The 71398-nt window shown below is 43.4% G+C and overlaps 3 protein-coding genes across 3 annotated transcripts in view; 1 reads left to right on the top strand and 2 right to left on the bottom strand.

Moving 5' to 3' along the window:
- LOC131194546 (lymphocyte antigen 6E-like) overlaps window positions 1-12993 on the bottom strand; it is a 19780-nt gene extending 6787 nt beyond the window's left edge. The window contains exon 1 of the mRNA XM_058175653.1: window positions 12907-12993. Within this exon, the coding sequence (XP_058031636.1) occupies window positions 12907-12958 (52 nt within the window). The 5' untranslated portion in view covers window positions 12959-12993. The remainder of the gene's footprint in view (window positions 1-12906) is intronic.
- A 36484-nt stretch (window positions 12994-49477) lies between these two features.
- On the top strand, window positions 49478-61585 carry LOC131195127 (lymphocyte antigen 6E-like). The gene is made up of 3 exons (XM_058176769.1): window positions 49478-49601; window positions 54775-54894; window positions 61177-61585. The coding sequence occupies exons 1-3, from the start codon at window positions 49514-49516 to the stop codon at window positions 61308-61310; spliced, it is 342 nt and encodes a 113-aa protein (XP_058032752.1). The 5' UTR covers window positions 49478-49513; the 3' UTR covers window positions 61311-61585.
- A 2467-nt stretch (window positions 61586-64052) lies between these two features.
- Window positions 64053-66607, bottom strand: LOC131193938 (toxin 3FTx-Lei1-like). Its single transcript, XM_058174399.1, has 3 exons — window positions 66475-66607; window positions 65478-65597; window positions 64053-64379 (listed from the first exon to the last, which is right to left on the bottom strand). Exons 1-3 carry the CDS (start codon window positions 66527-66529, stop codon window positions 64267-64269), a joined length of 288 nt encoding a protein of 95 aa, XP_058030382.1. The 5' UTR covers window positions 66530-66607; the 3' UTR covers window positions 64053-64266.
- Window positions 66608-71398: the final 4791 nt, after the last annotated feature.

Genomic DNA, 71398 nt, shown 5'->3' with positions numbered 1-71398 from the left:
AACTGAACCCAGATGGATATTTCTTCCAACAAGGGGTTTTCAATTCAATTGTATCGAATGAGAATGATGTGTGTTTGTGCTTTATTTTTATAGTTATAATGTTCACTGAAAATGGCATTTAATTGCGTTGTACGAGGTGCAATGACAATAAAGTAAAGTAAGCTAAACTCAACTAATGGTGGGTTGGAAGGAATCAAATACCTTGATACCTTATTTCCAGGTTGAATCTCTCCTTGATCAGTTTCCATCCATTATTCCTTGTCTGGCCCTAAGACAATTAATCAGTGGAACCGCCTGCCTCCAGAAATCGTGGGTGCTCCATCAGTTGGTATTTTTAAGAAGTGTCTCTAGACAGTCACTTCTCTAAAATGGTATAGGTTCTCCTGCTTGAGTGGGGCTGGACTAGATGACCTCCAAGGTCCCTTCCAGTTCATTCTATTCTGTTGTAGTCCTTCTTTTTTCTAGACTACCCCATTTCAGACAAATGATTGTCCAATCATGCAATGTTAGAGCACCTACAAGCTCTAAAGGCAAGTCACTCCACTGGTTAATTGTTCTCACTGTCAGAAAATTCCCAGGTTGAATCTCTCCTTGATCAGTTTCCATCCATTATTCCTTGTCTGGCTTTCAGGTGCTTTGGAAAATAGCTTGACCCCCTCCTCTCTGTGGCAGCCCCTCAGATACTGGAAGACGGCTATCCTGTCTCCCCTGGTCCTTCTCTTCACTAGACTAGCCGAGCCCAGTTCCTGCAACCGTTCTTCATTATGTTTTAGCCTCCAGTCCCCTCATCATCCTGGTTGCTCTTCTCTGCACTTTTTCTAGAGTCTCAACATCTTTTTTTATAGTGTGGTGACCAAAACTGGATGCAGTACTCTAGGTGTGGTCTTACTAAGGCTTTATAGAGTGGTATTAGTACCTCACTTGATCTTGATTGTATCCCTCTGTTAATGCAATTTAGGATTGTGTTGGTCTTTTTGGCTGCCGCCACACACCGCTGCCTCCTATTTTAATTGGTTGTCCACTAAGACTCCAAGATCCCTCTCACAGTTCCTGCTATTAAGGTTTCCCCCAGTCTATATGTGTGCTTTTGGTTTTTCCTGCCTAAGTGTAAGACTTGACTTTTCTCTACACTGAATTGCATTTTGTTAGTTAGGGCCCGGGGTTCAAGTCTGTCAAGATCCATCTGGATCTTGAGCCTGTCATGTAGGGTGAATCTATCGATTTGGATCTATGAGAACGCTGGCTTTCTACAGATTCCTTAGCATTGTCGGAGGTGGCTTGTGGTTTGAACGCAAACAGTAAGAGCTTATTTATTTATTTATTTATTTATTTATTTATTTATTATTCGAATTTATATACCGCCCTATCTCCCAAAGGACTCAGGGCGGTTCACAGGCATATAAAACATCAATATACAAATTAAAATAATCCTTAAAAAACTTATTCTAACGCCCGAATTTTTTAAAAAATATAAATATAAATATAAAATATACATATTAAAATCAATTTAAAACCCCTCTAAATTTAAAATCTAAGCCAGTCCTGCACAGATGAATAAATGTGTCTTGAGCTCGCGACGGAAGGTTCGAAGGTCAGGAAGTTGACGGAGTCCTGGGGGGAGTTCGTTCCAGAGGGTGGGAGCCCCCACAGAGAAGGCCCTTCCCCTGGGCGTCGCCAGACGGCACTGCCTAGCTGACGGCACCCTGAGGAGTCCCTCTCTGTGAGAGCGCACGGGTCGGTGAGAGGTATTTGGTAGCAGTAGGCGGTCCCGTAAATAACCCGGCCCAATGCCATGGAGCGCTTTAAAGGTGGTCACCAAAACCTTGAAGCGCACCCGGAAGGCCACAGGTAGCCAGTGCAGTCTGCGCAGGATGGGTGTTATGCGGGAGCCACGAGGGGCTCCCTCTATCACCCGCGCAGCCACATTCTGGACTAACTGCAGCCTCCGGATGCCCTTCAAGGGAAGCCCCATGTAGAGAGCGTTGCAGTAATCCAGGCGAGACGTCACAAGAGCGTGAGTGACCGTGCATAGGGCCTCCCGGTCCTCCCCATGGGGTTTGTGGTTGAATCCTCTGGTGGCTCAGGCTGCTAAGACAGTCTGTTATTAACAGCAGCTGCTTGCAATTACTGCAGGTTCAAGTCCCACCAGGCCCAAGGTTGACTCAGCCTTCCATCCTTTATAAGGTAGGTAAAATGAGGACCCAGATTGTTGGGGGCAATAAAAGTTGACTTTGTATATAATATACAAATGGATGAAGACCATTGCTTGACATAGTGTAAGCCGCCCTGAGTCTTCGGAGAAGGGCGGGGTATAAATGCAAATAAATAAATAAATAAATAAATGTCTTACGAAACCAAAAAACTTTCATCTTTCATCTTGCCCGCTGGTATTCGTGGGCGTGTTCGGCTAGAGGCAACCTGCTGACCTCTTTTTAGAATGACCTCTTAGCAAAGATGGAGGGCAAGATAGTTTTCCAAAGGGTGTGCTCTGCTCAGCGCTGGGGATGCCATAATCCCAACCGTTTCAATTTTGTGCCTTTCATGTTGAAGCCCCCTGGGCTAGTTTAGAAGAGGGGCCCTCCCTGGATTTGAGACACTGGGGAGTTTTATCTGCAGAAGAACGCCTTGGTTGGAACTCCAAGGGAGTGGAGAAGGCCTGGGTGGAAAGGTAACTGAGCAAATGGTGGGAAAGGAGGAGGAGGAGGAGGAGAGGAGAAGAGGAAGAGGAAGAGGAAGAGGAAGAGGAGGAGGAGGAGGAAGAAGAAGAAGAAGAAGAAGAAGAAGAAGAAGAAGAAGAAGAAGAAGAAGAAGAAGAAGAAGAAGAAGAAATCCTGCCTTCACGTGCTTTGAAAATAGGTTGAAGGGGGAGAGGAGGAGGAGGACGAGGACGAGGAGGAGGACGAGGACGAGGAGGAGAGGAGGAAGAGGAGGAAGAGGAAGAAGAAGGAGAAGGAGAAGGAGAAGAAGAAGTCCTGCCTTCAGGTGCTTTGAAAATAGGTTGAAGGGGGAGAGGAGGAGGAGGACGAGGAGGAGGACGAGGAGGACGAGGAGGAGGACGAGGAGGAAGAAGAGGAGGAGGAAGAGGAAGAGGAGGAGGAAGAGGAAGGAGAAGGAGAAGGAGAAGGAGAAGAAGAAGGAGAAGGAGAAGAAGTCCTGCCTTCAGGTGCTTTGAAAATAGGTTGAAGGGGAGGAGGAGGAAGTGCTTGGTCTTTTTCTTGCAGATGTTTCATGTCCCAATGGGGGAACATCAGTGCTAGAAGGGAGTGGGGTTTGTGGAGGGGGAAGGGGAAGAAGAGGAAGAAAAAGAAAAAGGAGGAGGAGCAGAAGGAGAAAACTTTGACTTAGACTTAGAATAACTTTATTGTCACTTTAAATGTACACTAATCAGCATACATTAAAATGAAATTTCCTTGCATACAGTTCTCAAAAGGTCACCACTTCCAAGATATATTACGTAAACATGACTAAGTAAATAAATACAAAATTATATATTTACCCACACCCACATATATTATATGACACAGAGAAACAACATAGTCTAGTCAGGATGTATACATGAAAAACAAATATTGTGAGTTTACCAGATGGATGGCCTAAGGGAAGAAAGCTGATACAGAATCTGGTAGTAAGAAGGGAGGAGGAGAAGGAGGAGCTGGATCTGCAGAAGAATGCCTTGGTTAGAAATCCAAGGGAGTAGAGAAGGTCTGGGTGGAAATGTAACTGGGCAAATGGTGGAAAAGGAGGAGGAGGAGGAGGAGGAGGAGGAGGAGGAGGAGGAGGAGGAGGAGGAGAAGAAGAAGAAGAAGAAGAAGAAGAAGAAGAAGAAGAAGAAGAAGAAGAAGAAGAAGAAGAGGAGGAGGAGGAGGAGGAGGAGGAGGAGGAGGAGGAGGAGGAGGAGGAGGAGGAGGAGGAGGAGGAGGAGGAGGCGGAGGAGGAGGAGGAAGAAGAAGAAGAGGAGGAGGAGGAGGAGGAGGAGGAGGTGGAGGAGGAGGAAGAAGAAGAAGAAGAAGAAGAAGAAGAAGAAGAAGAAGAAGAAGAAGAGGAGGAGGAGGAGGAGGAGGAGGAGGAGGAGGAGGAGGAGGAGGAGGAGGAGGAGGAGGAGGAGGAGGAGGAGGAGGAGGAGGAGGAGGAGGAGGAGGAGAACAACAACAACAACCAGGAGAGTGGAGGAAGAGAAGGAAACCTAACCCTCTCTCATTCTGCAATTCAAACTCCCAGAAACTTCTCCCAAGCAGCTGCTGCTATTTGCTCTGTTCCTTCAGGAAGAAAGGCATTCTGGGTGGAAGGGACTTACACGGGACAACCTGTGCATTTGTGGTTTTGTGTGTGTGTGTTTGCTTGTAAGTGTGGCGGGGATAACAATGACTTCACCCTGTTGCTGTTTGCTCCGTTCCAAAATCCCTACTTAAGTCCCATCCGATCTGTAGTGGGGATGTAGTTAAAAGTTTACACATTGTTTGAAACTCCAGGCAGGCCCCAAAGGTGAGGGTTTTGCTTCTCATTTACAACACACACACACACATCCTCCCCGACCAGACCTAAGAGTGGAGAAAGATACTTAGTCACAGTCTGGGGGAAAAAACCCTAAATTTCCCTATCTTTAAAATCAGTGGTGGGATTCAAATAATTTAACAACCGGTTCTCTGCTCTAATGACCAGCTAGGTGGGCGTGGCTAGGTGGTCATGTGACCGTGTGGGCGTGGCCAACTCAACGTCACTCACATTGATGGGCGCTTTGTTTTAACTGTTACAATGTAATAAGGGTTAACCAGAGAGGCAGTTTCTGTAAACAGGGCAATAAAGATGAGGCTAGAAACACCACCAGAATGTTTCCTTCCTGCCTTCCGTACAGGATTAGCCCTGTAAAGTGGGGGGGGGAGATTTCTTCCAACAACCGGTTCTCCGAACTGCTTAGAAAGTTAACAACCGGTTCTCCCGAATAGGTGCGAACCAGCTGAATTTCACCACTGTTTAAAATGGATTTATTGTTTTATACTTGGGAGTGTATTTTCATTCCATTTTTTAAATGCTGGCTGGTTGCCAAACACCTGAAGTGTTAATGCCACTTTAAAATGCCTTGGTAAGGCCACACTTCGAATATTGCATCCAGTTTTGGTCGCCACGATGTAAAAAAGATGCTGAGACTCTAGAAAGAGTGCAGAGAAGAGCAACAAAGATGATGAGGGGACTGGAGGCTAAAACATATGAAGAACGGTTGCAGGAACTGGGTATGTCTAGTTTAATAAAAAGAAGGACTAGGGGAGACATGATAGCAGTGTTCCAATATCTCAGGGGTTGCCACAAAGAAGAGGGAGTCGGGCTGTTCTCCAAAGCACCTGAGAGTAGAACAAGAAGCAATGGGTGGAAACTATTCAAGGAGAGAAGCAACTTAGAACTAAGGAGAAATTTCCTGACAGTTAGAACAATTAATAAGTGGAACGACTTGCCTGCAGAAGTTGTGAATGCTCCAACACTGGAAATTTTTAAGAAAATGTTGGATAACCATCTGACTGAGATGGTGTAGGGTTTCCTGCCTGGGCAGGGGGTTGCACTAGAAGGCCTCCAAGGTCCCTTCCAACTCTGTTGTTATATATATATATATATATATATATATATATAGTTTACATTTATATCCCGCCCTTCTCCGAAGACTCAGGGCGGCTTACAGTGTATAAGGCAATAGTCTCATTCTATTTGTATATTTTACAAAGTCAACTTATTGCCCCCCCAACAATCTGGGTCCTCATTTTACCTACCTTATAAAGGATGGAAGGCTGAGTCAACCTCGGGCCGGGCTTGAACCTGCAGTAATTGCAGGCTGCTGTGTTCTAATAACAGGCTTCTTAACAGCCAGAGCTATCCCGGCCCCTAATATATACCCTATTACACACCCAAAATGATCATGGGTGGGTGGGGGAAAGCTATCCATCAGAACTTCAGAAATGAGTGACTTTGGGGAGGGTCTTTCGGAACCACGTGCTGGCAAGTCCTTGACTTACGACCACAACCGAGGCCAAAAATTTCCGTTGCTAAGCGAGACAGTTGTTCAATGAATTTTGCTCCATTTACGACCTGTCTTCCCATAGTTGCTAAGTGAATCACTGCAGTGGTTAAGTTAATCCCCCGGTCATTAAGTGAATCTGGCTTCCCCATTGATGCCGCTTGTCAAAAGGTCGCAAAAGGGGATCCCGGGACCCTGGAACCGTCATAAATACGAGTCAGTTGCCAAGCCTCTGAATTTTGACTACCGGGAATGCTGCAACGGTCATAAGTGTGAAAAACGATCCTAGCTCACTTTTTTTTCCCAGCGTCGTCGTAAACTTTGAAGGGCCACTCAATGAATGGTTTTTAATCCACCTGTCGTAGAATAAGACAGGGATTTCATTTTTGTAGCGGAAACGCAGTTTAATCGGGGGAGGAATGCAAATTTTGCAGCTGCGTTTTGTGCCCTTAAAATAAAACTTTCGCACTTCTCAAAGTTGTGATGATTATTATTTTTTAATCCCTGTTAAGAGTCTGGAAGCAGCTGCCAGGTATCTCACTTCTGACGCTCAGGGGTGAGTGGGAGGACCTATCCCACTTCCTGGTGACATCATTCTGTCCCCCTGGGTGCATTTCTCTGAGTTTTTATTGCTATTTAATTCGGGAGGTGGGTATACTCCCCCCCACCCAACACCACCTAGGTGTATTGTCAGCCACACCTGTAACACCTTCGTGCACTCTCTCTTCTAAGAAAGGAAGGAGGTATGACTTTTATCTTTAAAAAAAAAAAGATAGAACAGAACAGAATAATTGGAAGGGACCTTGGGGGTCTTCTAGTTCTGGGGTCTCCAACCTTGGCAACTTTAAGACTTGTGGACTTCAACTCCCAGAGTTCCTCAGCTAGCTTTGCTTTGTTGAAGTCCACAAGTCTTAAAGGGACCAAGGTTGGAGACCCCTGTTCTAAAGCTTTGCTGGCTGAGGAATTCTGGGAGTTGAAGTCCACAAGTCTTAAAGGGACCAAGGTTGGAGACCCCTGTTCTAAAGCTTTGCTGGCTGAGGAACTCTGGGAGTTGAAGTCCACAAGTCTTAAAGGGACCAAGGTTGGAGACCCCTGTTCTAAAGCTTTGCTGGCTGAGGAATTCTGGGAGTTGAAGTCCACAAGTCTTAAAGGGACCAAGGTTGGAGACCCCTGTTCTAAAGCTTTGCTGGCTGAGGAACTCTGGGAGCTGAAGTCCACAAGTCTTAAAGGGACCAAGGTTGGAGACCCCTGTTCTAAAGCTTTGCTCGAGGGAGACAACAGAGACACTTGGCAGACGCTCGCTATTTTGCTGCTAGAGCTGATGGTGCCGGTTAATTAAGCCATCGCTTGGACGGAGGCAAAGGGGGACAGAACAGGTACCTTCCCCAGCCAGGGTGCCATCATTCAGATGTGAAGATGGCAATTCCCAGCTTTTTTATTTTATTTTTTTTTTAGCTATGAGCTAAAATTTCTCCTGCATGAAGAGAAACTTCCGGTTTGGTCTAGTGGTGAAAGCACCAGGCTAGAAAGCAGGAGACTGTGAGTTCTAGTCCCACCTTAGGCATGAAAACCAGCTGGGTGAGTTGAGCCCAATCACCAGGAGATGGTGAGTTCTAGTCCCATTTTAAGCATAAAAGCTGGCTGGGTGACTTTCAGCCAATTACCAGGAGACAGGGAGTTCTAGTCCCGTTTTAGGCTGGAAAGCCAGTTGGGTGATTTTGGCCCAATTACCAGGAGACTGCGAGTTCTAGCCCCACCTTAAGCATGAAAGCCAGGTCTTGGGCCCAATACCAGGAGACAGTGAGTTCTAGTCCCAACTTAGACATGAAAGCTGACTGGGTGACTTTGGGCCAATTACCAGGAGACAGGGAATTCTAGTCCAGTCTTAGGCACAAAAGACAGCTGGTTGATTTGGACCCAATCACCAGGAGACGGTGAGTTCTAGTCCTGTCTTAAGCATGAAAGCTGGCCGGGTGACTTTGGGCCAATTACCAGGAGACAAGGAGTTCTAGTCCCATTTTAGGCTGGAAAGCCAGCTGGGCGATTTTGGCCCAATCACCAGGAGACTAAGAGTTCTAGTCCTACCTTAGTTACGAAAGCTGTATGGGTGACTTTGGACTAATCACCAGGGGATGGCGAGTTCTAGTCCTGTCTTAAATTACAAAAGCTGACTGGGTGATTTTGGGCCAATCACCAGCAGATGGTGAGTTCTAGTCCTGCCTTAGTTATGAAAGCCGACTGGGTGACTTTGGGCCAGTCTCTCTCTGTCAGCCCAACCCACCTCACAGGGTTGTCATGTGGGGGGGAGGAAGGAGAAGGAAGGTGTGTTGGATAGGTTCACCTCTTTGCGTTATCGGTGATACAAATAATAAACTGTCTGTGCTGCAAAAGAAAAACAACAACAGCAACTCCTCAGTTGTCACCTGGACAAGTGAAAAAGAAAAAAAGAATGACCACGGTTTGCTTCCCTTGGCACATCTATCCAGATTGAAGGGCACAGCTGGCAGAGTTTTGCTAGACATGATTGAGGATGCTTGACCTGTGTCAGGGCAGCAGGTCGGTCAAGTATTGGTGGGGAGAGATCAGGGGTGAAATGCTCCTGGTTCAGACCGGATCGCCCGATCCGGTAGCAATAGCAGGTGGTGGTTCGGAGAACCAGTAGCAAAAATCCCTGCCCCCACCTTCCGCCCAAGCTGAGCCGCGTGATCATCAGAGGTGTTTTTTTTTTAACTTTTAAAAACATTTTTTCTTCGGCCGAAAAAATGGTTTTAAAAGTAAAAAAAAAAAAAAAGCCTCTGATGATTGTGCGGCTCAGCTGGGAATCGTCAGAATCCTTTAAAAGCATTTTTTCTACAACCTTTTCCACTGAAGAGGCTGTAAAACGGCCCTTCCCACCTCCACTTTCTGGCAGGAGACCCGGCTCAGGGGGCGCAGACACAACAGTACCTGGCAGCATTGAGAAATTGGCAAAAAAATTGAGGTAGGTCAGCAGAGAGATGTTTTCCCTGAATGGAGGTTGATGAAGCATGTTGTGACTTACGAAAGCTGACTCACGCATCATGCAGGCTTCAGGGCGACACAGGATGCTGGGCTGCCCTGCTTTTCTCTATTCCTCCAACCCACCCCTTGAGCTGTTTTTACAGGGAGGGGCGGAAAACAAGGCAGGTGTCTCGTGCCCCACCCTGGCTGGGATGCTCTTTATTGCCAGCCTATTTGAAAGCCTGCTACAATTAAGACAAAATGATAGAGAGTCTCAAAGGAGGGCAGCTCCGAGGCCCGGAATGCCAGCTGCCGACCCGCTAGGCCATGTCGCACCCATCCATCTCGCCCTGACACGCAAACACCTGCACGTAAATAGCTACAGGAATATTCGGAAGTAAAGACAGGTGGAATTAGCAGAGATGGCTAAATTGATGGTTTTATTCAAGGAAAAGAAATACAAATATTTAATTTAAGGGGGGTGCATAAGCACACAAATGTGCCTACCGTTCCTGTCCTATTGTTTTTCTTTTCTTCTTCCTATATATATATATAGATGCTTATACCTCCCAATATTTACTCATATATATGTTTATATACTATATAATCTTTTTATATGATGTTGTGACAAATAGATAAATAAAATAAATAAAATACTTTTGTTTCTGCTTGGAAACCACTTCTGGACTTTGTGTTTGGGGTGGGGGGGGGAATGAAACTTTGATTTTGGGTTTTACAGATTTGATAGGTTTGTTGTTATAGAAATGGCTAGTTGATACGATTATGCAAAAAGTAAAAAGTTGAAATTTGATGTTAAGGCCTCTGCACCGAAGGGAGTCAGAAATCAATGCCTTGTTTTTCCTTTTCCCTTTTTCTTTCTCTCATTTTTCTTTCCCCTTTTTCCTGCCTTATTTTACTTTTATATTTTCTTTGAATGCTGCATTATAAACTAATTAAAAAACTACTTTAAAAAAAGAAGCATCTGGAACTAAAAGAGGAATAGGAGTGGAAAAGCCAAGATAATTCTTCTGTCTTCAACTCAATAATAATTATAATAATTATGCTTCATTCATAACATCAAGTCACACGTAAAACCAGCATTTCTGTTTGTCCGTCCAAAGATAAGAGGTACCAGCTACATTCAGAAAACTTAATTAATGGGTGTTTCCATCCTTTCCAAGTTTCTCCTATGGGGGCTTAATTCCTGGATTTTATCTATAGACAGTCCTCGACTTATGACCGCAACTGACCTCCAAATTTTTGTTGCTAAGTGAAACAGTTGGTAAGTCAATTTTGCCCCATTTTATGACGTTTTCTTGCCACTGTTGCTGTTGTTAAATTAGTAACACAGTCGTTAAGTGAATCTGGTTTTCCCATTGACTTGGCTTCTCAGAGGGACACCCGTGACCCTGGGATACGGCAACCGACATAAGTACAAGCCAGTTGCCAGGCGGCAGACTTTTGATCACGTGACCTTGGGGATTGTTTTGTGAAAAGTGGTCAGAAGTCACTTTTTTCAGTGCCTTTGCACCTTCAAACAGTCATTAAGTGATCCATTGTAAGTCAAGGACTACCTGTATTTGTCTGTCCGTCCATCTGTCCATCCCTCAATTTATCCGCCACCCATTTTACTGCAGGGTAACTCTGGGCAGGTCAAAATATTTAAAAAAATAAAGCTATACAAATAGAATACTACAAAACTATAAAAATACAAAATACAAAAGTTGGACGTTCTTCCCCTTCTCAGCACTACTGAGCGGCCACAAAAAACATCTTCTCAAAGGGGCAGCTTGCAAACTCTTTTGTCTGCAAAGCGTGGAGAGGGTTGGGCTAGATGACCGCCCGGTATCCCCATCCATTCTACAAATCTGCGTCTACAAAGACCGGTTTTTCCTTCCTTCCTGAAACCAAAGCAAATTCGCACGACACACTCCTGTCCGGTGACCCCACTGTAGTTTCCCTAACTGATCCAAGCCTGTGTAACGCACCAACCTGCTAACTAACCCCAATGGTTTAACTCAGGGGTCTGCAACCTTAAACACTCAAAGAGCCATTTGAACCCGTTTCCCAAAGAAAAGAAAACACCGGGAGCCACAAAACCCTTCCTGTGCTGACTATTTTTTGAGCGGCCACACAACTAGCATATGTAGTTGAATTAAACGATCTGTTTTCTTCTGAAACTTTTCTTGGATTTATCCATGGTTGGCCTACCGGGGGTTGAAAAACTCAATAAATCGCGTGCTGGCTTGTGTCGCACATTGCCAGTTGTGAAGCATATTTTGAGTGACAGGGAGCCGCAGAAGAGAGGTCAAAGAGCCACATGTGGCTCCAGAGCCGCAGGTTGCAGACCCCTGGTTTAGGTTTATGTGTCGGGTAAAACGATGATGGCTTGCTTTTAAACCACGGACCTCAACAGCCCAAGCACATTTGAACTTTTCCAACCCGGTAGGTCGATTTAGTTTCGAGGTCTGGCTGTCCTTGGCACCAGGACAATGGGGGTTATTGAAGAAACTATAGTTGGCTTAAACCAGGCTAAATCAGGATGCTAAAGAGTCATTTGTAAAGAGGTCTTTTAAAAAAAAAAAAAAGATGCTGAGACTTTAGAAAGAGTGCAGAGAAGAGCAACCAGGATGATTAGGGGACTGGAGGCTAAAAAATGCGATGAACGGTTACAGGAACTGGGCATGGCTAGTCTAGTGAAGAGAAGGACCAGGGGAGACAGGATAGCATCTTCCAATATTTGAGGGGCTGCCACAGAGAGGAAGGGGTCAAGCTATTTTCCAAAGCACCTGAATGCCAGACAAGGAATAATGGATGGAAACTGAACAAGGAGAGATTCAATCTGGAAATAAGGAGGAATTTTCTGACAGTGAGAACAAGTAACCAGTGGAGCGACTTGCCTTTAGAGCTTGTAGGTGCTCTAACATTGCATGATTAGACAATCATTTGTCTGAAATGGGGTAGTCTAGAAAAAAGAAGGACTACAACAGAATAGAATGAACTGGAAGATACTTTGGAGGTCATTTAGTCCAGCCCCACTCAAGAGGAGAACCTATACCGTTTTAGAGAAGTGACTGTCTCTAGGCACTTCTTAAAAACACCCACTGATGTTCCACTGGTTAATTGTCCTAGGGGTGACTAGGTCTTCTAAAAGTTGAGGGTCTGCCATAAAGAAGGGGGGGGTGTCAACCTCTTCTTCAAAGCACCAGAGGGCAGGACAAGAAACAACGGATGAAAACTAACCCAGGAGAGAAGCAACCTGGAATTAAGGAGAAACTTCCTAACAGTGAAACCAATTAAGCAGTGGAACAGCTTGCCACCAGAAGTTGTGAATGCTCCTTCCCTGGAGGTTTTTTAAGAAGAGACCGGAGGACCATTTGTCTGAAATGGTTTAAGGTCTCCTGTTTGAGCAGGAGGCTGGAGTAGAAGACCTCCAAGGTCCCTTCCCACTCTTGTTATTTTGCTAATTAATCAGTGGAACGGCTTGACTGCTGAAGTTGCGGGTGGCTCCATCACGGGAGGCTTTTTAAGAAGAGCCCAGACGACTAAGGCTCTTTCCTGCTTGAGCAGGGGGCTGGACTAGAAGACCTCCAAGGTCCCTTCCCATTCTGTTAATCTATTCTTTCCATATTCCACCACCACCACCCATCCAAAATAACAAACTGAGGATGGAGATCCCGGACAACCACGATAAATAAACGGATCGCTTTTTGGCAAGCCAAGACTTAATCGAACTTGGCGCTGCAGTTTTCGCGCAGATCTTGAATGCCCACCTTAATCGGGGCGGCTTCAGCTCCGCGGGCACCTTAAGACCCCCGCCCGGCTGAGATCGCCTCCGGCCCCACCGAGACACGAATTGTAGCATCACGATGGGAGGCAGCCAAAAACCAGGTTGGCTTCCACCTTCCCACCTGGGCGAGCCTTACCTGTCTGCATGCACAGGAGGCCGGCTAGAAGCGCGGCGAAGAGCGGCTTCATATCGAGCGGCCGGTGGCGGCTGAACAGACCGGAGAAGGGAGAAAAAAGGCGGCGGCGACGCCTGCATCCTTCGGCATTTAAGGACCGCGCGGCGAGGGCGGGGATGAGCAGCCGCGGATACGTCGCCCTGCCCTGCGGAACGGCCGGAGACCAGCCTCGGCGGCGTCTCGCTTGATCCCTGCGTCGGAGAGCCAGCGGCGGGGAGACCCTCGGTGGGGGTGAAGGGGTGGGCAGAAGGGCTGAGCCGGAGGTCGCGCCTCCTAATCTCAGCCTTCCCACCCCAGTTTTTTTTTATTTCTTTTTGTCACAACAGTATACACAAACAATTGTCATAGATAAAACAACATACCTTGAAGAAAATATATATGTGTGTGTGTGTGTGTGTGTGTGTGTGTGTGTGTGTGTGTAAAATTGGAAGTGTCTTGGCGACGTTTCGACGAAGTCTCATTCCTCATCTTCTGGCTTCAGCTTCATGCTTCTGGAAGCAAGCACGAAGCTGAAGCCTGAAGATGACGAATGAGACTTCGTCGAAACGTCGCCAAGACACTTCCCATTTTACGCGGGAGAAAACCCGAATAACCAAAGACCTACATACAAACACCCGCGAAAACCTCAGAAAATATATATATATAATTTTTACTACCGGTTCTCCGAACTATATGTAAAAAAATATGCATCAACTATATTAATTTGATATAATGAAAGGAACAATAGGACAGGAACGGTAGGCACTATTGTGCTCTTATGCACCCCCCTTATAGTCCTCTTAGGAATGGGGTGAGGTCAATAGTAGACAGTTTTTGGTTGAAGATTTTGGGATTTTGAGTAGAGACTATGGAGTCACGTAGTGAGTTCCAAGCATTAACAACTCTGTTACAGAAGTCATATTTTCTGCAATCAAGTTTCTTCCACTCTCCAATCGGAGTACCTTATCCGCCCCACGGGTTTTGCCTCTGTGACCAAAATTGGGGCACACAGATCACCCCCTCTTGGCTAGTGGGAGGCAGGGGGCTGGGCTGACCCTCTGGCGGACATTATCTTACAGATGACCCCCACCCTGTCAAAGACCTTGGAGTCTTCATATCCAATGACCTAAGTGCCAAAGCCCACTGCAACTACATCGCAAAAAAGGCATTAAGAGTTGTAAACCTAATCTTACCTAGCTTCTTCTCCAGAAATACTATACTACTAACCAGAGCTTACAAAACATTTGCTAGACCAATTCTTGAATACAGCTCACCTGTCTGGAATCCATACCACATTTCGGACATTAATACAATTGAGCGTGTCCAGAAATATTTTACAAGAAGAGTTCTCTACGCCTCTGAATACAACAAAATACCTTATGCCACCAGACTTGAAATCCTGGGTTTAGACAGGAGCTGAGTTTAACTCTATTGCAATGTCCTTCCTGTTGAAGACTACTTCAGCTTCAATCACAACAATACAAGAGCAAACAATAGATTTAAGCTTAATGTGAACCGCTCCAATCTTGATTGCAGAAAATATGACTTCAGTAACAGAATTGTTAATGCTTGGAACACACTACCTGACTCTGTGGTCTCTTCTCAAAGTCCCCAAAGCTTCAACCAAAAACCATCTACTATTGATCTCACTCCATTCCTAAGAGGTCAATTTTATTTTATTGAAGTTACAGAGTCCCAGGATCATACATTCCACTGATCAATTGTTCTAACTGTCAGGAAATTTCTCCTTGGTTCTAGGTTGACTCTCTCTTTAATGATCACCCATCTGTTAGTTTTTGTGTTGCCCTCAGGTGCTTTGAAGCAGGGCTCTCCAACCTTGGTCCCTTTAAGACTTGTGGACTTCAACTCCCAGAGTTTTTATTGGCCATTTAATGCACGAGAAGAGAAGAGAAGAGAAGAGAAGAGAAGAGAAGAGAAGAGAAGAGAAGAGAAGAGAAGAGAAGAGAAGAGAATTCTTTATTGGCCAAGTATGATTGGACACACAAGGAATTTGTCTTGGTGCATAAGCTCTCAGTGTGCATAAAAGAAAAGATACCTTCATCAAGAATCATAAGGTACAACACTTAATGATAGTCATAGGGTACAAATAATCAATCAATCAATCAATCAATCAATCAATCAATATCAATATAAATCATAAGGATTACCAGCAACAAAGTTACAGTCATACAGTCATAAGTGGAAGGAGATGGGTGATGGGAATGATGAGAAGATTAATAGTAGTGCAGATTTAGTAAATAGTTTGACAGTGTTGAGGGAATTATTTGTTTAGCAGAGTGATGGCGTTTGGAAAGAAACTGTTCTTGTGTCTAATTGTTCTGGTGTACAGTGCTCTGTAGTGTTATACATGTAGCATGATAAAACATATCCCATGTTGAAAAATATTCTGTTTCTTCCTTTTATTTTTAATGTCAATCTTTCCATCTCTGTACAGTCTAATATTTTTTTAAAAAAATATATTTGCATCTGTAGGGGTATTCTCATTTTTCCAATATTGTGCAAATACAATTCTTGAAGCTGTCAATAATACGTGACGTATTAAATATGCATTCCCTTTATTATAGCTTTCTGGAATTACGCCTAATAAGAATATTTCTGGCTTCAAATCTATACGTTGCTTTATCATTTTTTCTAATCCTGTTTGTATTTTTGTCTGTCTGTCTGTCTATTTCACAACTGTTGTGTTTTGGATTTTTATCATTCCAAGCTACCAGAAATCCCTTGGGAGTTGGGCAGTCGCCTAAAGCTGCTTGAATAAATAAAAACAGAATAATGAAATTGAGATCCATGAACGACGAGCTCTCCAGCTTAGCATAGTCTACCAGGAGAACGACGAGCTCTCCAGCTTAGCATAGTCTACCAGGAGAACGACGAGCTCTCCAGCTTAGCATAGTCTACCAGGACTGATAGCAAGATCTGCAGCCTTCAAGGATTCTACAAATCTTTAAGGGCCTTTTTCCATTTGGTATACAGGTAATTCTCAACCATTGAATCCAAATTTTCTGTTACTAAGCGAGACAGTTGTCAGGTGGGTTTTGCCTTGTTTTATGACCTTTCTTGCCCCGGTTGTTAAGTGAGTTGCTGCACTTGTTAAATTAGTAACACGGTTATTAAGCGAATCTGGCTTCCCCGTTGAGTTTATTGGTCAGAAGGTCGCAAAAGGAATTAAAAAAAATGATTCAGTGGTACATGACAAATTACTTCTAAAACTAAAATCCTGTGGCATTTCTGGACTCCTACATAAATGGATATCTACCTTCTTATCAAACAGGCAACAATAGAATAGAATTTATTTATTTATAGAATTTTATTGGCCAAGTGTGACTGGACACACAAGGAATTTGTCTTGGTGCATCTGCTCTCAGTGTACATAAAAGAAAAGATACGTTCATCAAGTACGATATTTACAACACAATTGATGGTCAATATATCAATATAAATCATAAGGATTGCCAGCAACAAGTTATAGTCATACAGTCATAAGTGGAAAGAGATTGGTGGTGGGAACTATGAGAAGATTAATAGTAGTGCAGATTCAGTAAATAGTCTGACAGTGTTGAGGGAATTATTTGTTTAGCAGAGTGATGGCCTTCGGGGAAAAACTGTTCTTGTGTCTAGTTGTTCTGGTGTGCAGTGCTCTATAGCGTCGTTTTGAGGGTAGGAGTTGAAACAGTTTATGTCCAGGATGCGAGGGATCTGTAAATATTTTCACGGCCCTCTTCTTGATTCGTGCAGTATACAGGTCCTCAATGGAAGGCAGGTTGGTAGCAATTATTTTTTCTGCAGTTCTAATTATCCTCTGAAGTCTGTGTTTTTCTTGTTGGGCACTCTATCAGATCCTATACCTGTTAATAGTGGTGTTCCCCAAGGCAGTGTTTTAGGTCCAAGACTCTTCATACTTTACATAAATGACCTTTGTGATCATATTAAAAGCAATTGTGTTCTCTTTGCTGACGATGTTAAACTATTGGATGGACATGACCTTATAGATGATCCTCACTCTGTCAAGGACCTTGGAATACTCGTGTCTAAAGATCTAAGTGCCAGAGCCCACTGTAACAACATTGCCAAAAAGGCACTAAGAGTTGTTAACCTAATCTTGCACAGCTTCTTCTCTGGTAATATTGTACTACTAACTATAGCATACAAAACATTTGCTAGACCAATTCTTGAATACAGCTCATCTGTCTGGAACCCGCACTGCATATCGGACATAAATACAATCGAGAGAGTCCAGAGATATTTCACAAGAAGAGTCCTCCACTCCTCTACCCGCAATAAAATACCTTATGCCACCAGGCTCCAAATTTTGGGCTTAGACAATTTAGAACTACGCAGACTTCAATCTGACCTAACCATAATGCATAAAATTATCTACCACAATGTCCTACCTGTCAATGACTACTTCAGCTTCAACCACAACAATACACGAGCAAATAATAGATACAAACTCAAGGTAAACCGCTTCAATCTTGATTGCAGAAAATATGACTTCAGCAACAGAGTGGTCAATGCCTGGAATGCACTACCTGACTCTGTGGTTTCTTCCCCAAAGCCCTAAAACTTTAAGCTTAAACTGTCTACTGTTGGCCTTACCCCATTCCTAAGAGGTCTGTAAGGGGCGTGCATAAGCGCACCCGCGTGCCTACCATCCCTGTCCTAATATTCCCTTTTTTTACTTACTCTTTTCATATATCCAAATCACGTTTATACTTTTGCCTGTTATCTTACATATGATTGACAAATAAATAAATAAATAAAAGGGGATCACGTGACCCCCAGGACTCTGCCACCGTCATAAATACGAGACAATTGCCAAGCATCCAAATCTGGATCATCGAGATGCTCCAACCGTGAAAAAAACCGGTCGTAAGTCACTTTTTTTCCGTGCTTGTTGTGACGGTCGCTAAATGAGCGGTTGCCTGTATTCTGTAAATCAGAAAAGCTTTCAGGGGCTTCATCTATCACAACAGTCCAAGGACAGGAAAGAAACTAGACCAATGTTGGTGAATCTTTTTGACACCAAGTGCCGAAACGGGACTGCATGTGCGCACACATCCGTCCCAAAAACAAGGAGACCAGGTGACCGGTGAGCATGTGAACCTATGGCACGCATGCCAGAAGTGGCACACAAACCCATCTCTCCAGTAATGCAAGCCGTCGCCTGACGTTCTTCTAGTTCACCATTACGGAACTAGACAATGCAGTGGAGATGTTCGCTAAGAAATGAAAACAAGGCCGACGTCATGCAAAGTTTATATTCCAGCCTTTATGTAGATATTGTGTTTGTGTATGTATATATCTACTTATCGCGGCCAACGCTAACTACACCCTGTGATTTAATATCTGGAAGTTAATTACAAGACTTAATGTGCTACTGCTTTGTTTATTATACAGAAGTGCTTTGCGGCTGGTTTCTTTCTGCCTCCCACGCTGACTTAAGCCACAAGTTAAGAATGCTCTTGGTTTCTCTCTTTCTAATGAGCTCTTGTCCATCTCTCCTGACCCATAAGCCACGTGGAATTCGGTGTCCCATCTTCTAGAGATGCGGTTTGTCAACCTTAGTGAGTTTAAGATGGATGGACTTCGACACCCAGAATTTTTCCCCCAGCCGGCCCAGAATGGATGTGGAAATTGAGATTATAATCCTTGATTTCGTTTTTTGTAAATTATGGTTCATGGTTATAGAAATGGCTTGCACATATTGTTGTGTAAAAGCAAAAAGTTATTACCATTGAATGTGCCTTTTTTGCCACATTCTTTTTTTTTCTTTTCTTTTTCTTCCATTACACTATACCTCCTCTTTTACCCTTCCTCTCTTCTTACTTTTCCATGGTTTTTTTGTTTGTATCTTATACTTGAATAAACTAATATAAAAGTAAAAAAAAAAGATTATAATCCTGTCCAGGTTTGAAAACATTTTAAAAGTGGCTGGTTTGACCTCAACTTATTACTGTTTGTTTAGTAATCGTTCAAAGTTGTTTTTTTTAGTAGTGAAGTCGTGTCCGACTCATCGCGACCCATGGACCACGTTCCTCCAGGCCTTCCTGTCCTCTACCATCCTCTGGAGTCCATTTAAGCTCACGCCTACTGCTTCAGTGACTCCATCCAGCCACCTCGTTTTCTGCCGTCCCCTTCTTCTTTTGCCCTCAATCTTTCCCAGCATTAGGTTCTTCTCCAGTGAGTCCTACTTTCTCATTAGGTGGCCAAAGTATTTCAGTTTCATCTTCAGGATCTGGCCTTCTAGAGCAGTCAGAGTTGATCTCCTCTAGGACTGACCGGTTAGATCACCTTGCAGTACAAGGGACTTGCAGGAGTCTTCTCCAGCACCAGAGTTCAAAGGCCTCCATTCTTTGGCGCTCAGCCTTTCTTACGGTCCAACTTTCACAGCCATCCATTGCAACTGGGAAAACCAGAGCCTCGACTATATGCACTTTTGTTGGCAGGGTGACGTCTCTGCTTTTTAGTATGCTGTCTAGATTTGCCATAGTTCAAAGTTCATAGTTCATAGTTCAAAGTTACGACACCGAAAAAAATGACTTACAACCATTTTTCACACCTGGCATCCCCAGGGTCACGGGATCAAAATTCAAACGCTCCGGCAACTGGCATGGATTTATGACGGTTGCTGTGTCCTGGGGTCACGTGATCCCCTTTTGCGACCGTCGGACAAGCGAAGCAGATTCATTTAACCGTGTTAACTTTAACAAGTGTGGCAAGAAAGGTCGTAAGATGGGGCAACACTCATTCAACAACTGTCTCGCTTAACAACATCAATTTTGGACACAATTGTGGTCATACATAGAGGACTGCCTGTACTTAACCTAGATCAATGTTTCTCAACCTCGGTCACTTTTTTTTTATTTTATTTGCATTTATATCCCGCCCTTCTCCGAAGACTCAGGACGGCTTACACTATGTCAAGCAATAGTCTTCATCCATTTGTATATTATATACAAAGTCAACTTTATTGCCCCCAACAATCTGGGTCCTCATTTTACCTACCTTATAAAGGATGGAAGGCTGAGTCAACCTTGGGCCTGGTGGGACTTGAACCTGCAGTAATTGCAAGCAGCTACTGTTAATAACAGACTGTCTTAGCAGTCTGAGCCACCAGAGGCCACTTGAAGATGGGTAGACTTCAACTGCCAGAATTCCCCTGACAAGCATGTTTGCTTGAGAATTTATTTATTTATTTTATTTATTTTATTTGTCATTACAATATATACAAGCATTGCATAAAGGATTATATAATATATAAACATATATATGAGGAGAAACGAGGTACTATAAACATATATATACATAGGGGAAGAAACAATAGGACAGGAACGGTAGGCACGTTTGTGCTCTTATGCACGCCCCTTAGAGTCCTCTTAGGAAAGTGGTGAGGTCAACCGTGGATAGATTTTGAGTAAAGTTTTTGGGGTTATGAGAAGAAACCACAGAGTCAGGTAATGCATTCCAAGCATATACAATTCTGTTACAGAAATCGTGTTTTCTGCAATCTAAACTGGAGCGGTTGACGTTGAGTTTAAATCTGTTGGTAGCTCTTGTGATATTGTTATTGAAACTAAAGAAGTCATTGACAGGAAGGACATTACAATGGATGATTTTATGAGCTAAACCCAGGTCCTGTCGAAGGCGACGAAGTTCCAAGTTTTCTAGACCCAGGATATCAAGTCTGGTGGAATAAGGTATTTTATTGGTTTTGGAGGAGTGGAGAACTCTTCTCGTAAAATACCTTTGGACACGCTCAACTGTGTTGATATCAGATATATGGTATGGGTTCCAGACAGGAGAGCAGTAATCAAGAATTGGCCTAGCAAATGTTTTATATGCTCTGGTCAGTAGCGTGGTGTTTTTTGAAAAGAAGCTATTAAAAGAATTTTGGGAGTTGAAATCCACCCATCTTAAAATTGCTAAGATTGAGAAGTTTACAGTTGTGTCTTCTTTGTGCTGGCTCTTTGGGTTCATCTGCTGGAGGGCACCACCCTGGATCTCCTACAAGTGCCATGTTAGCAGTCTTCCAATATGGGAAGGGCTGCCACAAATAATTTTTCCATCTCTGGGCATATCATATTCTTGTTGCATCTGATACGTAATTATCTTGTAATAATATAATTACAAGATATCTTTTTACAAGATATTGAAAAAATCTTGTATGAAGTGTGGAACAGATTCTGTGGATGGCTAGCAAATAGAAATCAAAATGAGCAATAAGAATGTAAACTTTGACTAACTGAAATCTAAGAGTATTGACTATTGGTAAGGATAAAATACTGACTATGTCAATATACAGGATGTAAATTTTATATAAGAATGCTCAATATGGTTATACAAGAATCAGGGATTATTTAGAAAGGCTGAATTTAATAGCAAGGAAACTGTTGATGCAGAAAGTTGTAATATATTACATAATGTTGTTATATTTGTTTTGTATTTTGTATTTTAATGTTCGATGTATGTATACGTTTTCTTTTTTCCTTCTTTTCTTTTTTTTCTTTTCTTTTTTTGGTTTTTGTCTTTTTTTATTATGTTTTTGGTTTTAAAAATATAAAATACTCAATAAAATCTTTCTTTTTTTAAAAAAAAAAGATCTTGTATTGTTTTTTTTCCCCCAACTTGTTCGGTTGAATTATTGGTGTTCAGGATACCTGGAAAAGATCTTGCATCCCAACCCAGAAACTTTTATTTCATAAGCAAGAAACCTTTTATAGTCCTTTTAAAATAAGAGTCCAATTTGGGACAAGCTACTATAGCTTCAAAATAGAGCACCCACCAGATCTGAAGAATGGTTGCAGGAACTGGGTGTGTCTAGTTTAATGAAAAGAAGGACTAGGGGAGACATGATAGCAGTCTTCCAATATCTCAGGGGTTGCCACAAAGAAGAGGGAGTCAAACTATTCTCCAAAGCACCTGAGGGTAGAACAAGAAGCAATGGGTGGAAACTGATCAAGGAGAGAAGCATCTTAGAACTAAAGAGAAATTTCCTGACAGTTAGAACAATCAATAAGTGGAACGACTTGCCTGCAGAAATTGTAAATGCTCCAACACTGGAAATTTTTAAGAAAATATTGGATAGCCATTTGTCTGAAATGGTGTAGGGTTTCCTGCCTGGGCAGGGGGTTGGACTAGAAGGCCTCCAAGGTCCCTTCCAACTCTGTTGTTATATATATATATGTGTGTGTGTGTGTGTGTGTGTGTGTGTGTGTGTAGGTCTTTGGTTATTCGGGTTTTCTCCCGCGTAAAATTGGAAGTGTCTTGGCGACGTTTCGATGAAGTCTCATTCGTCATCTTCAGGCTTCAGCTTCGTGCTTCTGGGAGCAAATTCCCAGAAGCACGAGCTGAAGTTTGAAGATGATTTTCAGCTCGTCGTATATTTCACGGAGCAAACTCAAAGACCTACATACAAACACCCGCGAAAACCTCAGAAAACACATATATATGTATGTATGTAGGTAGGTAGGTAGGTAGGTAGGTAGGTATGTAGGTCTCTGGTTATTTGGATTTTCTCCCACGTAAAATTGGAAGTGTCTTGGCGACGTTTCGATGAAGTCTCATTCGTCATCTTCAGGCTGGTGTTTACAGCTTCGTGCTTCTAGGAGCAATGTGTGATCGCAGCTGTTTCTTCCTTTTAACTGCTAGTGGGGGTTTGAATTGATTGGTTGGGGGTTTGGCTGTGCTCTGATTGGATGATGGGGTTGACTGTGCTCTGATTGGCTGGGGGTGTGTTCTGTTTGGGTGGTTGCAGGGGGATTTGAGTTGGTGAGCTGCATTGCTTTTTTTTTTTTAATTTGAATTTATATCCCGCCCTTCTCCGAAGACTCAGGGCTTAACAGTGTTAAGCAATAGTCTTCATCCATTTGTATATTATATACAAAGTCAACTTTTATTGCCCCCAACAATCTGGGCCCTCAAGTAACCTACCTTATAAAGGATGGAAGGTTGAGTCAACCTTGGGCCTGGTGGGGCTTGAACCTGCAGTAATTGCAAGCAGCTGTGTTAATAACAGACAGACTTAGTCTGCTGAGCCACCAGTTGTTTGGCTTCGCGTTCATGGTCATGCTACACCTTCATGGTGGGTGTCAGTCTGCTGCATGTATGGATTGGAGGCGTTTGAAATGGCTAATGATGCAGCTGCGGTCTGGTTTCTGGTCCGTGGTCGTGCTTCATCATCGGTGTGGGTTTGATTCTGCTTTCTGCCTTGGATGTGTGGTGGTGACATGCCGTGTGGCACTCGTGAGTGTGGGTCTTGCGTCATTCTTCAAGTTAGGGACTCGTTTGTCGATAAGGGCAGGTTTCCAAATGGCTGGTAGGTGGGAGGTATCATCTCGTTTATTCATGCTGTGTGGGCGTTTTTCTATCTTGATGGCTTCTCTGATTATTCTGTTGTTAAAGTATATATTCTGTTGTTAAAGTATATATACATACATAGATACTTACATACATACACGTACAAAAATAACTCCACGGAACAAGAGCGAACTTAGTGCAATAATGTATGATTGGTTTCCCAAACTCAGCCTTAAAATTGCTGTGCAGGTTTCTAATAAGAAGCCAGCTTGTCCGTTATCTGTCAACTCCAGATTGTCCTCTTAAAAGTCTCTTGTTTTTGCAAGCTATAAACAACAATGCCTGCAAGGTTAAGAAGAAAAATGAGGGTCCATGGAGGAATTTGAAGAACACCTCAAAGATGGGAGAGGAAAGCGGTGATCTAGATTTTCTTGGATTCACCTGAAGTTAAACTCAGGGTGGGGGTGGGGGTAGAGATCTCTCTTTTCAGTGGATCTAAACCAGATGTCAGGGTTCCGAAGGATGCCCTAATTAAACCATGAGCCTCAAGCCAAGCTTCAAAAGAAATCCAGTTATTTATAAGGCGTTCCATGTCGGCATGTACTCAAATGAAGCCAACTCTGACCCTGCGTAATTTACAGCCCTAATCATGAGCCTGTTTTCCCCCCTCCGCCCAGGGTGTGTCATCAATCATTTTAGCCAATGGGAAGCAACTTTGCATTGTAGAGACCACTCCTCCCGGCTGCTGTCGGTGTCGTGTCCCACCCCCACTCTGACGAACGAGTCAAGGAAGTCCGTAACAAACTTGGCAACAAAGCCTCTGCAGCTTGCCAAGTTCCTTCGAGGTTTATCAGGGCAGGCAGGAGTCCAAGTTGTAACTTCAGCGATAGGGTCCGGTATCAGCAAACTAGCTAAGACTTTGCTTGACTCAAGGTTGGAATGCCAAAAGCAGGTCCTTTATATAGGCTGTGGGGTGTGGCTCCATGACTCAGCATTTATCCAGGCCTGCCCCTCCCTTCCTTCTGCTGGCGTCGCCTCTCAGATCTCCAGAAGCGAGGGTCCACCATCCATCTGAATTGTCTTCAGCTGGATCTGCTGTCTGGGAAAGGGAGGGGTCAGAGGGAATAGGGCCGAGTGATTCCGGCACCTGGCTGGCTTCCTGCTCTGACGGCTGAGCCAAAGGAACACACGCTGTATGAATGAGGTTTATCGGCCTTCTCCTTTCACTCCTTGAATCCTCTCCGGGCATGGGGCCAGGGCCGGGGGCTGGAGTCATGACAGGCCGTTCATCTTCATTATCAGACTCGGAGTCTGATAAAAGGCCCGGTTGGAGATGGGAGGGGCCCGGCTGAGGAGAGGAGGGAGGACGAGTCACAACAGTCAGTAACCCTGGGAGACAGCCTTGAGAAAGGTATGCCTGGAATGTGCTCCTGTCTGCGGCTGTTGCTTCATCATCTTCCCATCCCCCTTGCCTATGGCAACTCGAGAGTAGACCAGGGATGCTTTGCAAGTTGACATTAGGGGTGTCAAACTCGATTTCATTGAGGGACGCATCAGGGTTGTGTTTGACCTTGAGGGGGTGGGTGGGTGTGGCCAGGGTGGGCATGCCCAGCTCAACATCACTCGTGTCAGGGGCGCCTGTGGCGGTCCCAATGCTCTGTCAGCAAAAACAGTCTCCTGAGCTCTGTTTTCACCTGCGACAGCCTCCTGCAACCCTCTGCCAGCAAAAACGGAGCTGGCAAAGGCCACCCGTGGCCTTCGCGAGCTCAGTTTTCAGCTGCAACGGCAGTGGTGGGTTGCTATCGGTTCGGTCCGGATCTTGCAAACCAGTAGTAATGGCAGTGGGAGGCTCCATCCACCTGCCCGCATGTCATCATGGACGCCCTGCACATGTGCAGAAGCGCGACGTGTGAGCGAAGCAAGCACCTGTATACTTGCACTTCCATTGCGAACCGGTAGTAAGTGGATGTGCAATGGCCTCCTGCAACCATCTGTCAGTGAAAACAGAGTTCAAGAGGGCTGCCCATGGCCCTCATGAGTTCCGTTTTCACTGGCAGAGGCACTGTGGGCCGGTCCTTTTCTGTTTCAAGGGTGGTCCCGTGGGTGAGATCTAAGTACTCCCACAGGCCCGATCCACTCCCTGGGCCTTGAGTTTGACACCCGTGATCTAAATATACTCTGGGAACAGGAATTGAGATCCAGAATAATGAGATTGTACGCTAATAACATGTTGGATACTTCTCATAAGTAAATAAATTACAGTGTCTTGTACCAGGGCTTCCTGGGCAAACCCAGAGGCATAATTGTGCATCCAAGAGAGTTTTGTAATTTCGGAAGCAAGGATCTCACAAATGCTGAAGGTTTGCTGCAACTAAAGAAATATTTAGGAGCGAGAGGCAGTGACTCACTCGTGAAAGGCTAATTTATCCTCTCTGCAAAACAGTGTTTAGCCAGTGTGTAGCTGCTGCTGTATCAGGAAAAGTTCACTGAGAGGAAAAGGGGAATAGTTGTTGTTGGTTTTTTTTCAACAGAAACTGTACAAAGGGCTCTTTAGTTGAATCTCAGGAGACGGTTCAGAAGTTCAGCTTTATGGTGTGATGTTGCATCTCGGACATTTGTTGTAGCTGATGGCCAGATCATGGGTTCATTTCTTGGCATGCTAGACTGCACTTAAATACTGAGACATTTAATTTACAATTTATCATATTTTTCGGAGTATAAGACGCATCCTTTTTTCCCCTAAAAGTAGGTGAAAATTTAGGTGCATTTTAGAGATTGAATAGGGGTGGTTTTGCCCTTCCCGGCCCCCAGAATCAACTCGTGGAACAGAAGTTGCCTTTGGAAGTTGTAGGAGCTTTATCATTTGAGACTTTCAAGAAGAGATTGCATTGTCATTTGTCAGAAATGGTGCAGGGTCTCCTGCTTGAGCAGGGGGTTGGACTAGATGACCTACAAGGTCCCTTCCAACCAGTGGTGAAATGTAAAATTTGTTACTACCGGTTCTGTGGGCATGGCTTGGTGGGGGGGGGGGTTAATGTGACTGGGTGGGCGTGGCCAACTTTTTTTTTTAACTTTTAAAAGCATTTTTTTCTACAATCTCTTCGGCAGAAGAGGTTGTAAAAAAATGCTTTTAAAAGGCTCTGACAATCCCAACTGTTGCCTGATCGTCAAAGGTTTTTGTTTTCTTTTAAAAGCATTTTTTGTAAAAATGCTTTTAAAAGCCTCTGACGATCAGGAAACTCAGCTGGGATCGTCAGAGGAGCCTTTTAAAAGCTTTTTTTCTACAACCTCTTCCGCAGAAGAGGGTGTAAAAAAAAGCTTTTTAAAGCCTCTGACAATCCCAACTGTTGCCTGATCGTCAAAGGTTTTTGTTTTCTTTTAAAAGCATTTTTTGTAAAAATGCTTTTAAAAGCCTCTGACGATCAGGAAACTCAGCTGGGATCGTCAGAGGAGCCTTTTAAAAGCTTTTTTTCTACAACCTCTTCGGCAGAAGAGGTTGTAAAAAAATGCTTTTAAAAGCCTCTGACGATCCCAGCTGAGCTGCGCGATCGTCACAGGCTTTTCTTTTTTTTTTACTTTTAAAAGCATTTTTTCGGCCGAAGAAAAAAATGCTTTTAAATTAAAAAAAAAAACCTCTGATGATTGCGTGGCTCAGCTGGACATGGGAGGAGCAGGGATTTTTGCTACTGGTTCTCCGAGCCACCCGCCGCCATCGCTACCGGATTGGGCAATCCGGTCCAAATCGGGAGCATTTCACCCCTACTTCCAACTCTGTTAATCTGTTAAAGCTTCCTTATCTACTCTGAATCTACCACCCACAAATTTCATACTTCCTACGCTGTTATTCTTTTATTCAAGGCAAATTATTGGGCCTCCAGTGATTCAAACATGCCAAGAAATCCTTTCTGCTTCCATTATGACACAGGCAGCAACTCGCCTTCTCCCGAGGTGTGGTTTTAGAACAGATGGAATCTGGCAGAAGGGCTAGGAGCCAAATGCTTCCAATTAAGAATTGTTCAGGGTTTCTGGTGCACGGAAGTTTTCATCTTAACATAAATATGTGTGTTATTATTAGAACTGAGTAAGTTTGTTAAATGTATCAAATACGATTATTAATATTCTATTCGTAGTAAAAGGAATGATACTTAGAATATGATTGGCATAAAAATAACACCTTGAAATATTGGATAATTAAATAATGAAAGATTATAATTCAACAAAAAGATGTGTATTATTATCAGGACTCTAGAACAGAACAGAACAGAACAGAACCGAACAGAACAGAACAGAATAGAATAGAATTTTTTATTGGCCAAGTGTGATTGGACACATAAGGAACTTGTCTTGGTGCATATGCTCTCAGTATACATAAAAGAAAGAATAGAATAGAATAGAATAGAATAGAATAGAATAGAATAGAGTAGAGTAGAGTAGAGTAGAGTAGAGTAGAGTAGAGTAGAGTAGAGTAGAGTAGAGTAGAGTAGAATAGAATAGAATAGAATAGAATAGAATTTTTTATTGGCCAAGTGTGATTGGACACACAAGGAATTTGTCTTGGTGCATAAGCTCTCAGTGTACATAAAAGAAAGAATAGAATAGAATAGAATAGAATAGAATAGAATAGAATAGAATAGAATAGAATAGAATAGAATAGAACAGTTTTTTTATTGGCCAAGTGTTATTGGAAACACAAGGAATTTGTCTTGGTTCACACGCTCTCAGTGTACATAAAAGAAAAGATATGTTCATCAAGAATCATAAGGTACAACACTTAATGATAGTTGTTTACCTAATCTTGCGTAGCTTCTTCTTTGGTGATATTATACTACTAACTAGAGCATACAAAACAGTTCTAGAACAATTCTTGAATACAGCTCAACTGTCTGGAACCCACACTACATATCGGACATAAATACAATCAAGAGAGTCCAGAGATATTTCATGAGAAGAGTCCTCTACTCCTCTGCTCACAATAAAATACCTTATGCCACCAGACTCCAGATTTTGGGCTTAGACAACTTAGAACCATGCAGACTTCAATCTGACCTAAGCATAGTACATAAAATTATCTACCACAATATCCTACATGTCAATGACTACTTCAGCTTCAACCACAACAATACACGAGCAAAAAATAGATACAAACTCAAGGTAAACTGCTCCAAACTTGATTGCAGAAAATAGTAACAGAGTGGTCAATGCCTGGAATGCACTATTTGACTCTAGTTTCTTCCCCAAACCCCTAAAACTTTAAGCTTAAACTGTCTACTGTTGACCTCACCTCATTCCTAGGAGGTCTGTAAGGGGCATGCATAAGAGCACCTGCGTGGCTACCATCCCTGTCCTAATATTCCTTTTTTACTTACTCTTTTCATGTATCCAAATTATGTTCATACTTTTACCTGTTATATATGATTGACAAATAAAATATAAATAAATAAATAAATAAATAAAATATTTTTTAAAAAAACATGTTGAGACTCTAGAAAGAGTGCAGAGAAGAGCAACAAAGATGATGAGAAGACTGGAGGCTATAACATGAAGAACGGTTGCAGGAATTGAGGATGACTAGTCTAGTGACAAGGATGAGGGGTCCTTCAGAGGAGGATGGCCTGGGAGAAGAGGGGGTTCAACTTATTCTCCAAAACACCTCAAGGTGGGGCGCCCAGGGATGGGTCTTTACCACTGTAATGTATCTTTAAAAGTTTTGGCGGGAAAATAGCACGTTGCTGATTGGTTGAAGCCTCCGGCTAAACTGTATATAAAGAGAGGTTTTTCTCAGCACTGGCTGCTGGGTTCACCATATAGTAAAGAGCTGTTGTCACTATCCTGGTCTCCTGCCTCGTTATTGCCCGAATCTAACACTGGCGACGAGGATGGGATCTCGAGGCTAAGAGCGCCAGGAAAAGAGCTGAACTCACCTGGAAGACGCGAACCCAGCAAACAAGGGGCGGAAAGCAGCGATGTCCGGCTACACACTGCCAGCGCCATTCGACCCAGCTAAGGAAAAATGGGGGTCATACATGGCTCGTTTCGAGTGTTTCCTCGAGGCGAACGAACTTCAAGGAGTTTCAGACAACAGGAAACGAGCGTATTTCCTGAGCCACTGCGGTTTTTCGACACCGCAGAATCCCTGGCGGAGCCAACGCCGGTACAGTCGGTACCGTGGCAAACTCTGCAGACTTTATTGAAAGCCCATTATGCACCAACGCCGTCCAAGTATGTGCAACGGTTCGAATTCGGGGAGCGCAGACAGCAAGAGGATGAGTCCATCAGCGCATACATGGCCGCCCTGAGGAAAGCCTCAAAACATTGCGAGTACCGAGACTTGGATGAGGCATTGCTGGAGCAACTCATCCGCGGGGTCAGGGACATCCGTTTGCGGAGGCGGCTGCTGTCTAAAAGCAACCTAACGCTGGCAAACGCCTTGGACGAAGCCAGGGCTCACGAGATGTCTACCCAAGCGGCGGAAACCCTACAAAAGCCGCTCGCACCAACGGCTGGTGCGAAATCAACCCCGGTCCACAACGAGGAGATCCAGGCTGAGTCGGACGGTGAGGAAGAGGAAGGAGTCTTCCACACCGGGAGGCCGGAGAAAGAAGACCGGGGTGACTGCGCAAGTTGCGGAGGGCAACACCAACGACAACAATGCAAATTTAAGGATGCGGTGTGTCGGCGGTGCGAAAGGAAGGGGCACATAGCACAGGCCTGTCGAGCACCCCAACCTTCCCGCCAAAAATTCAAACCGGCCAATCAGAGCGCGGGAACGGCGAAGCGGCCCGCGAGTGGTCAGTTTAAAAAAGGCGCGAAGTTGAATCAGACTGTCGTGAGAGTGGGTCACGCATCAACACGCCTAGAGAAGAAAATCTTTACGAAAGCAAAGATTGAGGGGGTGCCGTGCCGATTGGAGGTGGACACCGGCTCAGCGATCACGATCATGTCCTGGGACAATCTCGTGAGAGCCTTACCCGCCATCGCAAAGCGCAAGCTGCAACCACAGAAATTAAAGGTACAAGACTACCAAGGAAATCGCATCCCTGTTCGAGGGGTAACGTCCGTCCACGTCGAGTATGGACACTACAAGAAAACCCTGCCCATCACCATAGTCGATGGGACCCTGCCAAGCTTGTTGGGACTGGACTGGTTCCGAGCATTGGGCATGGGAGTGACTGGAATCTTCAGAAACGAAGTCGACCTCAAAGACGCACTCGTGAAAGAATTTGGGGACGTTTTCAGAGACTGCCTGGGCAAGTACACGGGGACCCCTATCTCTTTTAACCTAGACCCCCAAGTTGCCCCTATCCGTCTAAAGGCTAGGAGGGTCCCGTTCGCCCTAAAGCCCAGGACTGACCGGGAGCTGGACAAGCTAGTAAACCAGGGAATTCTAGTACCAGTTGACCATGCTAAGTGGGAGACCCCTATAGTCACCCCAGTCAAACCGGACGGGTCGGTCCGGATTTGCGCTGACTACAAGGCAACGCTTAACAAAGCGTTGCAAAAGAGTGCTTACCCCGTTCCGGTGGTACAGCACTTACTGCACTCAATGGGGCAAGGGCAAGTTTTTGCCAAGCTAGACTTGGCCCAAGCCTATCAACAGCTACCGGTAGATAGCAACACAGCCGAAGCGCAGACAATTGTGACTCACAGAGGGGCTTTCAAGTGTACCCGGTTACAGTTTGGGGTTAGTGTGGCTCCAGGATTATTTCAGAATCTAATGGAGCGGTTATTGCAGGGACTACCAGGGGTGGTACCGTACTTTGACGATGTACTGGTATCCGCCGAGAATCTAGAGGAATTAGGGGTAAGGCTGCGAAAAGTTTTGGGCATTTTCCGGTCTGCCGGTCTCACAGTTAAACTGAACAAATGCCAGATCGGGGTTGAGTCTGTGGAATTCCTGGGCTACCGGATAGACAGGGAAGGGATTCACCCCACTGAGAGCAAGGTACGGGCCATCAGGAAGGCCCCGGTTCCAAAGAACAAAACGGAGTTACAGGCATTCTTAGGTCTGGTCAACTTCTACGCGGTATTCTTAAGGAATAAGGCAACAGTAGCCGAGCCGCTGCATAAATTACTAGCAAAGACGGCTGCATGGTCTTGGGGAAAGGCGGAAGCTAGGGCATTCAAGGGTAAAGAATCTCCTATCGAGTGATAGCCTCCTTATCCAATACAATGGCACGCTGCCATTAGTGTTAAGCTGCGATGCATCTCCCTATGGGGTGGGGCTGTGCTCAGCCACAGGTTACCAAATGCCACAGAAGCCCCTATTGCATATTACTCCCGAACCATGCCATCAACTGAAAGGAATTATAGCCAGCTTGATAAGGAAGCCTTGGCTATAGTCTCCGGAGTAAAAAAATTCCATGAATATGTATTTGGTCGTGATTTTGAAATCATCACGGACCATAGACCTTGCTAGGTCTGCTGGCAGGCGATCGCCCAACGCCTGTGGCACTTTCGCCCAGACTGACCCGATGGACTATCTTCCTGGCAGCGATTCTTACAAATTACTACACCGCCAGGAAAGGAATTAGGCATGCAGACGCCCTGAGCAGATGCCCGCTACCAGAGACTATCAAGACCCCACTCCGGGATACCAGTTCTGCTAATTGACTCTTGGACTCTGGCCCAGTCACATCCAAAGAGGTGGCTCGGCTCAGATAAGGACATTACAATAAGAACTGTAATTGGTTGGGTACAAGAGGTTGGTGTGCCGGGCGAGCGCTTTAAAGAGTTTGTAAAAAAACGTGGGGAACTCTCAGCTCAAGGGGGGTGCCTGCTATGGGGGGATCGAGTGGTGATCCAGGAGAAATTGAGGAAAAAGGTATTGGATCTCCTTCACGAAGGTCACCCAGGGATCGTGAGAATGAAGGGTCTAGCGAGAAGCTATGTGTGGTGGCCTCTAATGGACTCGGAAATTGCTGAAAGGGTAGGGAAATGCCAGGCCTGCCAGGAGTCCAGACAGCTACCCCCAACGGCCCCGATTCGGGAATGGGAGAGACCCCAGGGCCCTGGTCTAGGATCCATATCGATTTTGCCGCCCTTCCACGGCCAAACCTTTCTGGTAGTAGTCGATGCCTACTCCAAATGGCTGGAAATCATTCTCATGAGATCCATGACAGCCGAGGCCGTGATTTCAGTCCTACGGCACCTATTCGTAACGCACAGGCTGCCCGACACGTTAGTCTCTGATAATGGCCCGCACCACGGCAACCCAGTTTGAAAGATATTTGGCAGAGGAGGGCATCCGGCATGTCCTCTCGGCGCCTTTCCACCCTGCGACGAATGGCCTTGCAGAACGTTCCGTTCGGAGCGCAAAAGAAGCATTGTCTAGAATCAGGTCAGGTGACTGGCAAACAAAAATTGATACCTTCCTGGCCGTCCAACACAGAACCCCCTGTGTCACAACTGGCAGAAGCCCGGCAGAGCTATTAATGGGTCGGAAGCTCAGGTGCCCACTAGACCGTTTAAACCCAAACTACACACCAGACGGTTACAAAGGGGTACAGGGTAAAACAAGAGGGATGGCAGTAGGCGACCTAGTGTGGGCACACAACTACAGCGAGGGTCCGACCTGGGTAACAGGAAAAATCCTAGAGATAACAGGACCAAAATCATATCTAGTAGAGATAGAGAATGGCCGGGTATGGAAGCGCCACATAGACCAGATAAGGAAACGATAACCGTAATCAGAAACAGACGAAACAGGCCCTGACTACCCCAACGAATGAATCCACAACTGACTCAAACCCGTGGCAAACGCGAGACTTATCTGAGTTCCAGAAGGTCCAGCGACACCAACCGCCCATCCTGAAGACAGCGGGACGACTCTACAATAATCCAGGGCGGATGGCTAGAGGAGGAGCCGAGAGGAACAAACAGTCCCTCCGGTCAGCTCGACTCACTCCCAGAAAGTGAATTGCGCAGGTCCGAAAGAGTCAGGAGACGCCCAGTCTACCTGCGTGATTACGTAGAAAAATAAGATGATAATTTTATGCAAATATTGGTAAAGTGTTTTCTGGGAGGGAAGGAGTGTAATGTATCTTTAAAAGTTTTGGCGGGAAAATAGCACGTTGCTGATTGGTTGAAGCCTCCGGCTAAACTGTATATAAAGAGAGGTTTTTCTCAGCACTGGCTGCTGGGTTCACCATATAGTAAAGAGCTGTTGTCACTATCCTGGTCTCCTGCCTCGTTATTGCCCGAATCTAACAACCACTGGTTCGCTGCATGTGCGAGCTGGCCTTCCACACATGCGCTTTGCTCGTTCGCTCGCGTTCTGTGCTTGCACCCAGTCTCAAAAACGTGTCTAAATAGCACAACTTGGAGCCAGGGCGAGTGGGAGGGCTCGAACCAGTGTGAACTGGCTGAATACCACCTATGATGGAAACTAATCAAGGAGATCACCAACCTAGAACTAAGGGGAAATTTCCACACCAAACGATCAACCAGTGGAATGGCTTGCCTTCAGAAGTTGTGGGTGTCCAGCACTAGAAGGTTTTAACTGGAAAGCCATTTGTATGAAATGCTGTAGAGTCTCCTGCTTGAGCAGGATATTTATTTATTTATTTATTTTGTCAAATACCTATTAAATAATATATATAAGTATAAGTATGAATTGAATACATAAAATGAATACAACTAAATGGAACATTAGGACAGGAACGGTAGGCACGCTGGTGCTCTTATTTATTTATTTATTTATTTATTTATTTATTTATTTATTTATTTATTTATTTATTTATTTATTTATTTATTTATTAGATTTCTAGACCGCCCTTCTCCCGAAGGACTCAGGGCGGTGTACAACCTTATTAAAACACATAGGAACACAATAAATTTAAAATACATTTAAAATGAAATATTTAACCGGCCAATTTAAAACTAAAACGGTCAAACCCTAAAACTATAAAACCCTAAACTATAAAATTATAAATAAATTAATACAGTTTACAATTCAATTAAAACTAAGTTAAACTAAAATATCAAATTAAAATAATATTTCGGCTAGTCCCGCCTGATTGAATAGCAGAGTCTTCAGTTCCCGCTTGAAGGTACGGAGTTCGGGAAGTTGGCGTAACCCAGGAGGTAACTCATTCCATAGGGTCGGTGCTGCCACAGAGAAGGCTCTCCCCCTGGGGGTCACCAGCCGGCACTGTTTGGCTGATGGCACCCGGAGCAGGCCCGCTCTGTGGGAGCGCACGGGTCGTTGGGAGGCTATCGGTGGCAGAAGGCGGTCTCGTAAATAGCCCGGTCCTAAGCCATGGAGCGCTTTAAAGGTGAGCACTAACACCTTGAATTGCACCTGGAAGGCTACTGGCAGCCAGTGCAGGCCGCGCAGGATAGGTGTTATATGGGAGCAACGTGATGCTCCCACAATTACCCGTGCAGCCGCATTCTGGACTAGCTGGAGCCTCCCGGTGCTCTTCAAGGGGAGCCCCATGTAGAGAGCATTGCAATAGTCCAGGCGAGGGGTAACGAGGGCGTGAGTGACCATGATTATGCACGCCCCTTACAGACCTCTTAGGAATGGGGTGAGGTCAACAGTAGACAGTCTTAGGTTAAAGTTTTGGGAATTTGGGAAGAGTCAGGTAGTGCATTCCAGGCATTAACAACTCTGTTACTGAAGTCATATTTTCTGCAATCGAGATTGTAGCGGTTCACTTTAAGTTTGAATCTATTGTGTGCTCGTGTGTTGTTGCGGTTGAAGCTGAAGTAGTCTTCGACAGGAAGGACATTGTAGCAGATGATTTTATGAGCTATGCTCAGGTCATACCGAAGGCAGGCGTAGTTCTAAATTTTCTAAACCCAGAATTTCAAGTCTGGTGGCATAAGGTATATTGTCCCTTCCATCTCTTGTCATTCTATTACTCTGACTACCTATAGACTGTTCCTAAGTAGCAGTCATTGTCAGTCCTGAAGCTGACCTAGTCGAAGCCACCTTGGAGCTTCAGTGCTGCCACACTGGAGTGAGGGGTAAGGTTTAATGTCAGGATTCCAAGTAATACATCCATTGCTAGCAAGAACTCCAAGGCAGGTGGAGTCCTCAAATAATAGATTTATTGGAAATATCGTATAAAAATCGGACCTTTCGCCATGAATTGAAAACGTACTTGTTCATCCAAGCGGGACTGGCTTAATTTTTAACTTTTAATTTTTAAATTCTGAAATTTTAATTTTAATAATTTTAAATTGGGGTACTGTGTTTTATTGGGGTCAATTTGACGGTTTTACATTTAAACTTTTAAATTTTTCGGCCATTATATAATATGTTATTTTAATTTGTTGTTTTAATATTGTATATTGTATATTTTTAATTTGGCTGTACACCGCCCTGAGTCCTTCGGGAGAAGGGCGGTATAAAAGTCTAAATAATAAATAAATAAATAAGTATTGGCACATATCTGGTGAAAACCGACTTACTTACTTATTTACTTACTTACTTACTTACTTACTTTCTTTCTTTCTTTATTTATTTATTTATTTATTTATTTATTTATTTATTTGTTTATTTATTTATTTATTTATTTATTTATTTATTTATTTATTTATTTATTTATTGTTTTGATTTATTTATTTATTGTTTTGATTTATATACCGCTAAGAGCTAAAATTTGGCTAAGAGCTAAAATTCAATAAAAAACTAAAACTTAAATTAAATTAAATTAAATTAAATTAAATTAAATTAAATTAAACTCAATTTAAAAGACTTTGTGGGGCTCCTTAAGACTTAAGACACATCTATTTATTTGCGCAGGACTGGGTTAGCTTTTATCAAATGTAGTTTTAATGGGGTTTTATTGTTTTAATTGTAAATTTTAATTCGGCCTTATCAAATAAGTTTTTTAATTAATGTTCTTATTTCTGTATTTATAGTTATGTATTTGTGTTTTTTAATAGGCTGTAAACCGCCCTGAGTCCCTTGGGAGATAGGGCGGTATAAAAGTGTGATTAAATAAATAAATAAATAAATCCTTGGTTTCCGCCTAATTAAAAGTTGTTTTTTCCCTCAACCCCAAACCATCAGTCCCGTGACCCGATCAAGGCAGCATCCACTGGTCTGGTTCACCCACAATCCAGTGTGGGAATACTGGATAGTAATGTTGTGCCTTTTTTAAAAAACTTTATGGAGTATGGCAAGTTGAGAATTGTCAGATTCAAATGTGTTAGTAGTTCTTCTCTGAAGAAGTTCAGAAGACTCTTGGCTGTCCGCCCAACATTTGATAATATGTTCTAGCAGGAAGCTGCAGGCACATATAGGAGTCCATCAGTTTCTGTCATCTAGTGATGTGTACATATTTATTAAGGAGTTTCATACACCAACTCATCCCTAAAATCCATAATGAGTTTCAACAGCCCTCCATTAGACAACTACCAAAGGTTATTATTATACTTCCTCAGCTCCACAATTCAGAAACGGCTGAATGTCAATCTCAGCAATTAGGGACAACTACTTAAAAAAAAACACAACCCAATGATTGTGATCTACACCTCCTAGTTTCATGGATTCTATTTGTTGCTGTTCTCACCACCACTTTGGTGTTGGTTTGGTCCTTCCAAAATGAAATGTCAGGTTGATAAGAGATGGTATTAACAAAACAAACCTGGAACATATGGGTGGAAACTGATCAAGGAATGATGTAATCTAGAAATAAGGAAGAATGTCCTGACATTGAGGACAACTAACCAGAGGAGCAGCTTGCCTCCAGAAGTTGTGAATGCTTCAACACTGGAAGTATTGAAATCACATGACGTATTGGTACCGCTTTAGAAGGCCTTGGTAAGACTAAATCTAGGATACTGCATTCTATTTTGGTCGCCACAATGTCAAAAAAGATGCTGAGACTCTAGAAAGAGTGCAGAGAAGAGCAACGAAAATGATTAGGGGACTGGAGGCTAAAACATATGAAGAATGGTTGCTGAAATTTGGTATGTCTAATTTTAATGAACAGAAGAGTGAGAGTGAGAGAGTGAGAGTGAGGACAATCAACCCGTGGAACAGAAGTTGCCTTCAGAAGTTGTGGGAACTTCATCACTGGAGGCTTTCAAAAAGAGACTGGACAGTCACTTGCCAGAAATGTTGTAAGGTCTCTTGCTTGGGCAGGGGGTTGAACTAAAAGACCTCCAAGGTCCCTTCCAAATATTATTCTGTAATTATTTTAACCAGTGGAACTGTTTGCCTCCGGAACTTGTCGGTGCTCCATCACTGGAAGCTTCCAAGAAGAGACTGGACAGTCACTTGCCAGAAATGGTGTAGGGTCTCCTGCTTGAGCAGCTGGTTGGACTAGATGACCTACAAGGTCCCTTTCAAGTTATTTGATCCAGGATGAATTACTGTTAACATTTAGGATATTAAAATGCTCTGGAAATTTTTCTTCAAGTTGATTACAATACCAGTTGGTTAACAGAGGGTTCTGAAATGTTAACCTTGTATTATTATTATAATCTGTAGTTAACCCCTTCCAGGTTCTGGAACATGGATAGCATGCCTGTCTCTGCAGCCCTATCTGTCCTCAACGTCTTCCAGAAATTGCACATGATCCTACCAAGAATTTGAGAGTTTATTTTCCTCTGTTAGGTCTTTTAAACATCTCATGGTCTTGTGCAAGGAAGTACTACAGAGGCTCAGAGGATTCCTCTCTATATTTAAGTTCCATCATTAACCCATCCAGCTTGGCACATTCTAATATTTTCTTTATTACCTTTTCGTGTATAGGTATACTTTCATTTTTCCAATTTTATGCATGTGGGATTCTAGCTGCTGTTACTACATATAACATTAAGTATGTGATTCTTTTATTGTATTCCCTAATAAGAATAGTTTTGGTTTTAGATTTATTTGTTGTGTTGTTATCTCTTCTAACCACTTTTTTATCTTTGACCAATATTTGTTTTTGCCATTGGACAGGTCCACCGCATATGATAGTAGGTTCCCGGTACCTGTTTGCATTTCCAACGCTCTCTTCTTAAAATCCTCCACAACTTCTGGAGGCAAGTCGTTCCACTGATTAATTGGTACTCCTTCTGGTCTTCTCATCCTCCTCCTGTCCCTTTTGGCATGAATGTGTAGATGGTGGAGTTAGAGTAGAGCATGGACAATAATATTTAAATGCCTCTTAACAGAATGGCCCTTTAAAAAGCTGAGCCAGACTAAAATCATATTCAATAAGCTACTTAGTCAGCCTCTTTAAGGATGTCTGCTTCTGTGAGACACCAACAATTGCAAAAGTGCCTCTGGCTCGCTCAGGCAGGTGTGAAAGCAGGAAGTTAAGGCTCTAGGCAGGGTTGAAGGAAGGAAGTCAAATGTATATTTGACATACCATCAAGTCCGTAATTTACTGGTGCCAAAACACACACAGAATGCTTAGGAAGAGTATCATGAAATTAAGGAACAAGGCCTAAAGCTTTACATAAAACTGGGAAGCTTGGTGGATTTGTCAGAAGTTCATTGCTAAAGTTTATAACCGTTTCCAGTTTATGGAACATAGAATAATAGAGCAGGAGAGGACCTTGGAGGTCTTCTAGTCCAGCGGTCACCAACAGATAGTCCGTGGATCATTGGTGGTCCGCAGAAAAATTATTTGCATTTTTTATATTGCACTAAATCAAGGTCTTCAAACTATGGTCCCTGGTCTGGATACATGCAATGAACATTTGTGTTGCTGCAGAGAGTCTCCCCCTTCGGGGTCTTTTTGTGAGGGTCGGAGGGGGGCAAAAATTCCGACTTGGGGTCTGCTTCAACCTCCTGGTGTGGGGCTTTGGGTGAAGGCTGGAGGGAAGAGCTGCTGGCGGCAAAGAGCCGGAGGGTCTTGTTCCAGTGGGATTGCACCATGGCCTTGAACTGGCTGACCATCTCAGCCCGCTGAGCCTCCAGGAGCTGGTACCTGGCCTTGCACTCCCGCAGGTCTTCCCTCTGCTTGGAAATCCTATGCTCCTAGTCCTCAGTGAGGTGCTTCTGCTGAGCCTCCTTCTCGGTCAGATCCAATTTGAACTGAGCCAGCTGTTTTGCCAACTTTCTCGTGGCTCCAACAACTGCTTCCTGTTCGGGCCCTAAGGAGCCCAGGTGGGCAGACGAGAAGTGGCTGGCAGGGGAGGGGCGAATAGAGGCTGGTGAGGCATGATGTGAGTGACATCAGGTTGGCCACGCCCACCCAGTCACATGATCACGTAGCCACGCCCATCCAGCCGGTCATTAGGCAGATCATATTAGTGGTCCACAGGATTTAAAATTATGAATTTTGTAGTCCCTGAGGTCCGAAAGGTTGGTGACTCCTGTTCTAGCCCAACCTCCCGCTGGAGCAGGAGAGCATTTCAGACAACTGGTCGTCTATTCTCTTCTTGAAAATCTCCAGTGTTGGAGCCACCCGCAACTTCCAGAGGCAAGATGTTCCACTGATTAATTAACAAAATAAGAGAGTTGGAAGGGACCTTGAAGGTCTTCTAGTCCCGGGGTCTCCAACCTTGGTAACTTTAAGCCTGGTGGACTTCAACTCCCAGAATGCCCCAGCCAGCTTTGCTGGCTGGGGAATTCTGGGAGTTGAAGTCCACCAGGCTTAAAGTTGCCAAGGTTGGAGACCCCTGTTCTAGTCCAAACCCCTGCTGGAGCAGGAGATGCTATACCATTTTAAACAACTGGTTGTCTTCTTAAATACCTCCAGGGAAGGAGCACCCACAACTTCTGGTGGCAAGCTGTTCCACTGATTAATTGTTCTCACTACCAGGAAGTTTCTCCTTAATTCCAGGTTGCTTCTCTCCTTGATTAGTTTCCATCCACTGTTTCTTGTCTTGCCTTCAGGTGCTTTGGAAAATAAGTTGATCCCCTTCTTCTCAAATCCTGGAATACTGCAATCATGTCCCCTCTAGTCCTTCTTTTCTCTAGATTGGCCAAACTCAATCCCTGCAATCGTTCTTCATATGTTTTAGCCTCCAATCCCCTAATCGTCTTAGTTGCTCTTCTCTGCAATTTTTCCAATGTCTCAACATCTTTTTCGTAACCTGGTGACCAAAAACTGGAGGCAGTTTTCCACATGTGGTCTTAGACAGGAAAGAACTTGTGAAACAGGCCACCAGGGCCCTTAAATTATCCTCTCTCAGCTAGCTAAACGGCTGGAGAGCTTTTCATTTTAGCTTCAGGCTAATGCGTAAAAAGATAATGCCACAACCTATGTCACGTGTCGAAAAACACATTTCCTTTCCTTTTCTCTTCTGTTTTTTCCCTTCTTTTTTTTTCAGTTTTAATTTCTAATTGTGGCTTTCTGTTTGCATCCTGCCAGCTCCCTTGTTCCTGATGGTCCAAGACAATGTTAAAATCTGATTTTTTTTTACTACTGGTTTTGTGGGCGTGGCTTGTGGGCATGGCAGGAGAAGGATACTGGAAAATCTCCATTCCCACCACACTCCAGGGGAAGGATACTGCAAAATTCCCATTCCCACCCCACTCTGGGGCCAGCCAGAGGTGGCATTTGCCGGTTCTCAGAACTGCTCAAAATTTTCGCTACCGGTTCCTTGAACTGCTCAAAATTTCTGCTACCGGTTCTCCAGAACCTGTCAGAACCTGCTGGATGTCATCCTTGGTCCAAGATCAATAGCTAGAAGTTGTCTGAGATACAACTAGCAGTGACATTAGCCCCAGAAGAATTAATTTCCCCCCCCAAAGGAATGTAGGGTTATCTAGAACAAACCCAACTTTTAACAAGAGGCTTGGCCACCATTTTTCTACAAGTGCATGAAGCCCCAAAATTCACAAACTCAGCTTAAGGAAGGGTTCTGGGAAATGCAAATGAAATTAACCTTAATGTTTGTCGGAAGAAATGTCCATCTGGGTTCAGTTCCAAGTGGGGAGAAAGACACTGGAAACAGGAAAGCTGTTTGAAAAGATGGTTTAATAGTGGACAGGACCACATGGTTTTGAGGTTCCTGGGCAAAATGAGCACATGGGTGAGAGAGAAAGAGAGAGATTTATACCCTCTTTTGGGCCCCGCTTTGGAGCTTCCTGTTCCTGTGAAAGAAATGTATTCTGATTGGTTGTCGGACTCCCATGGGGCCATGCAGGAATAACTTTGTAGGTTGTCTTGAGTCCCGGGCTTGGTTGAATCTTGCTGGGTGATGATGTAATGAAGAGGATTTGGGGCAATTCCTATTATGGATGAGGGCTAATCCTATCTTTGTTGGATCTTGGGTGAGGGCATTTGCTTATGAATAGATCTAGCTATCTCTTTATCTCTTAAGTGCGGACATCTGCTGTGGGCTATTGAGGAGGGTGGGGGATATTAAGAGTCAGTCTGCTTCCAGCCTAAAAAAACAAACATGTTTCTCCATTTCTCATCCAGGGAGGTATAATATTCTGCCTTTTTAATATTTCCTAGAATCTTTCATTCTTCTAGGACAGGGGTCTGCAAACTTGGCTCTTTTAAGACTTGTGGACTGCAACTGCCAGAGTTCCTCAGCCAGCTTTGCTGACTGGGAGTTGAGGTCCACAAGTCTTAAAAGAGCCAAGCTTGCAGACCCCTGTTCTAGGAGAAGGTATCCTAGTAGACAACCATTTAAGTATGAGCCAGCACTGTGCTTGCAGTTGCCAAAAAAAGCCAACACAATTCTAGGCTTCAACAAAGAGGGATATTATTAAAGTCACATGAAATGTTAGAGCTGCTTTATACCGCTTTGATAAGACCACATTTGGAATACTGTGTTCAGTTCTGGTCACCATGATACTGAAAAGATGTTGAGACCCTAGAAAGAATGATGAGAAGACAAACAAAGGGATTAGAGGACTGGAGGCTAAAACATATGAAGAACAGTTGCAGTAACTGGGTATGTCTGGTTTAATGAAAAGAAGGACTAGGGGAGACATGATAGCAGTGTTCCAATATCTCAGGTGTTGCCACAAAGAAGAGGGAGTCAAACTATTCTCCAAAGCACCTGAGGGTAGAACAAGAAGCAATGGGTGGAAACTAATCAAGGAAAGAAGCAACTTGGAACTAAGGAGAAATTTCCTGACAGTTAGAACAATTAATAAGTGGAACGACTTGCCTGCAGAAGTTGTGAATGCTCCAACACTGGAAATTTTTAAGAAAATGTTGGATAACCATCTGGCTGGGATGGTGTAGGGTTTCCTGCCTGGGCAGGGGGTTGGACTGGAAGGCCTCCAGGGTCCCTTCCAACTCTGTTGTTATATTATACAATATTATATTATGAACAGTTGCAGGAATTGGATATGTCTCATTTAATAAAAAGAATGACCAGGACTGACATGATAGGAGTCTTCAAATATTTGAGGGGCTGCCACAAAGAAGAGGGAGTCAACCTATTTTCCAAACCTCCTGAAGGCAGGATAAGAAGCAATGGATGGAAACTCATCAAGGAGAGAAGCAACCCAGAATTAAGGAAGAATTTCCTGACAGTGAGGAACAGCTTGCCTCCAGACGTTGTGAATACCGCAACACTGGAAGTACCAAAATCACCTGAAGTATTAGTACCGCTTTATAAGGCCTTGGTAAGACCACACCTAGGATACTGCATTCTATTTTGCTGCCACAATGTAAAAAAAAAAGTTGTTGAGACGCTGGAAAGAATGCAGAGAAGAGCAACAAGGATGACTAGGGGACTGGAGGCTAAAACAAATAAAGAACGGTTGCGGGAATTGGGTATGTTTAGATAAATGAAAAGAAGGATTTGTTGTTGTTAGTTGCGAAGTCATGTCCGACCCATTGCGACCCCATGGACATTTTACCTACCTTTTATAAGGTAGGTAAAATGAGGACCCAGATTGTTGGGGGGGCAATAAGTTGACTTTGTAAATATACAAATAGAATGAGACTATTGCCTTATACATTGTAAGCCGCCCTGAGTCTTCGGAGAAGGGCGGGATATAAATGTAAATTTAAAAAAAAAACATTCCTCCAGGCCTTCCTGTCCTCTACAATCCTCTGGAGTCCATTTAAACTCATGCCAACTGCTTCAGTGACTCCATCCAGCCATCTTGTTCTCTGTCATCCCCTTCCTCTTTTGCCCTCAATCTTTCCCAGCATGAGGCTCTTCTCCAGTGAGTCCTTCTTTCTCATTAACCCCATGGACAGTACAAAAAGGGGAAAAAAAGAAGGATTAGAGGAGACATAATAGCAGTCTTCCAATATCTCAGGGGCTGCCACAAAGAAGAGGGAGTCAGGCTGTTCTCCAAAGCACCTGAAGGCAGGACAAGAAGCAATGGGTGGAAATTGATCAAGGAGAGAAGCAATTTAGAACTAAGGAGAAATTTCCTGACAGTGAGAACAATTAATCAGTGGAATAACTTGCCTCCAGAAGTTGTGAATGCTCCAACACCGGAAGTTTTTAAGAAGAGACTGGACAGCCATTTGCCTGAAATGGTATAAGATCTCCTGTTTGAACAAGGGGTTGGACTAGAAGATCTCCAAAGCCTCTTCCAACTCTGTTATTTTGTTATTCAATTAGTGGGAAATGAAACCAGGAGGGCATGGTGTCTTTTCCAACTCTTGCCAAGACCTGTGTCCTGTGCTGCTAGCAAACCAAATTTATAGCAAAAGATTCTGCCATCTGCACTTTTGACTTTGGCCACTAGAGGACACTCTTGCACTGAGCAAAGCTTCAAAGCTTTTTTTCCACCTTTCCTGCATTCCAAATTAGGATTTTATTAGAACAACTGACATTTGGATTTAAACTAAGACTTAGTTTGTCTATTAGATTGGACAGTCTAATCTAATTAAACAATCTTTATTCTACCAGAGCTTTGCTCCACTTTGGAAACAGACTTTAGAGACCCCCTACTTCAGCAGTGTCTTCATCAGGGACCAGTAGCTGTGAAGGATCAATATTGATTTAGAAAATATAGAACATAGAATAATAGAATTGGAAGGAACCTTGGAGTCCAATCCACTGCTGAAGCAGAAGACCCTACAGTAGTGGCCAAAATTGTGGGAACCTTTTGGGAAAAGTGTATTTTTGGGCTTTGATGGATAATAACACCACTTTTTTTGGAGTTTCAAGATCATCCTATTCCACTGCTGGAATTTTTTTTTTTTTTTTTTTTTTACATTTATATCCCGCCCTTCTCCGAAGACTCAGGGCGGCTTACAGTGTATAAGGCAATAGTCTCATTCTATTTGTATATTTACAAAGTCAACTTATTGCCCCCCCAACAATCTGGGTCCTCATTTTACCTACCTTATAAAGGATGGAAGGCTGAGTCAACCTTGGGCCGGGCTTGAACCTGCAGTAATTGCAGGCTATTGTGTTCTAATAACAGGCTCCTTACAGCCTGAGCTATTCCGGCCCTTAATAGCCCAGATCTTAACCCAATTGAAAATCTATGGAGCCAACTAAAGAAATTTGTTAATCAGAAGTGACCCAGCAATAAAACCCAGTTAATAGAAGCAACCATTCAATCTTGGTTTCACATTAGAACAGCTGCAGAACTCAAAGACTTGGTTCACTCTATGGGAAGATGTTGTAAGGCCATAATTCATGCTAAAGGTTATGCAATGAAGTATTAACTGAAATGGTGATAATTTTTGTATATTTCGTTTTTTCTATGGTGATAATTTTTGTACATCTCATTTTTTTTCCTACGTGTTTCACTTTTCTTCTTATACTGTAATTGCTACCCTAATAGCAAATCCTTCATAAAAGTTATTGCATTACATTCTTAATTAAATTATCTTTCCACTGATATATAATTTTATGGCACTACTCCAAAAAAAAAGTGGTGTTATTAGCTAGTTTTAGAAAATACACTTTTTCCCAAAAAGGTTTCCACAATTTTGTCTACTACTGTATATCATTCCAGGCGAATGGTTATTCAGTCTCTTCTTGAAAACTTCCAGTGATGAAGCACCTACAACTTCTGAAGCAATCCATTCCACTAATTAATTGCTCTCACTGTTAGGAAATTTCTCCTTAGTTCTAGGCTGTTCTCTCACTGGTTAGTTTCCATCCATTGTTTCTTGCCCTGCCTTCTGGTGCTTTGGAGAATAGGTTGACCCCCTCTTCTTTGTAGGAGCCCCTCAAATATCAGAACACTGCTAACATGTCTCCCCTAGTCCTTCTTTTCATCAGACTAGAATAGAATAGAAGAATAGAATAGAATTTATTGGCCAAGTGTGATTGGACACACAAGGAATTGGTCTTGGTGCATATGCTCTCAGTGTACGTAAAAGAAAAGATACCTCCATCAAGGTACAGCCAATAGGCATCCCCAACTCCACAACCGTTCTTTGTATGTTTTAACTTCCAGTCCCCTAATCATCTTTGTTGCTCTTCTCTGTACTCTTTCTATACGGTCTCCTGCTTGAGCAGGGGACTGGACTAGAAGACCTCCAAGGTCCCTTCCAGCTCTATTCTGATTCTGATTCAGAGGCTACCACAAAGCGGTAGAGTCTCAACTTATTCTGCAAAGCACTTGAAGACGGGAGAAGAAGCAATGGATGGGAACTCCTTAAAGAGAGCTTCAACCTGGAACTAAGGAGAAATTTCCTGGCGGTGAGAATGATTAATTGATGGAACAACTTGCTTCCTTGTGGGTGTAGCATCACTGGAGGTTTTTAGGAAAGGATTGAACAACCATTTATCTAGGATGATCTAAGATCTCCTGTCTTGTGCAGGGAGTTGACCTAGAAGATCACTAATCCCTCCAACCCTAGGATTTGATGATTCCAAAATTGCAAATTGCTACCTTTATAGCTTGCCACCATCCATTGACTGTTGGTGGCTTCTTTTTTTTTTATTTCATTTTGTCACAACAGTATATACAATCATCAACATAAACAATAACCCATCATGAGAGAAAAAAAGTATATATAAGTAAAAGTATGCAACAACTATGATAATTTGATATAATGAAGAGAACAGTAGGACAGGAACAGTAGGCACTTTTGTGCTCTTATGCACGCCCCTTATAGTCCTTTTAGGAATGGGGTGAGGTCAATAGTAGACAGTTTTTGGTTGAAGATTTTGGGGTTTTGAGTAGAGACTATGGAGTCAGGTAATGACTTCCAAGCATTAACAACTCTGTTACAAAAGTCATATTTTCTGCAATCAAGTTTGAAGCGGTTGACATTAAGTTTGAATCTATTGTTTGCTCTTGTATTGTTGCGATTGAAGCTGAAGTAGTCTTTTACAGGAAGGATATTACAATAGATGATTCTGTGTGTTAAACACAGATCATGTCGGAGTCGGCGGAGTTCTAAGTTTTCTAATCCCAGGATTTCAAGCCTGGTGGCATAAGGTATTTTGTTGTTTTCGGAGGAGCGAAGAACTCTTCTAGTGAAATATTTCTGGACGCGTTCGATAGTATTAATGTCAGAGATGTGGTATGGGTTCCAGACAGGTGAGCTGTATTCAAGAATAGGTCTGGCAAATGTTTTGAATGCTCTGGTTAGTAGTGTAGAGTTTTTGGAAAAGAAGCTACGTAAAATTAGGTTTACAACTCTTAGAGCTTTTTTTGCTATGTAGTTGCAGTGGGTTTTTTCTGTGCTAGAAGAATTGAAAACATCTACAGTAGGTATTCATAACAACATAACATAACATCAGAGTTGGAAGGGACCTTGGAGGCCTTCTAGTCCAACCCCCTGCCCGAATCCCTAGTGTGGCTGTGTAATGGGGTGAGCTCCCGTTAGTAGTCCCAGCTTCTGCCAGCCTAGCAGTTTCGAAAGCACTTAAAAATGCAAGTAGAAAAAATAGGGACCACCTTTGGTGGGAAGGGAACAGCGTTCCGTGCGCCTTTGGCGTTGAGTCATGCCGGCCACATGACCACGGAGACATCTTCGGACAGCGCTGGCTCTTCGGCTTTGAAACTGAGATGAGCACCGCCCCCTAGAGTCGGCAACGACTAGCACATATGTGCGAGGGGAACCTTTACCTTTACAGTAGGTATTAAAAAAAAACCATAAAATTAAATCCTGTTTGAAGGAACATCTCAGGATGTATGAAAGTAAAACATGGTTTTACAGTAGTTGTTCTAACACTCGAAGCCTTTATAAAGAGATTGGACAACCCTTTGTCTGAAATGGGATAGGATTTCTTGCTTGAACAGGGGGTTGGACTAGAAGACCTCCAAGGCCCCTTCAAACTGTTTTATTCTGTTATTCTGATTGATGTGGCTAGAATGGTCTCCAGAATAGCTGTCATCAGCAACCTCCTGCATGCAGAAGGAAGATTGCCAACCAAGATTTCACAGGGAGATTGCTCCAGAGAACCGGTCCAGCAATCCAACTGAGATACAGCAGCTTCTGGGAACTGCTTCATTAACTTTCCCAAAATTAATGGGGGAATTATTTCAGATGGTGGTTGTCCTAATTCTTGTTGGGGTAGGCAGTATTACTTGTACACAGGTGTTGAATCATTACAGTGATTGGAAATAATGTTTGGGAGACAGTGAAGTCTAACTGGAGTAGTTGAGAGCACCCTCTGAGAAAGGTATATCTTCATCCCCCTGTCCTTACCACTTTCTATAAGAGGTACGATCGAGAGCATCCTGTCGTATTGCATTACTGTCTGGTGTCATACTGTATTTCTGCTTCAGACGGGAAGGCAGTGGAGAGAGTGGTGAGGACAGCAGAAAAGATTTTTGGCAGTTCACTCCCTTCTATCCAGGAAGGGGCATATAAGTGTTGCTTGAGCAGGGTCAGCAGGATTGCTTGGTATGCTACACATCCTCTCCATGACCTGTTCTCCCTCCTACCTTCTGGGAGGGGGCTTTGTGGCATCCGAAGTAGAACATCCAGATTCAATTACAGTTTTGTTCCATAAAGGGATCAACCTTGTGAATTCTCAAGCTTCCTCTTTCTGCTTTGTTGTCCACAACGACAATTAAAAAAAAAAGACTTATGACAGTTTTTCATACTTACAACCACTGCCGCATCCCCATGGTCATGTGATCAAAGTTTAGATGCTTGTCAGCTGACTCCTATTTATGACAGTTGCAGTGTCCTGGAGTCACGCGATCCCCTTTCGCGACCTTCCCATGAGGAAAGTCAATGGGGAAACCGGATTCACTTAACAACCGTGTTACTAGCTTAATAGTTGCAGTAATTCACTGAACAACGGTGGCAAGAAAGGTTGTAAAATTGGACCAAATTCACTTATCAACTGTCTCATTTAGCAACATAAATTTTGGGCTCATAATGGTCATAAATTGAGGACTACCTGTGTTTATTTATAACATTTAAGTGTTGCCCAAAGTCACTCACTGTCAAACGACTCTGGACATTATAAGCCTCTTAGCCTCTTTATTGCTCAATGCATTAAATGCTGCCCCTTAATTCAGTGTGTCATCAACCATCAATGCAACCTCTATCGTTCTGCAGATAAAGTCCCCCATTCAAGGCTTCTCATGTGGGTTGTTTTAAATTCCCATAATCCCCAGGTGCTTCTAACAGGAACCATGCTAACTGCCTTGGGAAATGAATGGAAATGGAATGGAATGGAATGGAATGAAATGGAATAGAATAGAATAGAATAGAATAGAATAGAATAGAATAGAATAGAATAGAATAGAATAGAAAAGAAAAGAAAAGAAAAGAAAAGAAAAGAAAAGAAAAGAAAAGAAAAGAAAATGTGGAATATAATAAATGGAATGGAATGGAATGGAATGGAATGGAATGGAATGGAATGGAATGGAATGGAATGGAATGGAATAGAATAGAATAGAATAGAATAGAATAGTCAGAAGAGACCTTGGAGGCCTTCTAGTCTAACACCCTGCTCAAGCAGGAGACCCTATCCCATTTCAGACCCTTTGCCATTTAAGTCTCTTCTTAAAAACCTCCAGTGATGAAGCACCCACAACTTCTGAAGGCAACTTCTGTTCCGCTGGTGAATTGTCCTCACTCTGAGGAAGTTTCTCCTTTGTTTTAGGTTGCTTCTCTCCTTGATTTCCATCCGTTGCTTCTTGTCCTGCCCTCTGGTGATTTGGAGAATAGCTTGACTTCCTCTTCTTTGTGGCAGCCCCTCAAATATTGGAACACTGCTATCATGTCTAGTTCTTCTTTTCACTAGACTAGCCATACCTAGTTCCTTCAATATTGCTTCCAAAAACGTTCTAGTATTTAGCGGTGAGGGAACTCTTTTGGTTTCTTGCAGTCTTGGAACGTGTTGTCCTACACGTCCTTAGGGCAGCAGCTTGGACCAAGCCATGTTTTTCATTTTCACTCCCACGTAAAGTATTTTGAAAGAGGATCACACCCTGTCACATGAGACAGCCCAATATTTCAGAGCTCCATTTGTCCCAGAATCAAATACGGCAGAAGCCATCCAAGAGACACTTATTATGCTCAGAGTAAATCGGAGAAGCAACATGAAGAAAGCAGAGGTCCTGGTTGTCATTTTCGGTGTGCTGGTCATGGGCACACCAATAGGTAAGCTTCTGCTGCCACTCTTGATTTGAGAAAAGTGTTTTGTCTTAGAACAGAGGTCTTCAAACTTGGCAGCTTTCAGACTCCTGGACTTCAACTCCCAGAATTCTCCAGCCAGCTAATTCTGGGAGTTTTATTTATTTATTTATTTATTGTTTGAATTTATATACCGCCCTATCTCCCAAAGGACTCAGGGCGGTTCACAGGCATATAAAAACATCAATATACAAATTAAAACAATCATTAAAAAACTTATTCTACTGCCCAATTAATTAAAAGTAAAAAATATAGATATTAAAATCAATTTAAAAACCCCTCTAAATTTAAAATCTAAAAAACTAAGCCAGTCCTGCACAGATGAATAAATGTGTCTTGAGCTCGCGACGGAAGGTTCGAAGGTCCGGAAGTTGACGGAGTCCTGGGGGGAGTTCGTTCCAGAGGGCGGGAGCCCCCACAGAGAAGGCCCTTCCCCTGGGCGTCGCCAGACGACACTGCCTAGCTGACGGCACCCTGAGGAGTCCCTCTCTGTGGGAGCGCACGGGTCGGTGAGAGGTATCTGGTCGCAGTAGGCGGTCCCGTAAATAACCCGTAAATAACCCGTAAATAACCCGTAAATAAGTCCACAAGTCTTAAAGCTGCCAAGTTTGAGACCTGTCTTAGAATAAGAACTTGTCCAAACTTCTCTTTGTCCTGTCTTATACTAAACAAAATCAAGAGAGGTGATTTTGAGTTTCTTTCTCAATGTCCTTTTTTCCAAGAGAACATTGCTGCAAGTCTCCTCTTACCCTTTCCTTCCTTCCTTCCTTCCTTCCTTCCCTCCTTCCTTCCATAGAACATAGAATCATAGGTGTTAACCCTGAAGCTAGCCTGGCTGAACCCATCTTGGAGCTTCAGTGCTTCCACACTAGACTTGAGGGATAGAATAGAACAGAACAGAACAGAACAGAACAGAACAGAACAGAACAGAACAGAACAGAACAGAACAGAATAGAATAGAATAGAATAGAATAGAATAGAATAGAATAGAATTTTTTATTGGCCAAGTGTGATTGGACACACAAGGAATTTGTCTTGGTGCATATGCTCTCAGTGTACATAAAAGAAAAGGTACGTTCATCAAGGTACAACATTTACAACACAAATGATGGTCAATATATCAATATAAATCATAAGGATTACCAGCAACAAAGTTACAGTCATACAGTCATAAGTGGAAAGAGATTGGTAATGGGAACGATGAGAAGATTAATAGTAGTGCAGATTTAGTAAATAGTTTGACAGTGCTGAGGGAATTATTTGTTTAGCAGAGTGATGGCCCTCGGGAAAAAACTGTTCTTGTGTCTAGTTGTTTTGGTGTGCAGTGCTCTATAGCGTCATTTTAATGGTAGGAGTTGAAACAGTTTATGTCCAGGATGCGAGGGGTCTGTAAATATTTTCACGGCCCTCTTCTTGATTCGTGCAGTATACAGGTCCTCAATGGAAGGCAGGTTAGTAGCAATTATTTTTTCTGCAGTTCTAATTAGGGAGGGGGGATTAGAGATAGCTGGGGTTGTGTAGTCAAAATAAAATGCTTTTTCTTGGGAACCAAGGACGTTCTCACACCTGGCTGGAGGAAGTAGGAGTGATGTCACCAGGCCACCAGACAGTGCCTTGATTGGACCATGTGACTATCTCGATGGCTTCTCTGATTAGATAGAAAAACGCCCACACAGCATGAACAAACGAGATGATACCTCCCGCCTACCAGCCATTTGGAAACCCGCCCTTATTGACAAACGAGTCCCTAACATGAGGAATGACAACAGACCCACACTCACGAGGTCCACACAGGATGTCACCACCACACATCTACCCAGAAAGCAGACCCAAACCCACACTGATCAGGAAGCACGACCAAGGACCAGAAGCCAGACCGCAGCTGCAACATTAGCCATTTCAAACCCCTCCAATCCATACATACAGCAGACAGACACCCACTATGAAGATGTAGCACGACCACAAACACGAAGCCAAACAACAGCAATGCAACTCACCAGCTCAAATCCTCCTGCAACTCAGATTAATCTGAGCACAACCAAGCCCCCACCCAAACAGGACACACCCCCAGCCAATCAGAGCACAAAAAAACCCCCATCCAATCAGAGCACAGCCAAGCTCCCACCCAATCAGTTCAAACCCCCACTAGCAGTTAAAAAGGAAGAAACAGCTGCAATCACACATTGCTCCCAGAAGCACGAAGCTGAAGCCTGAAGATGACGAATGAGACTTTGTCGAAACGTCGCCAAGACACTTCCAATTTTACGCGGGAGAAAACCCGAATAACCAAAGACACACACACACACACACACACAGACACACACACACACACATATATAGTGTGTCTGTGTCTGTGTGTATATGAGATGAGAGAAAGAGAGATATCCATCCATCCATCCATCTATCTATCTATCTATCTATCTATCTATCTATCTATCTATCTATCTATCTATCTATCTATCTATTAGCTAGTTAGCTAGCTGTCTTTGCTGTTGTGTGTGTGTGTGTGTGTATATATACACACAGAGAGAGACACAGACAAACAAACACAGCTGGGGGAGGGATCTATCTATTTTTGCTGATGATATAGATTAGATAGGTAAAAGGATAGAAAGATGATAGAAAGCTAGAAAAAGCAATAGCACTTGCATGGAACTTATATACTGCTTCACAGTGCTTTTACAGCCCTCTCTAAATGGTTTACAGAGTCAGCCTCTCACCCCCAACAATCTGGGCCCTCATTTTACCCACCTCAGAAGGATGGAAGGCTGAGTCAACCTTCAGCTGCTCAGAATCGAACTCCTGGCAGTGAGCAGTGAGTTAGCCTGCAATACCTCATCCTAACTACTGCGCCACCATGGCTCCTAAATCAGTAGCAATGAAAAACAGGTGTTTGGACTGAGGTAAAACCTAATTTTTCTGTCTAACAGACAACAAGTGGTCAAAATTGGCAATGCTTTATCAAATCCTGTTCCTGCCAAGAGCGGCGTTCCTCAAGGCAGCGTTCTTGGACCAACACTCTTCATACTATACATTAATGATCTTTGTGACCATATCTCAAGTAATTGTGTTCTCTTTGCTGATGATGTCAAACTATTTAACATCACAGACAATACTTCTATCATTCAAAATGACCTTGATAATCTAACCGCTTGGTCTAAAAATTGGCAACTCCTAATTTCAACCAGCAAATGCTCAGTCTTACATATAGGAAAAAAGAACCCAAAAACTAAGTACATACTAGATGGACATTACCTTACAGATGACCCCCATCCCGTTAAAGACCTTGGAGTTTTCATGTCAAATGATCTAAGTGCCAAAGCCCACTGCAATTACATAGCAAAAAAAGCTCTAAGAGTTGTAAACCTAATCTTGCATAGTTTCTTTTCCAAAAACACCACACTATTAACCAGAGCATATAAAACATTTGCTAGACCAATTCTAGAATACAGCTCGCCTGTTTGGAACCCTCACCACATCTCTGACATCAATACAATTGAACGTGTCCAGAAATATTTTACAAGAAGAGTTCTCCATTCCTCTGAAAACAATAGAATACCTATCCACCAGACTTGAAATCCTAGGCTTAGAAAACTTGGAACTCCGTCGCCTTCGACAAGACCTAAGTTTAACTCACAGAATCATCTATTGTAATGTCCTTCCTGTTAAAGACTACTTCAACTTTAATTGCAATAATACTAGAGCAACTAATAGATTTAAACTTAATGTCAACCGCTTTAATCTAGATTGCAGAAAATATGACTTCTGTAACAGAATCATCAGTCCTTGGAATACTTTACCTGACTCTGTGGTCTCTTCCCATAATCCTAAAAGCTTTATCCAAAAACTTTCTACTATGGACCTCACCCCATTCCTAAGAGGACCATAAGGGGCGTGCATAAGCGCACAAACGTGCCTACCGTTCCTGTCCTATTGTTTTTCTTTTCTTCTTTCTATATATATGCTTATACCTCCTTATATTTACCCATATATGTTTATATACTATATAATCTTTTGTATGATTCCTACATATATTGTTGGGACAAAATAAATAAATAAAATGAATAATTCTGGCAGACCCTCAGGGGAGAGCCCGAACTACCACAATCTAGTTACGCGACAGCTGTTGTGCCCCGACTCGAGCAGGTAGCAACAAACGCAGTCCTTAGTAAAAATACACTTTATTCAAACAGCTGGGAATTAATTCATTTCCAGCGCCGGGTAACTCAAAACGAAACCAAGGCTTCACAAACAAATAGTCTTTGTTTATCTCAAACCTGGTTCAATCTGGATAACTGCCAAGGTCTTTTCTGATAAAACTGAGACACCGGTGCTGGTCTCCTTTTAAACCTTATAGGAGGGGCCAATTATCTATTGGTCCTACTCCTGAGGTGACCTCTCTACTTGAGCTGCTCCTGCCTTCTGGCAGCTCGCCTCATGCGGGCATTAGGAACAGGCTCATCGCAGTCTGATTCCGCCAACAGCTCCCCAGTTGTCGTGTCCCACCCCCCACTCTGACGAATGAGTCAAGGAAGTCCATGGCAAACTTGGCAACGAAGCCTTTGCAGCTTGCCAAGTCCCTTCAAGGTTTATCAGGGCAGGCAGGAGTCCAAGTTGTGACTTCAGCGATAGGGTCCGGTATCAGCAAACTCGATAAGACTTTGCTTGACTCAAGGTTGGAATGCCAAAAGCAGGTCCTTTATATAGGCTGTGGAGTGTGGCTCCATGACTCAGCATTTATCCAGGCCTGCCCCACCCCTCCTTCTGCTGGCGTCGCCTCTCAGCTCTCCGGAAGCGAGGATCCTCCCACGCTGAATTGTCTTCAGCTGGATCTGCTGTCATTAATTCCAGCACCTGGCTGGCTTCCTGCTCACACGCTGTAGGAGTGAAGTTTATCGGGCTTGTCCGTTCACTCCTGGAATCCTCTCCGGGCATGGGGCCAGGGCCGGGGGCTGGAGGCATGACAGGCCATTCATCTTCATTATCAGACTCGGAGTCTGATAACAGGCCTGGTTGGAGATGGGAGGGGCCCGGCTGAGGAGAGGAGGGAGGACGAGTCACAACACCAGCCTGCTGACGGATCACAACAACAGCTTCCTCGGAGTTGTTCTATTGAAAAGGTTTTTCTCTTGGTTTGCAGCTGATTCCATCATTTGTTTCACGTGCAAAGAGCAGATCTCAAACTGGAAATGCCAGGACACGACCATCTGTTCTGAGCAGGAGAAACGGTGTGTAACGCTTGGCATGGTGTCAGGAACAGGTAAGCCACTGAGTCCTGTGGGTCTCTTCCGCCAGAGCGTTCTGTCCATTTGTTCTTCCGAAGGCCCTAGAAATGTATTAAAATCACGATACAGACACTCCTTGACTTGAACCCGTTCATTTGGCAACCAAAGTTACAATGCCCCTAAAAAAAATATGGCCGTTTTTCATGCTTATGCCCATGGTAGCATCCCTGAGGCCATGTGATCAAAAGCTGGAGGCTTGGTGTGATGACCCTGGGCATGGCACAAAAGCAACACAGCTAACTCCCTTTTGCTCCAACTTTGCCCCCAAACATCACCACGTTTACTGCAAGTCCTGGAGCAAAGCTCTAAAACACACCCTCAACAGCCTCTGTCTGCGAGTAGTCCAGTAAGCCAGGTTAGCCAAACAGTAACCAGGGTCAGCATTTCAGCGAAACAGGCAAACCGGGCAATCCCCAGCAAGACAGAGCACAGTAATCTCCAAGTGTTGGTAAGCGCACATGAGGCGCCACGGATTCAATGCTTGTTCCCGACAAATGCCCCTCCCACTGGCACCTCCTTACATCTCAGTCCCCAGGTGTGCCTTGTGAAGGAGGGGCAGGGCACTCTCCTCCCTCATAGCCGGCTCAGTCTGCGTTGATCTCGCCTTCTCTCTTCTTTGCATGTTCTAGGATCAGGAGCGGGTGGTTCTTGCTGTTCGCCTGTCTCTCCTGCTCTTCCCTATCTGCAAGCCTTTCTAATCCTGACAAGCTCTGCCTGGACTGGCTCTGCCCTTCCCCAGTTTCCTCCAAAACCAACGGAGCCACCCGCTCAGTCTCTGTCGGCTCTTGTTCCAGCTCATCTTCCCCCACAGATTCAGACTCTGATGGGGGGCATGACGCTTGGCAACTGGCTTGTTTTTATGACCGATACTGTCATTGTTCCGAGTAATGAACTTTGGGAAGTCAGAACTCTAACACTTTGTTCAGGTTCAAGAGATCTTTTATTGAGTCCATCATATTGGCACTTAGAAAGGTGAAACCAGTTCTAAATTATTCCCGCGCTTAGGGATAGTTAACAAGGCTAGACAAGACCTCGCCACCCACTTTCTCTCTCAGGTCAGATGGGCCAATCATTCCAGATGTAGGTTCCCACTCAAATTCAACAGGTGTCCATTGACATGATCTCGGTTCTCACGCTGGCTGGTCGATGTTACGGCTAGCCAGCTGAGGCACCACATTTCTGAGTTCCCCCTCCCTCCCTGCTCCCCTGAATGGCAACCAAGAAATGAAGCAGAAGTAAGTGTGGCTTCAGCTGAAGTTGTTTTGCAGGTTGGCAGGTGCAGCATCTCAGGGTTATTTGTTCACCTTTTGCAATCTATTTTTATTTATTTTATTTATTTATTTTATTTGTCAATCATATATAAGATAACAGGTAAAAGTATAAACATAATTTGGATACATGAAAAGAGTAAGTAAAAAAAGGAATATTAGGACAGGGATGGTAGGCACGCAGGTGCACTTATGCACGCCCCTTACAGACCTCTTAGGAATGGGGTGAGGTCAACAGTAGACAGTTTAAGTTTGAAGTTTTGGGGGTTTGGGCAAGAAACGACAGAATCTGGTAGTGCATTCCAAGCATTGACCACTCTGTTCCTGAAGTCATATTTTCTGCAATCAAGTTTGGACCAGTTTACCTTGAGTTTGTATCTGTTGTGTGCTCGTGTATTGTTGGGTTGAAGCTGAAGTAGTCATTGACAGATAGGACATTGTGGCAGATAATTTTATGTACTATGCTTATTTATTTATTTATTTATTTATTTATTTTGTCACAACATCATACAAAAAGATTATATAGTATATACACATATAAACATATATAGGAAGAAGAAAAGAAAAACAATAGGACAGGAACGGTAGGCACGTTTGTGCGCTTATGCACGCCCCTTATGGTCCTCTTAGGAATGGGGTGAGGTCAATAGTAGAAAGTTTTTCGTTAAAGCTTTTAGGATTATGGAAAGAGACCACAGAGTCAGGTAAAGTATTCCAAGCACTGATGATTCTGTTGCAGAAGTCATATTTTCTGCGATCTAGATTAAAGCGGTTTACATTAAGTTTAAATCTATTGGTTGCTCTTGTATTATTGCAATTAAAGCTGAAGTAGTCTTTGACAGGAAGGACATTACAGTAGATGATTCTATGAGTTAAACTTAGGTCTTGTCGAAGGCGACGGAGTTCCAAGTTTTCTAAGCCTAGGATTTCAAGTCTAGTGGGATAAGGTATTTTGTTGTTTTCAGAGGAATGGAGAACTCTTCTTGTAAAATATTTCTGGACACGTTCAATTGTATTGATGTCAGAGATGTGGTGAGGGTTCCAAACAGGCGAGCTGTATTCTAGAATTGGTCTAGCAAATGTTTTATATGCTCTGGTTAGTAGTGTGGTGTTTTTGGAAAAGAAGCTACGCAAAATTAGGTTTACAGCTCTTAGAGCTTTTTTTGCTATGTAGTTGCAGTGGGCTTTGGCACTTAGATCATTTGACATGAAAACTCCAAAGTCAGATCTTCTGACAGTCATTTAACAACCATGTTTCTAACTTAACAACGATGGCAAAAAGGTTGTAAAATGGGGCAAAAACTCACTCAGCAACATAAATTTTGGGCTCAGTTGTTGTAAGTCCAGGACTACCTGTAGTAACGTTGGCCCTTGGGGGAGTTGGTATCAGCCGCACTAGGTAGACCAAAGCGAGAAATTAACTTCATGGGAAGACTAAAATGGCTTCTTTTGAGAGTGAGAGAGTGGCAGGAACGTGTGATTGAGCTGGAGCTCCTTCTCCTTTTTTATAGTTCAATGAATTAGGGAGTTGTCCACTTGAGTCCGGTTCCAAATTTTATTTGGGCAGCCTAGGCTTCAAAATTCTTTTTCTCCTTTTGCAAGGTAATTGCTTCTACATACTTTCCTTACGCTCTAGAAATATACAAGTCCCATATTTAGGATAATAATAATAATAATAATAATAATAATAATAATAATAATAATAATAATAATAATAATAATCACAATCACAATCACAATCACAATCACAATCACAATCACAATCACAATCACAATCACAATCACAATCATAATCATAATCATAATAATAATAATAATAATAATAATAATAATAATGTTTTAATTTGTATACCGCCCTTCTCCCGAAGGACTCAGGGCGGTGAACAGGCAAATAAAATACAAGCAGAAACATACACCATAATTAAAACAACCCTTAAAAAACTGATTCAAATTTGCCAAAAAATTTAAAATAACATTACACCCCATAAAATTACAGAAATTTAAAACCCATCAAAGTTCAATTAAAATTTAAATTTAAAATTTAAAATCAGGCCAGTCCAGCCATACGAAATAAATAGATTTTAAGTTCGCGAAAGGTCCTAAGGTCAGGTAGTTGTCGAAGCCCGAGGGGAAGCTCGTTCCACAGGGTAGGAGCCCCCACAGAGAAGGCCCTCCCCCTGGGGGCCGCCAGTCGACACTGTTTGGCTAACGGCACCCTGAGGAGTCCCTCTCTGGATAGAAGTCTTGGCCAAGAAATGGGCACTGATACAGGAAAATATTTGTAACTCAGGGTTGAAATGAGGGGGTCTTTGGTGCTCTCTGAGCTTGGTTGTTTTCTTCCAGAAATTTCATTACTCAAACTAGGTAACATCCCTGGTGCTAATAAGGAGTGGAGTTTACTCTTAATTTATATTAGAGACCTTGGAGATCTTCTAGTTTAGCTCCCTGCTCAAGCATTAAGAGTTGTTAACCTAAGCATAAAAAAGCATTAAGAGTTGTTGACATAATCTTGCATAGTTTCTTTTCTGGTAATATTGTACTGCAAACTAGGGCATACAAAACTTTTGCCAGACCAGTTCTTGAATACAGCTCATCTGTCTGGAACCCACACTGCATATCAGACATTAATACAATCGAATGAGTCCAGAGATATTTCACAAGAAGAGTCCTCCACTCCTCTGCTCGCAACAAAATACCTTATGCCACCAGACTTGAAATTTTGGTCTTACACAACTTAGAACTTCAGCATCTTCGGTCTGACCTAAGCATAGCTCATAAAATCATCTGCTACAATGTCCTACCAGCCAATGACTACTTCAGCTTTAACCAAAACAATACAAGAGCACACAATAGAAACAAACAAACAGCTGGGCCGTAATAGCTCAGGCTGTTAGAGCCTGTTATTAGAACACAGTAGCCTGCAATTACTGCAGGTTCAAGCCTGGCCCAAGGTTGACTCAGCCTTCCATCCTTTAGGTAGGTAAAATGAGGACCCAGATTGTTGGGGGGGCAATAAGTTGACTTTGTAAAAATATACAAATAGAATGAGACTATTGCCCTATACATTGTAAGCCGCCCTGAGTCTTCGGAGAAGGGTGGGATATAAATGTAAAAAAAAAAAAAAACCAAACTCATGGTAAACCGATCCAAACTAGACTGCAGAAAATACGACTTCAGTAACAGAGTGGTCAATGCCTGGAATGCACTACTTCACTCTGTGGTTTCTTCCCCCAATCCCCAAAACTTTAACCTAAGACTGTCTACTGTTGACCTCACCCCATTCCTAAGAGGTCTGTAAGGGGCGTACATAAGCGCACCAGCGTGCCTACCGTCCCTGTCCTAATGTTTTCTTCTATTCGTATCCTTTACATGTATTTATAATTATGTTTACACTTGTATCTGTCATAAAATAAATGTTTGAGGAAATAAATAAATAAATAAAAATAAAATCAGAATAGAGCTGGAAGGGACCTTGGAGGTGTTCTAGTCCAGCCCCCTGCTCAAGCAGGAAACCCTATACCATTTCAGACAAGTGACTGTCTAGTCTTTTCTTAAAAACCTACAGTGTTGGAGAATTCACAACTTCTGGAGGCAAGTCGTTCCACTGATTCATTGTTCTCACTGTCAGGAAATTTCCCCTTAGTTCAAGTTGCTTCTCTCCTTGATGAGTTTCCACCCATTGCTTCTTGTCCTGCCCTCTGGTGCTTTGGAGAAGAGGTTGACCCCTTCCCCCTCTTCTTTGTGGCAGCCTCTCTTGTGTCACATACTCTTGTGACCTGCCCTGTCCATGTTGGTGAAAGTGGCCTTGGAGATCCTTTGCTTGGGCAACATTTCCATACTGCGCAAAAAAGACAATCAACAAGCCAAAAAGTCAACAAAAAGACCTCCCCACCAGCAATCAACACCCAAATGAGCATAAACACCAAGATTAACACCAGACTAGGAAGCAAGAAATAAACAATATCCCAATCAAGGAACTGCCAAACAAGCTAACAGTAAACAGCCCAACTAAAGAACCTCTAAGAGTACCTCTACCAGGGCAAGCCATGATAAGGCCTTGGTAAGGCCACACTTGGAATATTGCATTCAGTTTTGGTCGCCACGATGTAAAAAAGATGTTGAGACTCTAGAAAGAGTGCAGAGAAGAGCAACAAAGATGATTAGGGGACTGGAGGCTAAAACATATGAAGAACAGTTGCAGGAACTGGGTATGTCTAATAAAATGAAGGACTAGGGGAGACATGATAGCAGTGTTCCAATATCTCAGGGGCGGCCACAAAGAAGAGAGAGTCAAGCTATTCTCCAAAGCACCTGAGGGTAGAACAAGAAGCAATGGGTGGAAACTGATCAAAGAAAGAAGCAACTTAGAACTAAGGAGAAATTTCCTGACAGTTAGAACAATTAATAAGTGCAACGACTTGCCTGCAGAAGTTGTGAATGTTCCAACACTGGAAATTTTTAAGAAAATGTTGGATAACCATCTGACTGAGATGGTGAAGGGTTTCCTGCCTGGGCAGGGGGTTGGACTAGAAGACCTCCAAAGTCCCTTTCAACTCTGTTATTCTGTAACTCTGCTTCTGTGGTGGCTGAGACAGAGGTGGGTTTCAACAGGTTCTGACCAGTTCTGGAAAACCGGTAGCGGAAATTTTGAGTAGTTCGGAGAACCGGTAGTAAAAATTCTGACTAGCCCCACCCCCATCTATTCTCTGCCTCCCAAGTCCCAGCTGATTGGGAGGAAATGGGGATTTTGCAGTAACTTTTCCCTGGATTGGGATGGGAATGGAGATTTTACAGTATCCTTTCCCTGCCAGGCCCACCAAGCCACGCCCACCAAGCATTGCCATGCCCACCAAAGCACGCCCACCAAGCATTGCCATGCCCACCAAGCCACGCCCACAGAACTGGTAGTAAAAAAATTGAAACCCACCACTGGGCCCGAGGGTATTTGTTCCACATTATTTCCACTCCTTTTATGTTCTTCCTTTGAAGGTAATGACTCCAAGGTGCTAATCACAAAGATGTGCGCCGAGAAGTGTCCCTCTGAAAAAGATTATCCGGAGAAGGCCCTCAGTTCTCTTTTTTGCTGTGATTGTTCTTGGTGTAATATACTACCTCCAAAATAAGTGAGATGGTGAAAACTGGAGGCGTTCTTGGTTGAAGCTGCGTTCCATGAGCTTAGCTGCAGCTGACTAAAGAAGACGAGCATTTCAATCTGTTTTCCCTTTTGCATCCAACCACCATTTGTCTCCCTCCTTTCTTGCCCAACCGGATTGTTCTTCTTTTATCCTTTTTTTAAAAAAATCGGTTGTGGAACGAAGAAAAAGTGAAAGATTAATCACGCGTCAGCTCTTTGTATAACTCCTGAAATGTGGAATATTAAAATCTTTGTCCGACAGAATCCTTGGTGTTCTCTTTATTTACCAGTAGTTGTTTGAGCATGCCACATAATGGGTTAAAATCTTCCTTTGTAGGAGGACATGTTACTTTGTAATGCCACAAAGGGTCAAGATCTGTTGTGTCTGCGACCCCCCGAGCCGGGCCTCTTACCTGGCGTGGCATCCTCGACGGCCCGGGAGTTCATGGCTTCCATGATGGCCATGGACCTGACTCAATTAGTGGACGGCCCTACCCACATCGGGGGAGGCACTCTAGACCTGATTTTTGTCTCTGGCCAGTGGTTGAATGATCTGATTTGATGTCATGTCCCACTCCTCCGCTGACGGCTGGGTCAGGGAAATCCGAATCAGGCTTGCCTCTGCAGCTCTGCCCAAAGTCCTAGCAAAGTCCTCAGAGCAGGCAGGAGACCAGTAAGTGACTTCAGCAAGATAAGTTCGACTTTTGCCTGACTCAGAGACTGCCAGAAAGTTGATCCTTTATATAGGCCATGGGGTGTGGCTCCATGACTCAGCACTCATTAAGGCCTGCCCCTCCCTTCCTTCTGTTGCCTCCGCCTATCCAATCTTCTGATGCAAGGATTACTCCAATCAGCTGTTGTTGGGAGTAAACCCTCCTCAGGCTCACCTGCTGTGGAGGAGGGGGAGGGGTCTAGCTGCTCCGTTTGCCTGGGCATGGAGTCAGGGCTGGGGCAGGGAGATGCTCCTTCTTCTGCAGTTTGTGTGGGCATGGAGCCAGGACTTGGGCCGGGAGGCATACATTCCTCAGTGTTCGGGAGCAGGTAAGAAGGCCCCGGCTGCTCTGAGGGCGGGCAAGACACAACACTTTAAATGATTTAGTTGTCGAGCCTCTGTCATGGTCAGATCATTCTCTTCTTCGTCTGGACTTTCGGACCGCTACTCAACACCGCAGGGAGACGGAACCAATGCGTTGGTTCCGTCCTAGGCACCTGATGGACCCGGAGAGGTTCCTGACGGAGCTTGGGCCATTTCCTGAAAATCTGGCCCGCGGCATGGCTGAAGAACTAGTCGCGGCCTGGGAACAGGCCGCGGCTGGGGCTTTGGACCATGATGTGCCTTTGCGGCCTCTGACCTGGCATAGGTTTCAACCAGCTCCTTGGTTCTCCGAGGAGCTGAGGGAGATGAAACGCCAGAGAAGACGCCTAGAGAGTGCTTGGAGATCCAGCCGTTTGGAGGCTGACCGGACACTAGTTAGGTCATATAGTAGGACCTACCTAGTGTCATTGAGGGAAGCGAAGCGTTTCTACGTTTCCTCCCTCATTGCATCGGCAGATAACCGCCCGGCCGCCCTGTTTCGGGTGACCCGCTCTCTCCTTCAACAGGAGGTGTGGGAGGACCCATTACAAGGGCGTGCCGAGGAGTTTAGTGGTTATCTATACGATAAAATCATTCAGCTTCGGGATGGGTTGGATCAAAATTGGGTAGATCCAGGCGAGAGGTCGGAGACTCGTCTTGTTGAGACTGTTTGGGATGGTTTTGACCCTGTGACTCCTGAGGACATGGACAGGTTGTTGGGGAGGTTGAATGCCACCACATGTTTACTGGACCCGTGCCCCTCCTGGCTGGTACTGGCCACGCAGGAGGTGACACGAGGCTGGTTCCGGGGGATTATTAATGCTTCTTTGTTGGAGGGGTTTTTTCCTGCTGCCTTGAAAGAAGCGGTGGTGAGACCCCTCCTCAAGAAGCTTTCCCTGGACCCAGCTGTTTTAGGAAACTATCGTCCGGTCTTCAACCTTCGCTTTCCAAGCTGAAGCCAGCGACTTGGCAGTGGCAGCGGTAGTCCTACACAAAGACGCACAAGGTCAACTCTTGCAATTGGTCTGTAACAGAAAGAGGCCTGCAATGCATAGTCCCAAATCCCCCTCCTCTATATTTAGGACTCTTCCTCTCAGCTTGCCCCAAAGAGAAGGAAGGAAGGGAAGGAGCAGCATTGGAGCCTGTGGTTTAACCATGGAAGGATGGTGGTTATTGGAGTAACCTGTGCCAGCAGCTAGATCAGTAACAGTTGAATACTAATTCATTCCAACCCCTCGCTGGACTCCTTTTTATTTTTCTTTCCCTTTGATTCATGGTGTTTGGAATCACCTTTGTTCTCGTAAAAAAGCACAACACATTTCTGGATGGTGAAGTGCTTTCATTTGATTTATATTAACGTTGGATTCTCGGCACAGGATTTCTCTACATTTTAAATGTACAGAATATTTGGAGTGTACCTCTTTTGAATTTTTTTTTTAACCTTTAATATCCAGAAATATCTTTCTTTGTCAAGCGCCAGGGGAAATCAGGAGGTTCAGGCAGTTCAAACGAGTATAAAGATTGATTGCAAGCTTAAGCTTTCTACAAGAATCTGGCCAACTAACAGTCAAGGGAAATGAGCGGGAGATAAGAATAGAAAGGAATCCAAGCTAGAATTAGATCTGTTGCAAGTGAAAAGGGACTTGTGACTTATGACACTTTTAAAAAAATGTTTATTTATAGATTTTTTTTTAAGTACACATAGGTGCTTGGTGAACAATGAACAGTCTGAGTCATTTTAGTTTTACAAAGTATTAATAATAATTCTGAGAATAATAGTACTTAAAATAATAATAGCAATAATAATGATCAATTTACCGTATAGAGAATAGTAATAACTGTAATAATACTATTCAAGTATATCTAATAATCATTCCACTTCAAAGCTTCTATAGAGGCACCCTTTCTTCATGCAACACTTCACAGTCTCACCAGCTTTCGGGATAGGACACTTTTTTGCACATCCCTTGACCCAATCCGTTACTGGAAAGGAAAGACAAACCAGAATGAGTGTTAAAAAAATACCAAAGAACAGATCTGCGGCTATTGCTGAACAAAACGGTAAACCCACTTTTAACACATTCATGCATTCCCTCCCAGTAGGAAGGCAGGTCTCCTTCCTCCTCCATGGAAATCTCTGAGGTAAATAAATAAACAAAGTATTTCTGGGGAAGATCTTTTTGGGGGAAGATATTTCTGGGGAAGATGCTGTGTTCCTACATGACTCGAGGGCAATGCCATTGGATATTTCATGGCGTAACGTGCCAGGTTCAAAAATGGTGAATCCGAGAAGATAGCCACAAGTCTAGCAGAGGGCTAGCAAAACAAACTAAAAACACAACAAAAGGAGGAATGTTTCCACTTCTACGTTTGAGCAGGTAAGAAGGGACAGCAAAGGAGAAAGGGAAAGGGGAATGGCAAAGAAAAAGAAGGGAAGGTGGGAAGAGAGCAAGGAAGGAAAAAGAAGGAAAGCGGAAAAGGAAGAAGAAAGTAGAAAAGAGGAAGAAAAAGAAGGGAGGGAGGAGGGAGGAGGAGGAGGGAGGAGGGAGGAGGGAGGAGGAAGGAAGGAAGGAAGGAAGGAAGGAAGGAAGGAAGGAAGGAAGGAAGGAAGGAAGGAAGGGAGAGAGGGAGGAAGGAGATTATGGTGAGAGTGAGGAATGACAAAGAAAAAGAAGGGAAGATGGGAAGGAAGAATAAAGGAGAAGGAAGGGAGGAAGGAAGGAAGGAAGGAAGGAAGGAAGGAAGGAAGGAAGGAAGGAAGGAAGGAAGGAAGGAAGGAAATTATAATGAGGGTGAGGGAGAGTCTGAGGGAAATTTTGCCTTAGCACTGGCCACCACAGGTGCCCCTGACACAAATGATGTTGATCTGGCCATGCGCACCCCGCCCACACCACCCCAGCCCCCCAAGGTCAAACACAACCCTGAAGCGGCCCTCAATGAGTTTGACACCCCTCCTTAGTTTGTCGGGCAAGAGGCCATGACCTCAGGGAACCGAGGCAGGTCTTACATGACCTCCAATTCTCAGCTCTATCTGGGAGTTGTAGTTTGCATGCAAGGAGAAAGGATAAGAATTGGACGTACGTGATGTGCCATCATATTTCCGCAAAAAATAGCAGATGTTCTCCCCAGCTGGACAATTCTTAGGGGACAAACACTTCCAGTAAGTCTTTGAATTGCATTGGAGACACACCACGGGGTTGACTGGATGAAAGAAATAAAACGAAGACATCTTATTTTGCTGTGGATGCATATAACCCTTTCTTCTCATTTATGAAATCATAATATATATTAAATAATATATTTAACCATGAGGTCAGCTACAAAAATTTCTCCAGAAAGGAAGAATAATACAAAACTGAAGAAACTGTTAGTTCTAGTTCCACCTTCCGCGTGAAAGCCAGATGGGCGAATCTGGGCCAAGCTCTCCCTCTCTCAGCCCAACCCACCTCACAGGGTTGTTGTTCTGGGGAAGATAGGAGGAGGAGGCTGAATTGAATATATTTGTTAGCTTGACTTATGGAGAAAAATAATAAAATCACTAATTATTCTTATTATTTTAAATCCGCTCTTTTGCAGTGGCCACAAAATGTCAACAGGGGACAAATTCAGTGGCTGGTTGCAGGAAGCTAAGCAGGGTTGGGGCTGGTTAATTCTAGGATGGGAGACCCCTCACTTCCTGTAGAAGGCATCACTGATCTCCCTTTGGCCATCCCATCCAAAATGGTGACCATTAGCACAGCCAGAGACAAGCCAATGGAGGGCTAAGAAAAGGAAACATTTTTGATTTCATTGCCGGGAGTAATTCCATGAAAGAATTCCCTATGCAAAAGAACCTCTCCTTTCAGAGGCAGTCTACCCCAGAATGCCAACCTGGGCCAGTCATTGCCTCAGCTATGGTCTTCCTTCCAGATTGACAGCTCCTCTTCTCCTCTCAAGGCTTCCAAGGACCCTCCTTGTGAAGCATAGGGCAGTAGGACTGTCCCTCCTCCAGAATGGAGCACAACTGCCTCCAATGCCCTCCCTCTGCCCTTTTGGCTTTAGTTGGAAGGTCACTCGAGATCACAGCTGGTGGCCCTACCTGAGTCCGGGCACACGAAGGCCACCACCGCCAAGGCCAGCAGCAGAGTTTTCATCTTGAGATCTTCTCTGCAGCCTTCAAAGTGTAGCCCAGAATGGAAGCAGAAACTTCTTTATACCCCTGTGAGATGTCCTACTTGGCGGGTGGATATCAGGGATTGAGAGAGAAGAAAGGGGAGGGGAGAAAGGAGGGGAGGGGTATGTTCTCTTTTTCCTCCCCCTCCTCCCCAGCCCGAAAGTAGAAACCAGATTAGACCATTTTTTTTAACCAGGTACCAAATGAATGAATGCACATCTCTGTTCATCACTTCTTTCTGTAGGTTGTTGAGAGGGACAATTTGGACAGTAGAATAATCTGGCCCATTGTGCAGTGTTTGCATTGCATGAGCCAAAACAGGTAAACTTGTCTCTTAAGCTTTGTTGTGTTTGGAGGGGGACCAAGACTCATCTTCAGCCAAGGTTTTTTTAGCTCAATCAATCAACTTGAAGCATCAAAATATCCAAGACCAGTGCACGTGTCGGGGATACAATGGCATTTCAGTTGATGGAGAAATCATATAGTTCTGTGCATCTTAAACTCATTTAGGGCACTAGGATAATTGTAACAAAATGGCTTTTGAAAATGTTTGCCTTGATTTAATAGATATCACTTTTATAATAATAATAAGAAGAAGAACAGAGTTGGAAGGGACCTTGGAGGCCTTCTAGTCCAACCCCGTGCCCAGGCAGGAAAACCCTACACCATTTCAGATGAATGGTTATCCAACATTGTCTTAAAAATTTCCAGTGTTGGAGCATTCACAACTTCTGCAGGGATGTCATTCCACTTATTGATTGTTCTAATTGTCAGGAAATTTCTCCTTAGTTCTAAGTTGCTTCTCTCCTTGATCAGTTTCCACCCATTGCTTCTTGTTCTACCCTCAGGTGCTTTGGAGAACAGTCCGACTCCTTCTTCTTTATGGCAGCCCCTGAGATATTGGAACACTGCTATCATGTCTCCCCTAGTCCTTCTTTTCATTAAACTAGACCTACTCAGTTCCTGCAACCGTTCTTCATATGTTTTAGCCTCCAGTCCCCTAATCATCTTTGCTGCTCTTCTATGCACTCTTTCTAGAATCTCAGCATCTTTTTTACATCGCAGCGACTAAAACTGGATGCAATATTCCAAGTGTGGCACTAACACTTAACGTGATCTTAAAGGAGGATGAGACACAAAGAATTGTATGATCTCTGCACCAACTAAAATTCCATTATATCCCCCACCTCATTGTTCATTGTTTCTCCCCTTGCCCTCTCCCTGTGCATATTTTGATGCTTCCGATTGACTGATTGAGCTACTAAGCCTTGGCGAAAAGGTCTTGTTGTACCTCCAAATACAACGGGGCTTAAGAGAGATGTGTACCTGTCTTTGCTTGTGCAAGGCAAACATTGCACACCATGCCAAGCTATTGTACTATTTGTATTGTCCCTATCAGCATGCCAAAGCCATAAGCCATGAACAGGGATGTGGCATTCTCTCATTTAGTTCCTTGTTTAAAACATTCACATTTGCAACAAAACCTTGTTTGTATTCCAAGTAGTATCTTTTCATGCTAAATGGCTGATTTTCCTTCCAGGGAAAATCAGAAGCAAAATCGGAAGCTTCAGAAAAAGCCTCTGCGCATGTGCAGAAGTGGATGAGTGCTCCCGTTGCGAACCGGTAGTAAAGATAAATAGAACCCACCCCTGGATCACGGCTTACACTATGTTAGCAATAGTCTTCATCCTATTTGTATATTTATATACAAAGTCAACTTATTGCCCCCAACAATCTGGGTCCTCATTTTACCTACCTTATAAAGGATGGAAGGCTGAGTCAACCTTGGGCCTGGTGGGACTTGAACCTGCAGTAATTGCAAGCAGCTGCTGTTAATAACAGACTGTCTTAGCAGTCTGAGCCACTCAAGGATTTTGGGGTGGACTCCTGCACTGCTTGGGGTTAGGAAAAAGGATATCTCTGGTTTTCCATATTTCCAATATTCTTGATTCTCTAGATGAAGTTCTTGATATTTCAGGCCAAATTACAGCTGAATCTCATCTAAAAACTTTGTAGAACTGCAGGAGGAAATTCAGAAGTGTGGGAAACTGACAAACAGCCTCTTGGACTACAAGAGTCCATAGGTCTCAGAAGGAGAGCAGGCGCTAAAAAGGCTACATGAACCAAAGTTTTAGATAGAAAGATTTCAAAGTGTATCGGAACTATTTGTAATCCCGCTGAGCTGCTTCTGTGAAATGTGATTTTGCAAAGTACGTAGTTTTGAGATTGTTTCCTGATTGCTTATTTGTACCCTATGACTATCATTAAGTGTTGTAAGTGTTGTACCTTGATGAAGGTATCTTTTCTTTTATGTACACTGAGAACTTATGCACCAAAGACAAATTTCTTGTGTGTCCAATCTCACTTGGCCAATAAAGAATTCTATTCTATTCTATTCTATTCTATTCTATTCTATTCTATTCTATTCTATTCTATTCTATTCTATTCTATTCTATTCCATTCCATTCTTCTCTTCTCTGTATTATTCTATTCTATTCTATTCTATTCTATTCTATTCTATTCTACTCTACTCTACTCTACTCTACTCCATATTCTATTCTATTCATTCCATTTCATTCCATGTCATTCCATTCTTCTCTTCTCTTCTACTCTACTCTACTCTACTCTATTCCATTTCATTCCATTCTTCTCTTCTCTGTATTATTCTATTCTATTCTATTCTATTCTATTCTATTCTATTCTATTCCATTCCATTCCATTCCATTCTTCTCTTCTCTGTATTATTCTATTCTATTCTACTCTACTCTACTCTACTCTACTCTATTCTATTCTATTCTATTCTATTCTATTCTATTCTATTCTATTCTCAGGAATCAGAACATTGAAACAGTGAGAAATAGGAAACTGAAAGTAGCTGATGGATAGAGGTTTGAGATGTACACGGGTGTTTGCAGAGAGTGACGGTCAGTAAGAATGTAAGAAAGAATGTGGAAGTGGAACAATGGAATGCGTGTGTCAGTAAAAAAGAAGATATAAGAAATGTGGCTTGAGATGAGAATGGGATCCTTTGCCCAATAGCAGCCCCTGTAGGACTAGCTATGTGTCATTGGACCCCTGTCATTGCAATGGTTTTGTCATGAAATTGCATTGCTATGATGGCTGTTCATATTCCAAATTGCTCATGAAAGAAATCTTTGGACCTTAAAGTAAGATTTATTGCTTGTGGTTTCCTCTTTGGTTTTTTATTGGGGTATTTGATAACTGAAGCATAGATTTGTCGGGTGGTGACTGAATACAATCCTGAGAAACTTCCTTGGTTTCCTTCTGAGTATTGTCACTGGATTCCACCCACCCTGGGACAGACCCTGGTTCTCCCTTTGCATCTGCTTTCCATCCTGGTCTGAAGATTCTCCTTTTCCTCTGGCTCTCTGGGTTTCCTCGCAGCTCTAAGAAGTCTGTTATTCCCTGTCGAAGGATTTTCTGGGGCCCCTGACTGACCTTCTCACTTCCTCTTTCATGCTTTGTTGTTGTTAGTTGCGAAGTCGTGTCCAACCCATCGCGACCCCATGGACAACGTTCCTCCAGGCCTTCCTGTCCTCCACCATTCTCTGGAGTCCATTTAAACTCATGCCTACTGCTTCAGTAACTCCAGCCAGCCACCTCGTTCTCTGTCGTCCCATTCTTCTTTTGCCCTCAATCTTTCCCAGCATGAGGTTCTTCTCCAGTGAGTCCTTCCTTCTCATTAGGTGGCTAAAGTATTTGAGTTTCATCTTCAAGATCTGGCCTTCTAAAGAGCAGTCAGGGTTGATGTTAGGACTGACTTGTTTGTTCGCCTTGCAGTCCGAGGGACTCACAGGAGTCTTCTCCAGCACCAGAGTTCAAAGGCCTCGATTTTTCATGCTAGACAAAAACAATTTCCTGGTTAAGATTCTAACAACCAGTTTATAATTCTCTGATGAGGATGTCTCACCATACTCTTGACCTGTTCTTGAAAATGAATCAGAACCAAGAGATTGAGCCACTGTAGAGCACAATAAAGCAAGGTTCGATATGTGAAGATTTTCTTTATAGATACCTATCAAGGACAAAGGGATTTTATGGGTGGCAAGACTATTCTGTCCAGGACTCTCACAGGTCTGAGGAATTTCTGGTTTTCAAGTCATCAGTAAGAAGGAATTCTTTGCAGGAATTTATTTATTATTTATTTATTATTTTATTTCCGAGCGGAAATCCAGAGAAAAGATGGGGAAGAAGGGAAAACTTATACATGGTTCCAATATGGACAATTACAAGCTAGATGGAAACTAGATCAAAAAATAGGTGTTAAGCAAACTGAGGATAATTTGTTAAAACAAATGAGAGATCAAGGCCAACAGCATATTAAGAGGTTGTATAGTGTATTAGTAGAAATAGACTCAGAGACTGAACTGGTTAAGGATTGTATGATTAAGTGGGCACAAAATTTTCAGCAACCGATAATGTTGGAAACTTGGGAAAGAATTTGGGTGAGGAATGTGAAATTTACATAAGCGCAAAATATGAGAGAAAATTTTTATAAGATGTTTTATAGATGGCATTTAGACCCCAAAAAGTTGTCATGTATGTATTCTAATGTACAGGCTAAATGTTGGAGATGCGATTGTGAAGATGCCACTTATTACCATATATGGTGGACTTGTAAAAAAGTTAAAGCATTTTGGATTAAAGTATGGTGGATTATGCAGAATATTTTGAAAAAGAAGATTAAGTTTACTCCACAGTTCTTTTTACTAGGAATAATTATGGACTGTACAGTTATAGAGACTAAATTGATTTTGAACTTAATAACAGCCGCAAGACTTTTGATTGCTCAATATTGGAAGAAAGAAGAATTACCTACAATTGAAGA

Source organism: Ahaetulla prasina, chromosome 3 (genome assembly GCF_028640845.1).
Source record: "Ahaetulla prasina isolate Xishuangbanna chromosome 3, ASM2864084v1, whole genome shotgun sequence".
NCBI classification, from domain to species: Eukaryota; Metazoa; Chordata; class Lepidosauria; order Squamata; family Colubridae; genus Ahaetulla; species Ahaetulla prasina.
The sequence above is the reverse complement of the archived record's forward strand: the minus strand, read 5'-3'. Positions and strand labels throughout refer to the sequence as shown.

Coding starts and splice junctions, on each gene's coding strand:
- LOC131193938 (XM_058174399.1), bottom strand. CDS start 66,529: ATGAAAACTCTGCTGCTGGCCTTGGCGGTGGTGGCCTTCGTGTGCCCG. Junction 65,598..66,474: donor CTTCGTGTGCCCGGACTCAG/GTAGGGCCACCA, acceptor TCTTTCATCCAG/TCAACCCCGTGGTGTGTCTC. Junction 64,380..65,477: donor GAAATATGATGGCACATCAC/GTACGTCCAATT, acceptor TTTCCTTTCCAG/TAACGGATTGGGTCAAGGGA.
- LOC131195127 (XM_058176769.1), top strand. CDS start 49,514: ATGCTCAGAGTAAATCGGAGAAGCAACATGAAGAAAGCAGAGGTCCTG. Junction 49,602..54,774: donor GGTCATGGGCACACCAATAG/GTAAGCTTCTGC, acceptor CTTGGTTTGCAG/CTGATTCCATCATTTGTTTC. Junction 54,895..61,176: donor TGGCATGGTGTCAGGAACAG/GTAAGCCACTGA, acceptor CTTCCTTTGAAG/GTAATGACTCCAAGGTGCTA.